Source organism: Sceloporus undulatus, chromosome 9, assembly GCF_019175285.1.
Source record: "Sceloporus undulatus isolate JIND9_A2432 ecotype Alabama chromosome 9, SceUnd_v1.1, whole genome shotgun sequence".
Classification (NCBI taxonomy): Eukaryota; Metazoa; Chordata; class Lepidosauria; order Squamata; family Phrynosomatidae; genus Sceloporus; species Sceloporus undulatus.
The window spans coordinates 29,512,900-29,569,002 of record NC_056530.1 but is presented as its reverse complement, the minus strand read 5'-3'; the positions used below and the strand labels follow the sequence as shown (position 1 = coordinate 29,569,002).

At 46.7% G+C, this 56,103-nt stretch overlaps 1 protein-coding gene and 1 pseudogene across 1 annotated transcript in view; one reads left to right on the top strand and one right to left on the bottom strand.

Annotated features, from left to right (window-relative positions):
* Positions 1 to 2,503: 2,503 nt before the first annotated feature.
* LOC121915036 lies at positions 2,504 to 41,632 on the bottom strand (annotated as a pseudogene).
* A 13,240-nt stretch (positions 41,633 to 54,872) lies between these two features.
* GPR137 (G protein-coupled receptor 137) overlaps positions 54,873 to 56,103 on the top strand; it is a 9,151-nt gene continuing 7,920 nt past the window's right edge. Inside the window, exon 1 of the mRNA XM_042440986.1 lies at positions 54,873 to 55,305. Within this exon, the coding sequence (XP_042296920.1) occupies positions 54,873 to 55,305 (433 nt within the window). The remainder of the gene's footprint in view (positions 55,306 to 56,103) is intronic.

Sequence of the window (56,103 nt, the reverse complement as noted above, 5' to 3'; positions counted from 1 at the left end):
AATAATAATAATAATAATAATAATAATAATAATAATAATAATAATAATAATTTGCACAAACAGTTATGCCTGCTGGAATTTTGTAAGTTTTTTTTTGCATTGTTTTCTTTGGCTTCCTCTTTTACATCCTTTGCTACTTGCCCCTAAAAGTGTTACCTTCAGCTTCTCCATGGATCATCCCCAAATCCATAATTTTGGCCCCAAAACTTGCCTCGATTTACACATGAGGTCGACTTATAGTCAAGTATATCTGGTACATCTTTTGAATCCGGGGCTGTTTGATGGATCTTAAGATTGTACTAAAAGAAGAAGAAGCACAAAACACTAGAATTTGGAAAAGGTATCTTTCAAGCTCTGCACCAAGAGAGATTCTGCAAGCTTGACCTCTGCCCATCTCTTAAGACCAACCTGTTGTCTTTACCTGCCATTTTGTGAACCTTTTCAATTCTCATTGATTAGGCAAATCCCTCTGCTGCCTTTATGCCTAGCTTTGCTTCGACTGCATTCCCAGCTAGTTTTTAAAAATTGTGAACAGCCTGGAAATTATCTCAAGGTCTGCAAATCAAAATGGACTTAAAAGAGGATTCTGGCCAGGATGGCCAACAGTGGCATGGTCTTAGTGCTGCTTCAGATTTGCCAGATTATCATTATCTTTGAGTATACGGTTGGCCCTCCATTTCCACAGGTTTTTTATTCATGGATCCAGGCTTGAAAATGTTAAATTCTATAAAGCAAACCTTGGCTTTGCCATTTTATATAAGGGACACCATTTTTCTATGCCATTGAATTTAGTGTGACTTGAGCATCCATGCATTTTGATATCCATGGAGGATCGATCCTGGAACCAAACCCCAGCGGATACCAAAGGACCACTATATAAAGATATGGAGGGATCCAACAAAGGCAAAATTGCAGCCAGATCTGAAAAGGAGCTGGGCGCTGTAAGGATTCATAAGGCCAGTGAGATGGAAACTTCTCCAGGCAAGGACTTATAACATGACTAATATGATCTCCGATGGTCCATTTTGAACAAGGAATGAGGAATCTCCCACCCAGTTGGAAATTTAGTATGCTTGAATGAGCATAAATAATTTGCATTGCAAATTATGTATGTCCAGCCTCCATTATCAACGTATTTGCAAACTGGAATTTGATCCAGGATAGCATTTTGCTCAAAAGAGCTGAAGGATCATTTGAGTGGCAATTCTGAACAGAAATGAAGAACTAGACGTAATACTTTTAAAGACTTAAATAGCCAAAAGTCTTGCATGGAGGCCAATATAATTATATATATTCAACTATAAGTCGACCTCATGTATAAATAAAGGGCAGGTTTTGGGGGCAAAATTATGGATTTTGATATGACCTTTGCATAAGTCGAGGGTAAAACTTAAGGGCATGTAACAAAAGATCTAAATGATGAAGGAAAGGAAAATAATGCCAGAGAACCTACAAAATTATGGCAGGTATAACTATTTTGGCTCAGGCTAAAGGCTGGATGGAAGAAAGAGTAGAGGGAGATCAGTATTTCCAGGACAGATTGCACTCTTGCCTTTCACCAGGGGATGGTTCCCTTTTTAATACGAGTTAAAGTATAGTATTTACTGTGACCCATGGATAAGGCAACCTAGGTTTTTGGGGTCAATTTTTCGACTAAACATTCTAGACTTATACATGAGGATACACAGTACTATTTCAGCTCCTAAAAATATCGTGAATTGAGCTATACAGACCAGCACTTTATGCCGGCCTGTGCCCACGGTGAGGGCTGAGCATCTGCATGCTTCAAGCCCTACCGCAACCTGCAGGTGCAATTTTGGCATGCGCCCTTTTACACGACACGCACCATTAACCTCTGGTACAGCACACAAATGGCACAGCATGGAAGGGGCATCATCATGGCGTGCTGTGGTGCTTATGACCAGTGTTGCCAATTTCTGAGGAATTCCTAGGAATCTGAGGAATTTAATCACTTTCTATTAAATTTCTGTGTTTTCAAAATTTCCGGGAAGTTTCAGATGATTTTGAATAATTTAGGTATTCTAAATTCTCTTTAACTTTCCTGGGGATTTTGAAATTCCCACCCAAACTTACCTCCCCTATCCCGGAAGTCCTGCTCCCTTGAGGCCTTCCCATACTGCCTTGTGGCCCCCCATCCCGGATGTCCTGCCCACTTCTGGGTAATTTGGGGGAATTCCGGGGAATCTGGGGAACCAATCCGGGGATATATCTTCAAGGGTAATTGGCAACAGTGCTTATGAGGCCCCTTCCAGGGAGTCGCTTGGGGCGGTTTCTGCAAGGAGTGGATTGGTGCCGTTGCGTGTGGTTGCAGCGGCACTGACCCGGGGCAAAAAGGGGCAGCTGCATGCCGCCCATCTGTATAACCACAATGTTACCAAGACCAGGCATTTTGGGTGGGGAAAAAATCACACAATTTTCAATAATTTTCAAATATTTTTTTTTCTAAAAAAAAGAAAGAAAAGGAAACACAAACGCACACAACAACACAAAACGAATCCAAAGTAGTGCAGGCAACAGGACATAGAGAGAAAGGGCACATGTTGGGCAACCAGACGGCAGGCGCAAGCAACCGGCAGGCACATTGTTGCCTGCAAAAGACGATGGGCAAGCGTGAACACAGAGTGACACAGCGACACACAAGACCTGACAGTTTGTGGGGAAGGGGACAGGGGCCGCCATGCAAACTGGGGACATGGGATGCACCAATGCCCCCCTTCTATGGGGAGGCCGGGAGAAAAGGGAGCACCGTGCACAGCGGCCACGGCATACGGAGAAAGGAAAGGGAGTCCACATTAAGGGACAGAGAAAAGGGCAGACAATTGAACTGGCGTCAGAGTTTCGTGGGGCGGTTTCTCCCCCCTTTTTTAAATAAAAATAAAATAAAATTTTGTGTTCTTCTCGTAAGCAAAATAAATTCAACTAAATAGAGATCTGGGTTCTGTACAGAAAAAAGGGAACTGACCAGGGAGAAGGGAAAGGTCGGGAGTGTGGCGGATTGTGCAGTGGGAAGGGAGGAAGACTAGCAGCTATCTTTTCTTTTATTGTTATTATACTCTTCTTCTTTTTTTGCTCTTTCGGATTTTGTGCTGTTCTGGATTTTTGTTTTTGTTTTTGTAAGAGTGCAGATTTTTCGGAGAGGAAGTTGACTGTGCTTGGAACAGAAGAAACTGGCAGGTCAGGCTTCTCCGTCTTCTCACCCCGTCTCAGTTTTTCTACCTCTCTCCTCCGGCTGTGATAACATTATTTGGCCAGGAGGAGAACAGATAGTGCAAAGAACCTCGCCATTGGCACCTAAAAGTATAGGCATGTCACCGGTCCATAAGGGACACTGTTTAGGTGCCTAGCCTTCGGGGTGGAAAGAGCCCTCTGAGAACATGAGGCCAGGGCTGGATGGATATATGGACCTACTGTGACCGAATCAGTCCTGCCTTTGTAAGGATGGAAAGAGCTGCCTGGGATTTGGAGGGCATCATTGTATTTCTCCCCATGGTCTCAGGCTTACTTGTCCACCCAGATCAACACGGGAAGAAGTAGTCTATGGCCAGCTCCATCCTTCCTTGAATCTGTTGCGTTGTGCCCCATAGACCTAGATCTGGATACTACAGGTCCCTAAGAGGCTGATGTTCCTCAAACATGATGGTCTCCCAGGAAGCAAGGAGAGCCTTGTCGATTCGCCAGGAGGAGGCAAGAGACTGGGAGTAAGTCCATTTCTCAAAATGGAAGAGGAAGACTTTCTCCTTGGTCCATTGCGGAGCTAAGATGGACCCCAAGCCTTGAAGGATGAGCCCATTTTTGGTCACCACTGTTGTCAATACTCAGCCGTGGGGCAGCATTGGGCAAAGTCTTCTCCTAGGAGCAGCAGGAGCGACGGTGCCCCCGTGTTGGAGAGGGACATGGGGTGAGGGGATATCTCCTTTCAAGTCATCCAAGGATGAGTCTCCCAATGTGTGAGCTGGCCTGGCCATGAAGCAGAAGAGCCTCAACTGGGCTCACCCCTTAGAAACCCTTGACATGGCAGTAGGCCTCCAGCGCTGCCAGGAGGATGTAGATCAGCCAGAGACTAACAAAGAGAAGGGTGGCGAGGATTTTTGGGGTTCGGGGTCCTCCCAGTTCTCCGCCAATTGGAGGCCGGCGCCGATACATTAGCACGGCAATGCTGACAAAGGCAAAGATGGTAAAGAGGGTGACCGAGAAGGCCAGCGTGCCTGGTTGGACTTTGAATGGCTTGCCCTGGCTGGCCCAGTAGCCGGCCGCAATAGTCCAAGCTACCCCAATGCCCAGGAAGACATTTACGGCATTGCTGCCCGTCACATTTCCAATGGAAGCGTCAGCGTACTGGTCTTGGATGGCAGCAACCTTGCTGGCAAAAGTATCTGTGGAGAAGAGAAGAGGAGATTTCACTGAAGAGGAAACATGGGTAGATTCAGATGATCATGCCTTGCCTTCTACCCTTTTAAAAGCACAGCTGGCCCTCCATATCAACTATAAATGGTTTGGAAATATTCCAGAAAATGCAAATTCCAAAAAGCAAACCTTGATTTTGCCATTTTATGTATGGGATACCAATTTACAATGCCATTGTAATTAATGGGACGTGAGCACCCACGGATTTGGTATCCACAGAATGAAATCCCAGTGGATACCAAGGGCCCACTGTAGTTACTCTTACCCTCCCAAAGTAGGTACCCTTACGGATGTGTTTTTAAAGACAACAAAGGTTTACTTTCTGGTCAATGACTTTAAAAACTATAAATTCTACAGTAACATGAAAGATCCTGTCCTTCTTGTGGTCATCATGACACCCAAGCCAACAGAACAAGAGGTGCCGCATGCGCCAACGCCAGAACCATGTGATATCCCTCCTCCATTTTGATCAGGCCCACAACCTGACATCTCTAAACGCAACAATACAGTGGCACCACAGGAGTGGATATTATCTCTTCTCAAATTACAAGCACAATGTAACATAACCATGCTTTGGTTATTGTAAAAAATAAAATCAATGGCAAGGAACCAGTTATTTACAACTCGAATCTTTGGAACAGAGGCAAAGTATACATATGCCAATATGCAAAGGGATCTTGCAGTACCTTTGAGACTGGCTGAAAGAAATTGGTAGCATTTGTAGACTTCAGTCTACTCCATCTGAGAAATTAGACTGAAGTCTATGAAAGCTCATGCTGCCAACTTCTTTCTTTCTTTCAAGTCTACAAAACCTCATGCTACCAAATTCTTTCTTTCGGTTAGCCTCAATGGTGCTGCAAGATCCCTTTGCGTCCTGATTTTCCAGACTAACACAGCCATGATTTGAATGCTATATATGCCAGGTTTATGATTCCTAGCAACCAAATGTTTACTGAAGATTGGTACAAAAAGGTCTAGCATCATACTACAGATCTTCCCACTTAGCTAATTTAGTCCATGTTCTTTACTTGTTGTATTTCTTTCATTGGCTCAAGGTGTCCCATCTCCCCCTCACATTGTCCCCAACAACCCTGCGAGGGAGGTCAAGCAAAGGGGTGTGTGTGAATGAATGTCTAGGCCAACGTCATGCAGTGAATTCAATGCAGTGACGTCTTGACCTTGGATCTCCCAAGTCCAGATCCAACACTGGCCTGCATGCTGAAATGAAAGCCACCAGAACAAAGGTACTTTAGGATGCTGTAATGAAAACAAGCCTTTTGGCTATGTGCACGTGGACGCTTTGTACAGCATCATCCTAAACCCACCAGACAGCGACACCTTTATTGAACCAACCAAAATGTGCATTTATACATGTTGCAAGATTTTAAAGCTTCGCCGGGTTCTTCAGTGTTCTCTGCCTAACAAAAAAAGGCTTATGGCCCAAAACAGATGGAGACAAATCTTTTTTATCTTGCTAGTAGAATTTAAAATGTATTTCCTGGATTGAATCTCTCATTTCTCACATGGAGGGGAAGCATTCTTTCTTTGTTAGTTGCCATGCACCGTCACAGAAAAAGGCTTCTGTGCAAAAGAGGAATGGGGACTCTCTCTTCAAATAGGTAATTTTGCAAATCAAATGGCACCATAAGAAACAGGGACCTGATTTTTATATCAGAAGTACCTGCTCTGCTTTCACTACAGATTCCAGGATACACAAGGGCTGTTGTCAACCATTTCGGGTCTGTTTCACACTATTACAGCCCTTTGATACCGCTTACTGTCATACCTGCATCCCATCGGATCCTGGGGTCTGTAGTTTGCTGGAGCATTAATGCTCTCTGGAAGAATCATAGAATCATGGAGTTGAAAGAGGCTGCAAGGGCCATCCAGTCCAACCCCCTGCCATGCAGGAACTCTCAGTCAAAGCATCCCCGACAGATTATCCACATTACAAATTCAATGCTACAAATGCATCCGAGGAAGTCGGCTGAAGTCTATGAAAGCTCATGCTGCCAATTTCTTTCTTTTGGTTAGTCTCAAAGGCACTATAAGATCTCTCTATGTACTGATGCTGCAAATTCCAGGTTGATATGGGATAGAGTGTTAAAGTGCTCTAATTGTTAGTTAATTAACATTGTTGGTTAAGCTGCCTTTGAATCCATTCTAGAATCCATATACATTGTGCCTTCTTCAGCTTCACCAATAGATTGGTTTTCATCAACACAAATGGCTCTCGTTGTTCAGTCTACCAATATATTGCTTCCAGCCTTCCTAAATAGATTTTTGCATTTCGGAGACACTGCTTGTGCTCACCTGGTCCTTTGCTGTATTTAGGCAGCCTGGGTTTTGCAAAGCAACTGAGGCTTAGCAAGAAGGTTTGAATTGGATTCTCTCTGAACAAACAGCTTGAATTCTCTCTGAATAAAGACATCTGAAGGAGCCAATGTGGCAAAGTGCTTTGAGTTTTGGCTTATGATTCTGGAGACTGGGGTTTGATTCCCCATATTGACCATGAAGCCCACTGGTTGCACTTGGCTAAGTCACACTCTCTCAGCCTCAGGGAAAGGCAATGCCAAACCTCCTCTGAACAAATCTTGCCAAGGAAACCCCAGGATAGGTTTGCCTTGGGGTTGCCATAAGTCGGAAATGATTTGAAGGCACACAAAAACTACAACTATATCTGAACAAGCATATAGAGAAGCTAATGGCATGGAAGAGACTGGAGTATACACACACATACACACACACACCACACTCTTCCATGCCAGCATTCTCTGAAGATGCCAGTCACAGATGCTGGCAAAACGTCAGGAATAAACTCTTCCAGAACATGGCCACAGAGCCCCGAAGAACCCACAAAACTCTATGGCCATGAAAGCCTCCGACTTCACATTTCAACCGACTGTTCTGGATAATGGTGCGTGAGCGTGTGTGTATCAGAGAAAGTGTGTGAAATGTTCAAAGCAAGAAGCGAGAGAGATGAAATTAACATCCTAAGGTGCACATTGTTGGCAGCGCAAGGGTTTTTGAAAATGAACAGCTAGTCCTGCTGTGAAATAAATAAATAGATAAATCAATATTTCAAGGAGGAGGCTGCAATGTATCTGATTCCTCGCTGAGCTTCAGAAACAGTTGTCTCCCTGCCAAAGAGAAAAGAAAGTGTGCGCTGCGCTGTTGTGCAACCAGACTCCCAATCCTCGCCGCAATCCTTTGTTCTGCCCATTGCTGTCCACTCACCCAGCCACCCACGTGGGCATTTATTTAAGCACTTTACAGGGATGGTGTCTTTCGCCCTCACCCTGAGATTTATCCTTATCACCATTTCCACACCGGGCCATTGAGAAAGCTTTTCTCCGTTTTCTAATCCTCTTCTCCAGACGGTCTGTTAAATGCAGCCCCCTCACTTTCCTGCGCAATCCTCTCCGCTACCATTCCCCCGCCTGCTTCAACCACTGCCACCGCCTCTGGCTTTGGCAGCCACATGTCCATGAAGTTAAATGCGCCACTTTTTTCATCCGAGTCATTAATATGCACCCAAGGCTGGCCACCAGTGAGCGAATTGCACCTTAAACAGCAAGAGCTGACTTTGGATTTGTTTCAGCTCAAAACGGGGTGCGGGGCACATATAGGCGCATAAGGTGTCTATAGGAACATCAACAATAAACATCAGGAATAAACTCTTCCAGTGCAGAAATGGAGGTTTAAATCGGGAAAACCCTGCAAAAGTGGGTTGGTTTTCACATGACGTTGTTAAAGTGGTGTTAACCCGATAGAGAAAGTAGACGGAAAGTGGACAAAAGCCCAAAAGTAAAAAGGAGTGGCTTTTGTCTACTTTCCATTCAGGTTAACACTACTTTAACAATAACATGTGTGAAAATCAACCCGTTTTTGCAGGGTTTCACCAGCTTTTAAATCCCGTTTTTCCACCATGTGATAAACTCCATGGCCACATAGTCCGAAAAACCCACAAAACACTATGTCTATAGGGGGGTTATTCAGATGGCGAGAATAATCCTAGTAGTATGAGGATTGAATCTTTGTTGTCCACTTGCATTTCAAATGCACCCGAGTAAGTTTTTTTGGGGGGAGGACTGCTCAAACCCCCCCCCCCCCCACTTAACCTGGGATAATTGATCTCAGTTTTCCCCCCAGATTTTTTGTACAAGATTTGCATTGTCGGCTATGTGAATAACCAATGCAAATAAACCCAGGATAAAACTCTGCATCTCTCAAATGTGTTCTGAATACATCTGCATCACTGACTCTATCTTTATTCGCAGTGCCAAAACATGTGAGCAACAGAACTCACAGAGATGTGGTTTGGATTTTAAAAATAGTGTGAGCAACAAAACCAGAAGGGTGAGATTATTCAGATAGTCGTGCAAAAAACATCTGAATAACCCCTAGGAAGAATAGGTCCCTAGGAGAACATGGAACATGGACACAGCTGGTATATTGACTCTGCTGTGTGGGACACAAGAACCAGAATCCTGTTACTGATATATGTGCATTTAACTAAACATTATACACATATGAAAATGTGCCTCTCGCCACTACACTGGAAGTTAGCTCTCTGTTTTATGACTGTTGTGTGCCTTCAAGTTGTTTGCAATTTATGGCAACCCTAAGGTGAACCTATGATGGGGTTTTCTTGGCAAGATTTGTTCAGAGGAGGTTTGCCATTGCAGTCCCCTGAGGCTGAGAGAGTGTGACTTCCCCAGTGGAGTTCATGGCCAACCTCTGAATCAAACCCTGATCTCCAAAGTCATGCTCCAACACACAAACCGTTATGCCACGCCTGACTGTTAGCTGATCTCAATAAATGTTGCATACTATGCTTGTGTGCATGTGTGTCTGTGTGTATATACAGATGCGTGCATACACATATATAATAATCCCCCAATTTATAAGTGTCAATACAACTGTCTTACTCCTCATACTCTCTTTTGAGGTGTGTCTCTGGGGACTGTCACACCAAATATTTGCACTTCAAACATTTACTGCTACATCACTAGTAAAACTATAGGTGGGAAATATTTGGCCCTCAAGATGGTTTGGCTTGCAACTCTCATCAGCCTCACCCAACCTACTCTAGGAGTCCAAGTAGACCACAAGTTGAATATGAGTCAACAGTGTGATGAGGCAGCTAACAAGGCCAATGCAATTTTAGGCTGCATCAATAGAAGTATAGTGTCTAGATCAAGGGAAGTAATAGTGCCACTCTATTCTGCTTTGGTCAGGCCGCACCTGGAATACTGTGTCCAGTTCTGGGCACCACAATTCAAAAAGGATATTGAGAAACTGGAGTGTCTCCAAATGGCGAAGGGTCTGGAAACCATGAAGCCCTATGAGGAACGACTTAGGGAGCTGGGGATGTTTAGCCTGGAGAAGAGAAGTTTAAGAGGTGATATGATAGCCCTGTTTAAGTATTTGAAGGGAGGTCATACTGAGGAGGGAGAAAGCTTGTTTTCTGCTGCTCCAGAGACTAGGACCTGGAGCAATGGATGCAAGCTGCAGGAAAAGAGATTCCACCTCAACATTAGGAGGAACCTCCTGACAGTAAGGGCTGTTCGACAGTGGAACAACTCCATTGGAAAGTGGTGGAATCTCCTTCTTTGGTGGTTTTTAAACAGAGGCTGGATGGCCATCTGTTGGGGATGCTTTGAATTGTGACTTCCTGCATGGCAGAAGGGGATTGGACTGGATAGCCCTTGTGGTCTCTTCCAACCCTATGATTCTATGATTATATACTCAGTGACAAGGAATTGTGGGGTTTGTCATCTGAAATATCTAGGCAACTTATGTCTGCTTTTGGGTTGCTTGGTTCTGTTTTCTGTTTTGACTGGCTCAGATGGCATGATGCAACCTGGCACAAGGAAATTAAACAGTTGTGTTATTTTCATATCTGGGGTGGCATGGGGGGATGATGGCAGGGAAGGCTCGATTCCTTCCAGCTGCAGGAGCCAAGAGAAACCACTGAGGAGCCTCATCTTTGCAGCTCATCCACCCACCCGCCTCACAATGAGTGCGCTTGGTGATGCCCAGCCCCTGCCCTCACTGACCGGGCACAGAGGTACCCAGTGCCACAAAAACCACGGCTGTGACAGAGTCTTTGAGGCCGATGGTGCAGCCAAAGTGGGCAGCCAGGTCTCCGGTGAGGGCAGTGAGCACCCCGATGAGGCAGATGGAGACGAAGAAGCAGGCCCAGCCGCACCAGTACTCCGTGGGCGGCACGAAGGCGAAGAGGACTTTCCAAAAAACCGTCAGGAAGTGCATGATGTAGTCGAAGCAGGAAGGCAGGCGCTCCTCGCCAGAGTCATCATCCTCATCATCACCTGCGGAGGGTAGCAAGGAGGAGGTTCAGGTGTTAATATATTTTTCAAATTACACCTCCATTCCATGAATATTTAAGGTGGTTCACAACCATCTTACAAAATGCTACACTTGCAAATGTTGGTTTTTTGGACTACAACTCTAACTAGCCACTCTTGGAGTTGTTGAGCAAAAAGTCGAATTTCGAAGCTCTGCCAATGTAATACTAAATAAAAATTTTAAAATTAAAAATTAAATTGTGGTTGTTGTTAATATCATGCCCTTTCCCTAAAACTTAACTCTGGAAAATTAAAAGCCCTACATCATTAATCATTAACAAGGGAGCAAATTATTATTATTATTATTATTATTATTAGTATTAGTATCCTGCTCTCAGAGCGGCTTCACAGCATTAAAAACAGTCCAATTAAAAACATAAAAAATAAATTAAAAATAAAATATTAATAATAAAAAGTATATTAAAAAGGAATTAAATTATTACAATATTAAAACAGATAGTTATTAAAATAATAAAGCATATTTTAAAAAGATAAAACTATATACAGAGAAAATTTAACCTGCCTAGAAATAGATTTCTACAAAAGGAAATTCCACAATCTCTTATAGAGAATGCTGATGTAGCCTGCATCTGCACTGCAGAAATAATCCAGTTTGACACCACTTGAACTGCCATGGCTATGGAATTCTGGGATTGGTAGTTTTGTGAGATATCTAGTCTTCTCTGTCAGAGTAGTCTGGTGCCACAACAAACTACAATTCCAAGGATGCTGCAGCATTGAGTCATGGCAGTTAAAGCGGTGTCAAATCGGATTACTTTTGCAGTGCAGATGCAGCCGTGAAGATGAGAACTAAGCCCTTCTCCAATATTACTAGGCATATCCAATATTCTTCACACTTCCTAGCAAAGAAATAGACAAATCTAAATAACAACTCAGTTTTATATTTTGCAAAAAAAGAGGGATTATTTCTTCCTTCCATCTGTTTTTGAGAACAGCCTTCCCTGGTGCAAATGTGGAACCATCCCAACACCTGCTAGAGCCAATTTTAAGTATGTCTAACCTCTTTCCAAATTTTATCCTAAATCTGCCTTAAATGCAAAAACTACATCATGACTCAAGCACCAGCCAACTTTTTTCTGCATCTCCCCTTGTTGCTTGGCTTCAGCATCTAGCACAGGAAAGAGGCTGCTGAAAACTTGCCCATTTTTGGCTCAAAAAAAACTTATATAATAAAATATTGTGTGTATGTTTTTTCCCCCTTGGTGAAGGAAACACCATGCATAATGATCCACTCAGGCAGTTCAATGTCCCTTTTCACTCAGGCAGCTGCCAAGTCCCCAGGCCAACTAGGGAAGGAGGTAACACAGACCACAAAGAAGTCGCTGGTCTGAGCTGTGAAGGGAAAGGAAACAAAAGTGTTCCCTGGATATATATAGTGCATCCCCTTTTCTATCCCCTTTGCAGCCCAGACCAGCTCCATCTTTGACATCTGAGCTGACTCCCTGCTCCCTCTGCTTGACAGCTGCTTGGGATGCGGCTTTGTACAAGAAACCAGCTCCTTGTCCATCTTCCAAAAGGAAAGCATATGCACACACCTAATTTAGAATAACACTGTCGTCCCATGCCAGGTGTAACCTGGCGCAAGGGCGCTGCCAGGGGAAACAACAGCGGGCAAAAGGGCACCTAGTGGCATGCACTTCTCCTGCTCCTTCAGTCCTGGGCTTTCTCCCTTGGAGAGGGCAAGAGGGCTAACCAGGTTAGGGTTAGGTCACCTAGTACGTTCCGCACCTCCCGCACTTCCTATGACACCACTACCGCTTGGAGTGCTAGCTGTATCACTGGTTCCTAAATTTTGGTCCTCCTGATGTTTTGGACTTCAGCTCCCAGAATTCCTTACCGTTGGCCAAGCTGGCTGGGGCATCTGGGAACTGAAATAAAAAACACCTGGAGGACCAAAGTTTGGGAACCACAGCTTTAGGCGACTGACTACCGTATATACTCGACTATATAATGGATAAGTCGAAGGCAGGTTTTGAGGGATAAGTCGAGGGTAAAACAACTTAGGGACACACAACAAAGGATCTGAATGATGAAGCAAAGGAAAACAATGCCAAAGATTGTACAATATTATGTCAGGCATAACTGTTTTCGTTCACACGAAAATCTGGATGGAAGAGAGAGTAGAGAGAAATCAGTGCTTCCAGGACAGATTGCACTCTTGTCTTTCACCAGGGGATGGTTCCCTTTTTAATATGAGTTAAAGTACTGTATAGTATTTACATTGACCCGTGGATAAATTGAAATAGGTTTTTGGGTTCAATTTTTTGACTAAAATTTCTAGACTTACACATGAGTATATACAGTACATAACCCCACCACTGATGCCCAGCAATTCCAATCTTACCGGCACTGACAGTAACAGCGCTAACAAACTGTTCCCTCCAACTGCTGCTGCCGACGACTAGGGCCAAGTTGGTTTTCTTGATCAGTTTGTCCACAGTGCTCTGGAAAAGAGGTGCGGAGAATGGGCCCAAGGAAGAGCTTAAATGGTGTGAGAGTGGTGGAAGGCACAGCACCCATCCCAATATTCTCCCCAGATGGATGGACAGGCAGGCAGACATCACCCACTCACCCTGCGCCCACTAGTTGGTACCAGTGACACCATCTAAAGCTTGGCGCTCTTCCTCGTTGCCTAGGCCACTGGGCACCAGTGACCTAAGATGCCATGGAAAATGTCATTGCATCTTTTGGCACATTGCCCTCCACTCCTAACCAGCAACGACAAGAAGGGTACAGGAGCATAAGGCGGTCATAGAATCATAGAATCACAGAGTTGGAAGAGACCACAAGGGCCATTCAGTCCAATCCCATTCTGCCATGCAGGAAATCTCAATCAAAGCATCCCCGACAGATGGCCATCCAGCCTCTGTTTAAAGACCTTTTAAATGCGATCCGGTTTAAAAGGTAGTGGGAATCAGGCCCGAGAAAAGCCCATGCTTGGTATGCCTCAGAGTTGCCATAAGTCAGCAATGACTTGGGGTCATGCAACAATGACAAAGGAATTTTCAGGAGAGAAAAAAGATTGTCTTATTACCTTAAATTCATAAGATTCCTCAATAACAACTTCGAGTTTGGGGTACTCGCCCAGACTAGGGCACCCCATCCTGGCAACGGCCTCCTCTTCGCCTCCTTCGGGGAGCCGGTTCTCGTTGGTATCACCTAGGTCAGAATAGTAAGAAAAAGTTAGTATCCAACATCTCTTCTTGCCCCGGACACTGGATCTCTCTTCCAGACCTTGGAACAATTACTTTTCTGGACTACAACACCCGGGAAAGTCAGTAACTTTTCCAAGCTCTGCTCGTTGCCATTTCAAACCGTCCCGACACCTCCTCCAATCTCCTCTATTTTTTATCCTTCTTTTCTCTGAGCCGCCCTGTCTCAATTCCGCAGCGACTTCCACTTTTCTGCTTATTCAGATTCGGCATTTTTCCAACCACAGCTTGGCAGAAATTCAACAGGAAAAGCTTTTGCTATCATTTTCTCTTGCTGCCACAAAGGAGGACATTGCTGGCTGAATTCCCATATGCCAGTTTAAAAGTTACAGAAACACAGCCAGGGCCAGAGAACTATTGTTTCTCCATTCCCACCTTATGCGCCTTATTCATTTAATAAGAATAATCATTTAATACACTGGTTCCCAAAGTTTGATCCTCCAGATGTTTTGGAGTTCAGCTCCTAGAATTCTTGATTTCTAAGGGAACTGGAGTCCAAAACACCTGGAGGACCAAAGTTTGGGAATCACTGGTTTAATAGGAATAACTGGATAATGTTGCAGAAAGTCCCCCCCCCCCAATATTTGCATCTGGATACAAATATGGGATGGGGGACACTCAACATTTTCTCCTCGTCTTAAATCTAAGTCCTCCTCACCTCCCTCTGCCTTGTGTCAGGCTGTATCCACACTGCAGAAATAATTCAAATGGGGATTTGTAGTTTTGTGAGATATTTATCCTTCTCTGTCAGAGAGCTCTGGTGCCACAACAAACGGCAAATCCTATCAATCCTTAGCACTGAGCCATGGTAGTTAAACTGATGCCAAACTGGATTATTTCTGCGGTGTAGCTGCAAGGCTGATCCCATTGCAATCCTCAGATGTTGAAGACCTTATCTTTTGCAAATCATATTCTCTTGTTTCTCCTCCCTGATCAAACCTGCCTTGCCACTTCTTTGCACTGACCGTGCCGTGGGCCTGTGTCCAGAAGCTCTGGGGGTCCCAGCTCCAAATGGAAGTTCTTGTTTTTCTCGTACTCTTCATCATCAATGATTTTTATTTCAATGTATTTCCTGGGGATGAGAAAAAAAAGAAAAGCCCATCTCCCCAGGAGACAGGCAACGAAAACGGTGGTCAGTCGCCCAAAACATTTCTAGTATGTACTTAAATAAAATATCAAACCACCTTCTCCAGATAGCGAACACCTTCTCATTCCTCCCTTTCCCCTCTTCTGGCAACGCTCTGAGGCTTTAAGGGCAGCCAGGCCAACAGACAAGGAACAGCCAAGGCTTTGCTTGGCACAGAAAGGAAGCAATAGGAGAAGCACAGTCAGCAAGAACGTAATTGAGTCAAATTTTATTCCTGTTAAAGATGCAACATGAAATATACAATACAAGTTGAATCTCCCTTGTCCAGAATTCTGAAATCTGAAATACTCCAAAATACCCCAAACTTGTTTCATGGATATCTGAGCTAGTGACACTTTGGCTTTCTGATGGTTCTGTGGACAGAAAATGTCATTTTGTTTCGCATTCAGTCATTTTGTTTCATGTACAAAATAACTTAAAATATTGTATAAAACTGCCTTCAGGTTATGTCTATAAGAGCCAGCATGGCATAGTGGTTTGAGTGTTGGACTATGACTCTGGAGACCAGAGTTTCCCAACTTGGCCATGAAACCCACATCCTCTCAGCCTCAAAGGCTCCTCTGAACAAATCTTGCCAACAAAAACCTCGTGTCACTGCGGTGCCATAAGTTGGAAAAATTGAAGGCACACAGCAACACATGTGCATAAGGTGTACATGAATCATAACTCAATTTTGTATCTTCTTTTGGCTCCCATCTCCAAGATACCTTGTATGCAAATACAGGTATTCCAAAATAAAAATAAAATAATCCAGCATCCAAAACACTTCCAATCCCAAGCATTTCGGATAAAGGAGACTCAATCTGTATATCACTACAACACAATGATACCATACTCAGCCTCACGATTCATAAACTGGAACCTTGTGGGTGACTTACCCCATCATTAGAGCAAGTTACATTGGCACAAGTTGCTTTTTTTAAAAAACCAGGGTGCAGCAGCAATATGGGAGGAATGGCAGTGAAAGGCTCCTTCTTCCTATGCCAACATGGCACTGCTGGCACCACTGTTAGACTTGCAGACAGAAACATGACCAGTGGTTCCACTAGATCACCCAGTCGTAAATGCAGCTACAGCGGGCATTAGTGGCTGCGCAACACCTTGCCACTTTTTCCCCGCTCCCCAACATTGTTGGGGTAATGTCTGCATCACAGAAAAGTGACAGGTCCAAAGACGCGGGAGCAGGGCAGCAAAAAAGCTGGCAGCTCTTTACCCAACAGCACAGACAACACACACACACACACACACAGATGCAGACGCACATTTCATCTCATCTCATTATAAACAACCCCACAGCGTCTCCTCAGCCAAACTGGGTGCCCCTGCAGTCACGCTAAGCCAAGCATGGCAGTCTGGGTCTCCTTCGGTGCCATCTGTTTAGTTCCTTAATTATAAACACAAAGGGAGCGCTTTGGTACGAAGGAGATGATGAGAATATAAGGGGTTCGTGGAGGATTTATCTCCCACGGGGCTGGAAGGAGGATGGGCCCACTGTTCTTTTTTTACCCACGGCTGGCACTGGGGCCTCATCCTTAGCCATGTGTGTCCTAGGCAGGCAGACATGCGCCAGGCTGTGCATGTATTTATCTCAAAAGTGCTGAGGTAAGGCCACCATCTCTTTTTCTGGCGCAGTTCCTGGGCTCTCAGCAGCATCTCAGCACCCAAACAGAAGACAGACAAAGCTTTCCTTGGGAAGGGCAGAAGGCAAAGAAAAGGCAAGAAAAGCTTCCCCTGGTTCATTCCTTTGCGTCAGGCTGCTGCTAAAAGACGCAGGCACTTGCGCCATTTTGGGGGAAAAGGTAATCGAATGCATGACATGCGATTACTTATTTTTAATCTCTGTACATCAACAGCTCTGAAAAATCCCCCCCACTTCATTTCGCTCACAGACACCCTCATTTGTACAAATAGTATCGCACTCGCACACATTTATACAAACTTGCAGATGACGCCAAATTAGGAGGGACAGCTAATGCCCGAGAGGACAGGATCCGAATTCAAAATGACCTTCATAGGTTAGAAAGTGGGACCAAAACTAATAAAATGAATTTCAACAGGGAGGGATGTAGGATGCTACCCTTGCGCAGTAAAAATGAAATGCACAGATATAGGATGAGGGACACCTAGCTGGACAATAATACATGTGAAAGGGATCTAGGAGTCCTAGTAGACCACAAGTTGAATTTGACAGTGTGATGCAGCAGCTAAAAAAGCCAATGCAATGCTAGGCTGCATCAATAGACGTATAGTGTCTAGATCAAGGGAAGAAATAGTGCCACTCTATTCTGCTATGGTCAGGCCTTATAATACTGTGTCCAGTTCTGGGCACCACAATTCAAAAGGGATGTGGACAAGCTGGAGCATATCCAGAAGAAGGAGATGGTGAAGGATTTGGAAACCATGCATTTATGAGGACAGATTAAGGGAGCTGGATATGTTTAGCCTTAGAGAAGAGACGATAAAGAGGTGATATGAGAGCCCTGTTTAAGTGTTTGAAGAGATCTCATATTGAGGATGCAGCAAGCTTATTTTTTACTGCTCCAGAAACTAGGACCTACAGCAATGTATTCAAACTGCAGGAAAATAGATTCCATCTCAACATTAGGAGAAACTTCCTGACAGTAAGAGTTTTTTGCCAGTGAAACACACTTCCTTGGAGAGTGGTGAAGTCTCCTTCTTTGGAGGTCTTTAAATAGAGACTGGATGGCCATCTGTCGGGGATGCTTTGATTGTGAGTTCCTGCATGGCAGAATGGGGTTAGACTGCATGGCCCCTTGTGGTCTCTTCCAACTCTATGATTCAATGACATGTTTATTCACATCCGCCAGCTTACTGCAGTTCATACTTCTTACACCACACCACATCTCACTCCCGCGCACGCCTATGCCTTCATGCACGGGCATTTGCCTCTGCTCACGTTGGCACCCTGCCCATTACGCATCTGCTCAGGCCCTGCCAGCCATTCGCTGCCGTGCATTCGCACTCTCTCGCCTGAACTGTTGGCCCAATATGCCACTCTTCTTCCCTCCCCATTCCCAGCACCATCGCTGTCACCACCTTCCTCTCTCTTGTGCGATTTAGGTCAGAGCCTGTCACACTGAGAGCTGGAGGTTGCCGCAGCGCCGCTTCAGCGGGTGAAAGATTAAAATTTCCAAAATTAATTCCATGTGTCTGATAGAGCCGGAGGGAGGGCAAATGTGGGCGCGTTGGGGGACGAGGATGAAGCGGCCAAGCAGAAAATGAAGAGAGGATTTCTGAGATGGACAGATATCTGAGTGTGTGCACACTAGTGTGTCTGTGTCTATATGTGTGTTTTCAGATTCTCCTGGAACCGAGTTGGCTATGAATTTTTATTGCAAAGAAAAGGTGCCGCTGAAAAGGTCCAGAGCAGTGAACTAGTGGAACCAAGGTTGACAGGGTTGGCGTTGGATAGGGCTGCACCTGCACTGCAGAAATAATGCAGCTTAACATCGCTTCAACTGCCACGGCTCAATGCGTTCCTGTATGGCAGAATGGGGTTGGACTGGATGGCCCTTGTACTGTCTTCCAACTCTATGATTCTATTAATGCAATCAAATCCTGGGATCTGTAATTTTGTCACCTATTTGGCCTTCTCCATCAGAGAGCTCAGGTGCCACAATGAATTACAAATCCCAGGAATCCATTGCAGTTAAAGTGGTGTCAAACGGCATTATTTCTACCGCCTAGCTCTATTTATTTTTTATTAGCAAGGCTGACATTATCTACCCCAACACACACCTCGGACTTCAACGCCAATCTGAATTTAGCAGTTATCCTCCCTATATTGGAAGCTTGTTGTTGTGTGTCTTCAAGTTGTTTCTGACTTATGGCAACCCTAAGGGGAACCTACACTGGGACTATCTTGGAAAGTTTTTTCAGTTGTGGAGGGGGTAGTTGCCATCTCTTGAGGCTGAGAAAGTGTGACTTGCCCAAAGTCAGCCAGTGGATTTATTATACGGCTGAGCCAGGATTCAAACCCTGGTCTCCAGAGTCCAGTGCTCAAACCACTCCATCACACTGGCTCTTTATTACTGGAATAGGGGTGTGTGTGTGTGTGTGTGTGTGTGTGTTCTTGAGACCTACTTTTATTATAATTCAAAGTATTTTTGGTGGCATTGTCTCAATTGGGCAATCAAGACCTATTAGCTTTACAAAAGACCTGTTCCTTGTGGAGATAAAGCCTGGCACAATTTTGTTTTGGGGGGTGGGGATATGAATTAATCCTTCTTGCTATTACCCACCTCAATCCTCTAAAGAGAGAGGCAGGATACAAATAAGTATTTTATTATTATTTATTATTATTATCCAGTCTATTTTCAGTCTCCTTGGTGAGTCGACAGAAGCATGCCCTTGAAGCCCTGTTTACGTATTTGAGGGGGTGTCATGATGAGGATGGAGCAAGCTTGTTTTCTGCTGCTCCAGGGAATAGGACCCAGAACAATGGATGGAAGCTATAGGAAAAGAGATTCCACCTAAACATTAGGAGGAACTTCCCAATCGTAAGAGCTGTTGGACAATGGAAGACGCTCCCTTGGAGAGTGGTAGAGTCTCCTTCTTTGGAGATTTTTAAACAGAAGCTGGATGGCTATCTGTCGCGCGTGCTTCGATTCGGTGTTCCTGCATGTCAAGGTGTTGGACATGATGGCCTTTGTGGTCTCTCTCAACTTTATGATCCTATAATCCTATGATGAGACCCTGCATGTCAACATTTACCACTATTCCATGGGTACAGAGTGCCTAAAACTGGCATTATCACACCTATCTGCCACCTCCCCATGGACTTTCTCCCATACTTTTATCAGCAGATGTTTGGACACTGAGCACCTTATTCCCATATCAACTCCCCATCAGGTAGTGCTAGCCAGGAAAAACTGCATTTCCACTCTTAGGCTAACATCTAAAGGCACAAGAAGACAGGATACTCCAACTTAATGTGGAGCATCATTTTTAGCAGTAGCATCAGGGCAAGAATTGGGAACTCGGGTCCAGGATCCCACTCAGCAGACTGAACCATGTGCAAACTTTCCGTAAATTTCTCTCCTATTTCTATTTTGTATTTGTTGCCAAATTTTAAAGTTCTTCTGCCATTTGGGATCCTAGACATATATTTAGGTATATGGAATTGCAACGGCTCATAGCTTTTAGCAATAAACCAAGTAAACCCTTGTTTTCTCCAGTTCCTTTTTTGCATTTCTTTCTTTTGGCAATGTGTTAAGTAGTCTGCTATATGCAACACTACTTGTTGTTTATTCCAGGGCTGGGGAGTAGGAGTAAGGAGTAAGGAGTAAAGGAGTTACTGTACTGTAAGAGTTTTTTGTAAGAGTAGGGGTAGGAATGAGGAGTAACAATATATATTTGTTACTCCTTATTCCTGTTATTATATTGTACATGCAAACACCAAAAAACAATTTTATGATATTGCACTGAGGAAGGGACTGGGAGGCAAAGAATGACAGACATACGAATGCCGGCCTTGCAAAGCAACCAAGGCTTTTCCCTGGGGCTGGGAGTAGGAGTCGGAGTAAGGAGTAAGATGTTTTTCAAAGGAGTAGGAGTAATGTTAAGAAAAAAAACTTACTCCAGAGTAGGATAAAGAGTAACCCCAAAATCACCACTACTCCCAAACTCTGTTTTATCCATCAATAGTTGGGTAGAATTCTATGATTCTATTTCTATTTAGAATTCTATGATTCTATTATTCTATTTACACAATGTGTACGTTGCCTTTTAAATAGGTTTGTTGCAAAACCCAATTATCTTTGCTCCAGCTCTCATTAAATTTCCATCATTAGCCTGTCTTATTATATACACTGGTTTAGGTGGACCATTATACCAGGAACTGAATTACATATAGGATGCTACATGGCTGTGAGTCTCAGACTATCTCCAGTCCTGGATGGGTATTGTTAGTAGAGTCAGCCCTCCATATCCACAGATTCAGGCATCCGCAGTTTGGAAATATTCCAAAAAGATATACATAACCCTTGGTTTTGCCATTTTATAGAAGGGACACAATTTTGGTATGTTGTTGTTTATAATGGGACTTGAGCATCCACCAATTTTGGTATCTACAAAGGGTCCAGGAACCAAACCCCAATGGATACCAAGGGCCCATTGCACTATTATTGTCAGGTTACCATGTTGTTGCTTAGCATTATCTATTAAATGTGTAAGGAGCCGCAATAGAGCAAATGCATTCTCCAAACCCCATCCCTCCGAAACCTGCAAACTTTGGTCTTCAACCCTATTTTATTGGTTTGGTTGCTTATTACAGACATTGCTCACCCAGCCGGCGAGCAAATTCCCAGCTTACTACCCTCTTCCCTAATAATCGAAACCAATAAAAAGCAGTTAAAAACCCTACAAACAGCATATTAAGCCAGTAAATTTCCTATGGAACGATAGCCCAATGCCCTAAGCAGAGATAAAAATTTAAATTAAGCAATTGCTAATGCAGGAGAAGGAGGACTATAAAGGCTGCGTCGGGTGCCAAGCTGGTATCAGATGAACAGGTAAACCTCTCCGACAAAATAGTCTGGGTGACACCTGGGTGTCACCAGTTGGCATCCACCAAAGAGGCATGTCTCAGCAAAGATGTTTCGTTGTGCAAAGTCTGTTTATAGACAGACAGCACCCTTCTTTTCCTCCTCAACCCTTGCCTATCTGGAAGCTTTTAAAAGCAGCATTGGCACTGAGAAGATGGCAAAAGAGAGCTGGGGAAACACAGATTTTTTTAGGCGTTGGAGCATACATATATCAATAAGTAATAAGCTTACACACGGAGGAAAAAGCAGGAGTTGTCTAGCCAGTCCTACTGTACTATATCTGCCCACTTAGATAAGACAAGGTAAAGCAAATATCCTTCCACAATCCTTCTTGAGTTGCTGGCACACTACACAAATAAGCGATTGACACTGCTCAAATTGCCATGGTTCACGGCTATGGAATCCTGGGATGTGTAGAATCAAGAACCATAGAGTTGGAAGAGACCCCAAGGACCATCCAGTCCAACCCCATTCTGCCATGCAGGAACTCTCAATCAAAGCAGCTCTGACAGATGGCCATCCAGACCTGTTTAAAGACCTCTCAGGAAGGAGACCCACTTGTAATTTGTTGTGGCACCAGAACAAACAAGGGAGGCTTAAATAGCTCACAAAACTATAATACATCCCAGAATCCCATCGCATGAGCCGCAGCAGTTAAAGTTGAGTCAACTGATTTATTTCTGCAGGGTAGCAGCAGCCTAAGTGGACCTCAAAACAGAGAGAGAAATGAAGAGCAGGATCCGGGGCGTATTCTCTGGAACAGCAGAAAACAGATTGCTCCCTTCTCAATATGACATCCCTTCAAATACTAAACAGGGATGTCATATCACCTCTTAACCTTCTCTTCTCCAGGCTAAACATACCCAGCTCCTAAGGCCTGCCTTATAGGGCTTCATGGTTCCAGACCCTTCACCATTTAGTTGCCTCCTTGGACACACTCCAATCTCTCAACAACCTTTTGAATTGTGATGTGCAGAAATGGACACAGTATTATTTTAGATGAGGCTGATAAAGCAGAATAGAGTGGGACTACGCTTCCCTTGATCTAAATGCTACACTTCCATTGATGCAGCTTAGAATTGCATTGGCCTTTTTAGCTGCTGCATCACACTCTGACTCATATTCAACTGTGGTCTAATAGGACTCCTAGATCCCTTTCACATGCATTATTGTCTGTTGACTCATGTTCAACATGTGGTTTACTAGAGGACTCCTCCTAAATGTAGTCTTGTTAAGCCAGGTGTCCCCCATCAATATATGTGCATTTTATTTTTACTGCCCAAGTGTAGCATCCTGCATCTCTCCTGTTGAATTTGATTTTGTTAGTTTTGATCCCGTTTCTGACTTATTAACCTCATGAAGGTCCTCAACATGACACTCCTCAAATATTCAAACAGGTCGATCATACCATCTCCAGCCTTCTCTTCCAGCTAAATATACCTGTACTACATTCAGTTTTGCTCCATCATGGAGGATGGAGACTGATTCCCACTACCTTTTAAACCGATCGCAAATCGGTTTGACAGTTTCAAATCACCCTGGTTCCACTTGAAGTGATTCGGAGGAGAGGGGGGATGCACTAGGCCCATTCAACCCGTGTCTTTTTGACACTGACGTTTTCCGCGCCTTTTTGGATAAATCATTCTGCGCAAGTGTGAACCAGATGCGGATCGGAATCATTTACATTTGCCCTTTGGCTAGCTGGAGCGGGTCCATTTTAACTGATTCGTTTGGAATGTGAACCACAAGTGGGTTATTTCACAGAGGAAAAATGATCGGGGCAAACGTAGTGGGAACCACACTCCGCTGTCGAATCAAGCCAGCGATGGATCACAAACCTTTTTTTTTTTTTTTTTTTTTTTTTGGTAATGGGAATGAGGCCCCAGATGCCTCCATATTGGGCACAACTCCTATTTTGCTGATGATAGTTTGTGCCCATTTTAAGTGCCCTTTCCCTTGAGCCCAATCTGTGCTGCCACTAACATAAGAGGGCAAAGGACTATACATAAAAAAGAGCAGGGACACAGAGGTCTTGAATGCAAGAGCCAAGTGTCTATTTGACTTCCCTGGATGCTATCTTGCCTCCACTATTATGTTACTACCAAGACTGGTCGTCCTTGTTGTTGTGTGCCTTCAAGTCATTTCCGACTACGGCGACCCAAGGTTCATCATGGAGTTTCTTAGCAAGGTTTGCTCAGAGGGGCTTTGCCATTGCCTTCCCTGAGCGAGAGAGGTGTGCCTTGTCCAGGTTAACCAGTGGGTTTCATGGCCAGCTGGAATCGAATCTAAGTCTCCAGATGTGGCCAACATGCAAACCCATGCCACAAAACCAATAATTACCCCTAATTAAATTTGGAAGGTGGTTTCAATAGTCAATTACTTTGGAATAAAAATCCATGTTTCCAATTTGAAGTCATTTGAAGTTGTTTTAAAAAACTGAGCTAATTAATGTTCAGCACATTAGTTTAATATTTGTTTCATCAATCTTAATACGATCATAAGTTGGCTCCCTGTCTGTTCTCTCCACCAGCAGACAGAGACCTTTCGTTTTGCCTTGGCTCCTAATGTTGTGGCAGAAGAACTTTCAAAAGGATGTGTTATACTTCTTTTCTTTTTTCTTTCCATTTTAAGTCACTTTCCAGCCTCCGGCAAAGCAATGACAAACCTCCTCGAACAAATCTTGTCAAGAAAACCCCATTATAAAAACTTTTAAGGTCGCCGTATGTTGGAAACGACCGGAGGCTCGCAACAACCACAATAACAACAAATTGTAATGTGTGAGGTCAAGTCTTTCATGGCCAGCATCTGTAGTTTGTTGTGGGTTTTTGGGGCTCTGTGGCCATGTTCTAGAAGAGTTTGTTCCTGACGTTTCGCCAGCATCTGTGGCTGGCATCTTCAGAGAATGCGGCATGGAAGAGCGTGGGGATATATACTTCCATGCCACATCCTCTGAAGATGCCAGCCACAGATGCTGGTGAAACGTCGGGAATAAACTCTTCTAGAACGGCCACATAGTCCAAAAACCCACAACAAACTATAATTGTAGTGTTTGGAAGTTCTAATTTACAGTTTTTAATAAGATTTTTATGTGATTATTATGTCAATGGCGCAGTTGTTTAAATGCCAGTACAGCAGCCACAGTTGTGAGTTTGATCCCAGAGGCACCAAGTTAACTCAGCCCTCCATCCTTCGTAGGTTGGTAAATGAGCACCCATCTTGTGACTGATAAGCAGTGTAAAATGTAAATTCTAATAGTATTACTATTAATGTTAATGATAATGTTGATTAATTATACTTTTTGAATTTGATGTGAGTTGTCTTGTCCCATTCCGGAGAAAGATTTGATTAACCCGGATATTAAATCAACGATAGCAAACAGATCTTCTTAACCTAATATTGCATTATAACGTGGGGCCTTGGTATACGCTGGGGTTTGGTTCCAGGAACCCCATGATAACAAAATCCGGGGATGCTCAGAGTCCATTAAATACAATGGCATAGCAAATGGTGTCCCTTATATAAAATGGGAAAATCAAGGTTTGATACTTGGAATTTATACTTTTTAAAAATAATTTCAAGCCGTGGATGCTTGATCCAGTATAAAAAGTCCGTGGATAAGGAGGCCAACTGTACACCTCACAGGTTTCTACACATACTTTCCCCTTAAACTCCCCAAATGAGCATCCCTCCATCCATCCCTCCCCGTCTCTTACATGGTTCGTCATTCTGAAACTCCACTTTGCCGGCGACCTCCTCATAGTCCCTCCAGCCTTAGCCGTGCCTTCGGGGTGTGGAAGGGGATGGCCACTCCCACGGGCCCCTGAGGTCCTCAGCACCTGATGCGCACGGCACCACGCCCCTCGTCACCCGCATGGAGCGGCCCTCAAAGGTGAAGATGCCAGCATGGTCATCGTCAAAGAGGTCACGTCGCCATCTTGGAAGGCCAAGGCAAGCTTTGGGGGAGGCTCAGCCCCGGTTCAGCCCAGGAAGCCCGCACATTGCTGAGGTGGACATAAAAATATTCATCCTCTTCAAAAATGTCATCGTCAATTATTCCAACTCGCACTTCCTTGTGGGTCTCCCCTGGCTTGAGAGCCATGTGCCTTCTGCAAATTCAGATCAGAACGCGCTTTGGCTGTCCCGTCCTCAGTACAAGTCCACCCGCATTGTGACACGCCTGGGTCTCCTCTCGGCGAGCCACAGTCAGCACCACGGAGCCACATTTCTAAAGCACTGGTAATTGATGCTCAAAGCCAACTTTGGCACCGACTCGTCTTCTTCACACGCACTCTTGCATGCTTATTGCTTTGCGGGCCTGGTCAGCTGCATGTTTCTTGAGGATATTCCCGTCCGATCATCATGCGGGTAGCCTGAATGCGGTAGAAGGCTCTGCTCTTCTCTGCTGCAACCAGCACATGATAGTTAGCCATCTCATAAGTGTCTCATGTCCTTTTCTGGGTGTTTTCTGCTGAGGTCCCTCAAAGTGCGGGCCATGTCCCGGACGGCTTCGTCATCTTGGTCCTTTCCCACATCTACGAGACTTCGGACCCTCTTTAGTGAGTTATCCATCTCATTCCAATTTTGGTAACCAGTATCACCCTCAGTCTCGATTATGAGGCCTCTGGCCTATCAGCTCGATATTTTTTCTGGACGTACTTGTAGAAGAGTAGTCTCGCGGTCCGCCACCCAAGTTGAACCACGCAGAAGGAAAGAAGAGAAAAGTAAGGAGGAGCCTTCCCATAATTCGAACTACACCAGGAGAGAACCAGGCCAAGATGAGATACAACCAGATGTAGGCAAAGATGCCCGAGGCGGCAGTAACAAAGAAACTCGAGGTGTTTGATGCGCCGGATCTCACCCTCGGGGACCACATGGACGCAGACTGCATAATGAGGAACATGTTGAAGGCAGGCGCTCCGACGATGGTGCTGGGCCCCATATCTCCAGCGTGGAAGCCGTGGCCCACAATTTCATGATGGAAAGAAGGATCCAGGTGCAGAAGAAACCAAAGCCATCAGGTCAATTGGAGACAGTCGCTTCGCAGATGCGGATGGTGGTTGTGGTTGTCTCCCCGTTGGGCTTTTTGATGGTGATTTCCTTTTCCTGGGAGGTGATGACTTCAATAGAGGCCATGGAGCGGTCAGCAATAATGGACATACCCAGGAACATATAGATCAGTGCCACAAAGTAGAAATGGCTCTTGCTATTTTATCACCCAGCGAAGGTTCTGGGGAGCCACATGGCAAGATCACCCCTTCTGGCACTCGTGGGCCTCCAGCATTCTTTTTTGATGGTTGCCACATCCGGAGAGGCCGCCCCCGTCCCAGGTGGACCCATGTTTCCACTTACTGTGCCAGCGTGAGGGCAGGAACAAAGCCAATAGAAATGCCGAAGCCTCTAGACGAGACAGGCGAGACATGGTGGCAAAGATGAAACCTGTAAGTGGGGAAGCATAGTGTTACTGAGGCAATGGCTCACGGCAGGCATTCGGACGTGTAAAGCACAATATGGAATGCCCAAGCAAGTAGCTTACTAATATGAGCAGCTTTGGATCTCTAGTTTCTGGACTGTAGCTTCCATAATCACACATCCATGGCTGTGAGGAGGTGGAGGGCCCATATCTCCATCTCTCTCTACAAGGAGGTGTGTGTGGTCTTGGGATATTCCGCACAGTCCAACACAGATTCTTAAAATGAACCCCATTCTCATTGAAAATGTCACATCACAACATAGTGGAAGGAGAGTGTTAGTCCCAGGGACGCAAGCACAGATGGTTTTAAAGCCTCCATTCCTAGGTCCTTGTGAAATAGCGAGAGGGGTGAGAGACTCAACCAAGAGTATGAATGGAAATGAGTCTTGGTCCAAGGGGATGGTAAGAGGTGTTAATGGAGTCAGGGATTGCCATAAAGCACATCTAATTTTGTGTTTCTCTTTTGTGGGCTAGAAGTGTTTTCAAGAATAATGAATCAGTGGATGGAATGAGCTTTGAAGAGCCAAAGTAGAACCAAACAGGAGGAATAGGGTGAAACAACAGTGGCTGCCACGCAAAAGTCCTCTTTTGAAGATGTTCAGAAGGACCCAGTCTTCTATTTGAAAAGCTTTCTAGTCCAAATTTGGTTTGAAATAAGAACCAAAAAGTGCTTTGGACTCCAACTCCCATCAGGAATAATCCAAGCAGGGTGGCCACATGTCTTCTATTTGGAGCCAAAGAAGGGCCATCTTCCTGTAGTGGTCCGAATGGGTGGCCCATCTACATCTGGTTTAAAGATGGTTAAAACCCATAAAGGGTGAGCCGGGGGGCTATGTTGCCCACCCAGAGCTAGCATCACCCAGACAGCACACTAAGCAAACAGGCACATGGACACCTGACAAATCCCAGATTCAATAGCATTGAGCAAACTGGGCAGTTAAAGTGGTGTCAATGCATTCATTCTGCAGTGTGGCAGCAGCCTGCGTCTGGACATTCCCCCCCCCCCCCCATTTTGAATTTATGTTAATTACTATATTCATTTCATTTAATTAATCTCTGCCTTTGGTACCAAGGGATGGCCTGGGGCACTATGTTGTTTTAGTTATTTTGAGCATGCATTTTAATGTATTTAAACTGTATGGTGTTGTTTATGTTGTACGCTGCCCTGTCCCAGTCTTGGAAAGGGTGGGATATCATCATCATCATCATCATCACATCTCATCATCATCATCATGCATCAGTCATCATTGGGACTCAAAGGGATTATTGTTCAATGTGAAGTCGAAGGCTTTCATAGCCAGCACCCATGTCTCTTGTGGGTTTTTTCAGTCTATGTGGCTGCTCTAGAAGAGTTATTCCTGGCATTTCACAACAAAGATCTTCTCTGAAGATGCCGAATGCCCACAATGCTGGCGAAACGTCAGAATAAACTCTTCTAGAACATGGCCCATAGCCTGAAAAAACCAGACAAACTATGGATTTATTATTCGTTTATGTATTTAAGCCGATCCCACCTTCTCCTTGTTTAAAATCCTAACTTATCCTGTTGAATATGAGCGAACAGCCTGAAGTTGGGTGAGCCCTAGCATATTCTGGCACATATGCAGCTGAAACCTCTCCGGTTCGTACAAGTAAGGCAAGCCTTCGAACCGGCTTGGCTGGGTTTGCAGGGGACTACAGGTCAAACTCCTTCCCATCCTTGATATTTGCCTAACAGATACAGCAGCCTCCCCAACCTGGCATCCCCAGGTATGTACACTGTTGTTGTCGGTGGCCTTCAAGTTTTTCCATTGGTGACCTATCTGGGGTTTTCTTGGCAAGATTGGTTCAGAGGAGTTTGCCATTGCCTTCCCTGAAGCTGAGAGTGCCAAGGTCACCCAGTGGGTTTCCATTGACTGCGCTAGGAATCAAACCCTGGTCCCAAAGTCATAGCCACACCAAACCACTGCACTGTCTCTCTCTCTCTCAACCTTAGAGATTGGTAATGCCAACCTCCCCTAATTAATCTTACAGAGAAGAACCCACATGAGGTTGTCATGAGTTGGCAATGGTTGCAGGCACACAACAGCAGCGGATGGGAATCTGTAACCTTAACATCTTTTTTTCTCTAATTGGCCCTATATTCTGGCAGACAGCCATGAAGGGTTTGCAAGCAGCCAGGAAACCTCTGACTATCAAGAATAAATTCTTCCAGAACAGGCCACATATCGAATACCCACAAAAAGTCTAGAGGTGTACGTCAACACATCTGGGGATGACAGGTTAGGAGAAGTGCTGCTTCCACAACACAGAGACACACAGCCATTGCTGTAAACCTGCTGGAGCCCAAAGCAGTTCTTGGGGTCCGTGGCTTGAGACTGTGTGAAATCGGGCCAAAAACATGTCCAAGGAGCTCTTTCTCATCCGGTCTCCCTCCCTCTTTCCGCCTTTCGGCAAAGAGGAGAAGCTGAGCATCCCCTTCCCCCTCCTCTCCAGCGCTCTGCATCAACCGAGGCCGATAATATATCCCATTTCCCCACCTCCCAATCCCAGGAAGAGAAGGAGAGAAGGTATGAGTTGCATCCCTCACATACACACACATGGTGACACAAAAGCAGAGCAGAGACCCTTTCTTAATCCAATATTAATTCAATATTTGCAATCCCTGAGTTGTTCCAACCCCCATGTTTAGCGCCAACAACAGCCTTGGCATTTACAGCAGACCCACAGAAATGCACACTAAACAAGTTGGGTTTGTGGAAGAGAGCCAATGTAGAAAGCGGTTTGAGCGTTAGATGAAGACTTTGAGACACCGGGTTCAAATCCAACTCATCCTTGGAACCCACTTGTGCAAATCCCATTTTCTCAACCTTGTGTGTCTTCAAGTCTTTCTGACTTATGGGAGACCTAAGGTGAATTTGCACAAATTCGACCCAGTGAGGAAATAAATAGTAAAAATATCCCATATCAGGACAAACCTTGATCGAGCAGGGACTGCAGGCAAGAATCATAAGATGTTTAAGTATAGGGAGGCGGCTATAAAAGAACTAGAAAATGCCCTATAACGTAGAATCCCAACGGAGCATGAAAGTTAGAATCATACACCGTATTCCCTATCGCGCATACAGATGGGATAGTCGGACAGTTAAGAAAGCAGATAGAAAGAAAATTAATTCATTTGAGATGTGGGGCTGGAGAAGAGGGCTGTGTATCCATGGACAGCCAAGAAGTCAGACAATGGGTCCTAGAGCAGATCAAACCAGAAATCTCTCTGGAAGCCAAGATGACGAAACGGAGGCTGTCGTACTTTGGCCACATCAGGAGATGGCAAGACTCATGGAAAGACCAATAATGCTAGGAAAGGTTGAGAGAAGCAGAAGAGAGAAGGCTGCATGCTAGATGGATGGACTCTTAAGGAGGTATGGGTATGGATTTGCAGGACTTGAGCAGACCAGTGGAGGATAGGGGTCTTGCAGATGTCTCATCTACAACAACAAAGACAAAATACACCTTCCTTAGGTCTTAAACAGAGGCTGGATGGCCATCTGTCGGGGATGCTTTGACTGAGAGTTCCTGCATGGCAAGGAGTTGGACGGGAATCTGGATAGCCCTTGGGATCGCTTCCAACTCTACGATTCTATGATTCTGTTATTCAAATTGTGAGATCTAGGGCAGATCAAGAAACCAGGTCTTCACACACTGCATGTTGTGGTTTCAAACATGCGCAAAGAACTCCTTGCAGACACCTGCAATAGCTTGGAGTTGCGCAGGCTTCAACAACACAAACATGCACAAATACTTATATATAGATATTTCAAAGCGCATGCAAACTTTATATCAGGCTTCGGGCTCCAGATCAGTAAATGAAGATAAAATAAAGGTTTTTATTTTAAAAAAAGCTTTAATATTGAGAGGGGAGTCCAGAAGGGCAAAGATCAAGAGGAAGGCTGTGGCTTTAGCTGTGGCTTTACAGAAACATCTGGTCAGGAGGACCCAGAAGGAAGAGGATTCTCGATTAGACAACACTTTCCTTTGGTCCACAACGCTTTTACCTACTGCTGTTGCTTTACTCCATCCTCTTGGGAGAGGTTGGGAGATTTTGTTTTAGTGAGTGTTGTATATCCAATAAGAAGCTGTTCTCTCAAGTCCGACAAAGTAAAGGGCAGGTCTGCGGTGCCTTGATGTGCAGACGTTCATGCGTAAGTACACACTGAGGCAAATGTCAGTGCGCTCAGGCCTTCTTCCGTGGGCCCTCCCCATGCTCTCCAAAACCGCAGATTGCAAATCCTGCGAATGATAAATGCGACTTGATCTGCAGTGAGGGTTAAGCATCCTATTAACATCTTAAAGTGTTGTATTGTTTGGAGTCTGGGTGTTTTTAATGGAAATGATGGCCAGTTTACTATTGCATTCCCTTTCAGAGACCAGCTCAAGAAGAAGAGACTGTGCAACAGCTCACACTACAGAAGCAAGTGAAAGAGCTGGGCTGGGGTGTCTCATGAAAGGGATGTTTGTGTGTGTGTGTGTGTAAAAATCCCTTCATGAGACACCCAGCTCAGCTCTTACTGGTCTGCCTTATGTTCCAAAACCAGTTTATATTTTAGCAATAGCAACGTGATCCCCAAACTCGGGTCCTCCAGGTGTTTTGGACTTCAGTCCCAGTATTCCTGGCTGCCGGCCATGTTGGGTGGGATCTGGGAGCTGAGGTCCAAAAACCTGGAGGACCAAAGTTTGGGAACCATGATGGAGATCCTGCATTGAGCTGGGGCTAGATTTGAATAAAATAATAATAGATAATAAGGTTTATTGTATAACCGCCCTTCTAAAACAAATTAATCAAGGCGGTTTACAACAATTTGCATAACAATAACATAACACTACATATTCAAATACATCATAATATCAATAGCAATACATCTCAATACAAAGGCAACAATACAGTTATCAGTATAATATCAATGCATATCACAAAACAGCCAATATTACATAACAACAATAGCGATATCCAAACAACATTAACCCTCCAACCCCCAGAGTTACCACAAATACAAAAAACCCCAAAAAAAACCCCCCAAGGGTACCAGGGCACAAACCAGGGGTATTTCTGCCGCCGCTCTCCCCGGTGGCATGGGGGGTGTGGCGGCGTCCTCCTTCGGGTGCCGGCAAGCCGGCTTAAGTAGGCTGCTCTCACCGGCCTCCTCCCTCCGCAGGTGCGCCGCCAGAGCGCCTTTGGGGCAAGTCCTCCGGCCACCTCCCCTTGATTCCACGGTTTTAGTATCTCACATGTCCCAGTTTAACATTGTTAACCACTATGCCACATTAACATTTAGTTAACATTATTAACAATTAACAAAATCAATGGACATTAAAAAGCAGCTGGTTTGGGGATACTGGGCACCTTGACTTGAATAGATGAGTGGGATAAGATGGATGGATGGATGGATGGATGGATGGATGGCTTTTTGCTGCTTTGCCTTCAGCAACAACATTTCTCAGGTCACAAAGTGAACAATCCCTGTTTCATCTGGAATACACAGTTTGTGAATGCTGCTCATTAGTTATGGAAAGCGGATGAGAGGAATCAAAGCGGCATCGTAAAAACCAAACGCTTCCCAAGTTGCCGTAACTCTCCTCGTACTTCTTAAACACAGTTATTGCACAGTGCCAGGTGATGGCATTCTTGACGAATGCTAATATGCTATAATATTATGTAATGATCTCAGGAGACCATTTGATGGCTTGGGAAAGGAGTGTGAGAACTGGAAGTAGGATTGGCAAAATAAAAAAGATTCTGAATGTTTTTCCTGGACCAAGGAGTGAGACCTATTCTGTACACTGTTTCTTTACCTTGTACTTTTATTTTCTATACTCTAAAACTCGAACCTTTTTAGAGGGGAGCAGGGAATCTTAGAGAAGGAGATTCCTGCAGTGTTTACAGAAAAATTGCAACCATCATTTTACCTGTCAACTTATTTTTGGTCACAAATTCTATAAGCTTGGTGGCTATATGCCCTGCACCAAGGAGGATAGTCCTCTACTACATAGAGGCAATCCCAGTGTTCTAGGTTTTGGCCCAGCTCTCTAATCTGTTAAGGTCATTTTGAATTCTGATCCTGTCCTCTGGGGTATTAGCTATTCCTCCAAATTTTATGTCATTTGCAAATTTGATAAACATGCCATCTATTCCTTCATCCAAGGGGCAGTACAGACCACCACGAAACAGCAGTCTGCATTCGCCAGTTTTAACTCCGAAGGGATGGTGCAGCCCCCAAACCGCCACCGTCCCTCCAGAGTAAAAAGAATCTGGTATTTCTAGGTTCTTTTTGCGGCGCCGGGGTGACATCGCAAGTGCGGCACTGTCTCACTCGCGATGTAAGCAACATGCGGCAATGTGTGGATGCTGCATGTCGCTTACATCAAAATGGCAGTGTCCATATGGACGGGACACCACCACTATTCTGCCGCCATGCCGTGGTAGGGTTAGGCACCATGCGGTTGGTGTGTGGTCCCTAACCCTAGAATTGGCGGCAGCACTGCACTTAGGGACTCTCTGTTCTGCACCCAAGTCATCAATAAATAAGTTGAATAGCAAACTGGGCCTGGGATAAAACCCTGTGGAGCCCCATTGGTCACTTCTCTCCAGGATGAAGAGGAGCCATTGCTGAGCATCCTTTGGGTTCAGCCGGTCAACCAATTACAAATCCATTTAACAGTTGCATTGTCTAGCCTACATTTTACAACTTGTTTGCAAGACTATCATGGGGGGACCTTGTCAAAGGCCTTACTGAAATCAAGATATACTATATCCACAGCAGTCCCTTCATCTACCAAGCTTGTAATTCTATTAAAAAAGAGAGAGATAAGATTAATCTGGCCTGACTTGTTTTTGAGAAACCCATCGTGACTTTTAGTGATCATGGCATTCCTTTCTATGTGCTTCCAGAGTGTCCATTTCATGATCTTCTCTAGAATCTTTCCTGGTTTTTATGTCCAGCTGACTGAGCAGTAATAATTGGGACCTCCTTTTATCCCTTTTTTTGAAGATGGGGACAACATTTGCCTTCCTCTATTCTGCTGGGACTCCTCCTGTTCTCCAAAGATTATTGCCCACGTTTCTGAGATTACTTCTGTCAGTTCTTTTAATACCCTTGGATGCAGTTTATCTGACCCTAGAGACTTGAATTCATTTAGAGTAGCTAGGTGTTCCTGGATTACCTCTATGCTGCATTTCCGCTGCTGCATCATCTGCTCCATTTCCCCCAGGTTGAGCATTGTTTTCCTTTTGGGAGAAGACCGAGGCAAAGATGCTGTTGAATAGTTCTGCCTTTTGATGTCCCCTGTTATCATTTCTCCATCTTCTCCATGCAGCAACCCTACCTTGTTCTTCCTTTTCCTAGTGACATAACTAAAAAAGCCCTTTATATTGTGGTTAACGTCTCTAGCAAGCCTGTGCTTTAGTTTACCTGGCATAGGTACTGGCAATAAAAGGGCTGAGATAAAACATGCTGGCATATTTGGCCCCAGTCCTTTTTAGTCCCGTCCATTACCGAGATACAGCCTCCAAATCTTATCTGAAATTGAATTTAGCCCTCAAGTTCCCATCTTTCTAAGTTTGCAATTATAGGATATAAATTGGTAAATTCGAGTGTTTTTTTTTTAAGCAAAGCATCAGTGGCCATCTTTCTTATGCTGCAGGGAACCCTCTGTTCAGAGTCCTCATAGCAAACGGTCATGACATGAGAAGGGATATGAGGAAACCTCCAGATGTCAATAGACTATAACTCCCAATTGCTGTATAGGGGAGGGTCAAGGAGAGTTGTGGTTCAGCCGCACCTGCAGGACCACACACTCCTTCATGAAATGAGAGGGCTTCCATTCCAAGTCCTGCAGGCAAGCAGGACTTTCCCGACCCCTGTGAGTCCGTGGCTGCATCTGCATTGCAGAAATAATCCGGTTTGACACCACTTGAACTGCCATGACTCAATGCTATGGAATCGTGAGAATTGCAGTTAGCCAGCCGTGGCACCAGAGAAATCCAAATATCTCACAAGACTACAAATCCCAGAATGCCATGGCACTGAGCCACGGCAGTTGAAGAGGTGTCAAATGGGATTATTTCCACAGTGAGGATGCAGCCTGTGTGTGTGTTGTGCGGAAGCTGCTTCACTGAACCAAAATTCCCCCCCCCCCCAGGAAAGGAACGTAATGTCATGGTTTTGTATTGATAGAGATTGCTTGAGCCTTTCTCTCTATATCTGTGGCTGTGCTGGGAAAATTAAAAATACGAGGCAGATTTTTAATAGTAATATATAATTAATAGCACCATGTTTCATCTGTTTCACATTTATTTATTTAGAGTGTTTATACTCGGCTCTTAAGCCACAGAGGCTCTCCGAGCGGCTTACAGATTGCAAATTTGACAATTCCCTGACCTCAGGTATATCAACTTTCTTCCAACACGATGTCCTTCCGATGGGTTGAACTATAAATCCCCGTCTCCTTCAACCAGCACAAAGTCAGGTTAGCCTACTGTATGCCATCACAGCCATCTAACAAGGTAGTCACATCCAATTGTCTCTATTCTCCAAACTATTGGAGGAGAAGTCGAAGGCTTTCATGCCCGGCATCCATAGTTTTTTGTGGGTTTTTCGGACTATCAGGCCATGTTCTAGTAGAGTTTATTCCTGACGTTTTGCCAGCATCTGTGGCTGGCATCTTCAGAGAACGACAGCCTTCTCTGAAGATGCCAGCCACAGATGCTGGCAAAAAGTAAGGAATAAACGCTTCTAGAATATGGCCACATAGCTTGAAAAACCCACAAAAAACTATTGGAGGGGAGGCTGAAAGAATTCATTTAGTAAATTAATTTCTCTATTTAGAATAAATACATAATGAAACTTGAAGTGGGATCTCCTTGTCCCACAGCTCCCTTCCCCCCCCCCCATCAGTGGGTTTGGGAGATGGTTCACCGGGGGAAAAGAGAAGGCTACCATGAGGAAGAAAATAAATTTGGGGACATTTTTTTAAGGCAGTGTACCAGACATAAGCCCAAATCAGGCTGGAGAAGCCCTGGTCCTCTTTCTCTGTGCCACCTTCTCCTGCCTCCTTCCTTCCTTCCCGACACGTCTCTGTCCTAAATCGGCCCTTGCGTCCATTTGTCCAGGCAATCTGGCATATTGTAATCCCTGCTTGTAATCCCACGGCTGCTTGTCCTGGGCTGCAGAGGAAGAAGGAGTGATCCCCCTATTATTCTCCTTCTCTTTGCCTTCCTCCTGGGAGGTCACTTAGCTAGCCATTCCTCCTTCCCTGAAAAATACAATAAAAATATTTGGTGATGTGAAAAGTGGCATGGATTTCTGCCCTGGCCCCGGAGGGTAGACACATACAACCCCATTAGTGCAGGAAGGCAGTTCCGAATCTGGATTTAACGGTTTTTAGGGTGAGGCTGGCAAGTTAGGGAGAATGCACTGGTATTGATTCTGTTCATTTGAAATGTGGGGAGAGATTTTCCTACTCTGCTTTCTGTTGTCTAGGCCGGGCCCCTGATTTTTCCATCCATTCTCCTGGCTTGAGGTATTCTTGCAAAAAAAAAAAAAGGGGGGGGGGACCAAAACCTTCCACTTTTAAGGTAAAAAACAAAGATGCTGTTTGCCGCTCTCGCAGAGGGTGGGCATGATGTTTTGGGGGGGAACTTCAGTTTTGATTTCGTGGCCTGCTCTTCCCTTGGAAGAAATAAGAACAGTGGAAATGCCTCCCCTGGGAACCTTCAAGAGCAGCGATTCGCCTCTAAAATAGGTTGCAATTTGCAAAGCATCCATGCAATGTTTAATATTAAACAGAAAAAGCAACCTAAACATCTTTCCCCCCCAAAAAACTCAGAAGTGTTGGCATCTCTTTGGAGGGCTCTTTGGCACCATCCGGGAACATCCCAGAGGCAGAAATGTGCCCTGTCCGTTCACTGCGTTGCCCGCCCTCCTTTGACATCTGGCTCGAAAACATCCTTCTTGTGCTTCCATCCATTTACCATGGTGGATCTGTTGCAAAAAGGCGCTCAGGGTTTCTCACCAAGCATACAGCAAACACCCATGTGGGATGTGGCGCCTGTTTATTTGCAGTGGGTAGGCACAGCTAGTCAGATCTGACTCAGCTTACCCGGCTAGTGTGAAGTGGCCAACTCCAGGGAGAAAAGAGACACACTTCGTTCATTGGGAGGATTTGTAGGTTTGCCATAGGGTCACCCTGAGTCTCGGAAAGGTCTTGAAGGTGCAGGACCGCAAAAGGAAGAAAGAAGCACAGGTTTTAGGGAGCAAGTATGCAAAGGGAATGTCTTAAGGCAAGCAAAGCACACAGACAGCAGACCTAGGATTTGTGAGAGTGTCTTGACTAGGACTACTGAGGAAACATCTATGTGTTGGAAAGGCTCGCCCTTTCAGCCCTCATGAGCCTGCAATAAATTAGCTCTCCAAAGCCGGCGGTTCAGGATCCCACGGATAATGGGCATAGAAAAGGGAAAGGCGACCGAAACGCAGCTAACAAGCTGACATATCAAATGCATGGCTGGGAAAGGCTGCCCGTGTGCATCCATGCACAAGTAACCCTCGGCCACAGCGAGGATGTTTTTCTGTCTATAAAAATGCGTGGACGTGAGAGATCTGAGCAGGAGCAAGATGCAGCAACTGACCCAGGAGGACCACAGGCTTTGTTTCTTGAATGGAAAAGCGTGCCATTCAAATGAATAACTAGTCAACAACAACAACAACAACCCTGGTATAGCAATACAGTACTGTAGTTTGAAACTCGCAGTTAGGTAGCAAGTTAAGGCTATTCTGTAATCATATTACTAGTAGGATAGTCAATATGAACTACAGTGGGACCTTGTTATCCGCTGGGGTTTGGTTCCAGGATCCCCCGTGGATAACAAAATCCGTGGATGCTCAAGTCCCATTAAATATAATGGCAGAGCCAAATGTTGTCCCTTATATAAAATGGAAAATCAAGGTTTGCTATTTGGAATTTATACTTTTTAAAAAATATTTTCAAGCTGTAGATGCTTGAATCCGTGGATAAGCAGGGCTGACTGTACAATTCTTTATAATAAGACATCCCAGTAATAGACATGTGGAAAAGATATAAGTTTTATAACAAACCTATGTACAAATAGCGTTAGCACCCAACTGACAATTAATATGAAATGTGCATAATACAGTCTAATATGTTCCTCACTTAAGCTTGTAATAGAATATGCTCCTCTTCTATTCAAATAAAGCCTATCTAGAAGCCACACTTTGGGATCTGAAAGCACTTTCCTCCCCATCCAACAAATAAAAGGCCTTCTGGGACAATGCTGAGTGAGAACTTTGCACATGCTCAAGAGCACTCTTTTGTAACGCACTTGCAGTGAGCCCTAATGTTGAAAACACAAGCTATGGTCCTGTGGAATAAGGGACCAAAGGGGTACATGTGGCAACCAATTGAGACATTGTTATTGTGAAGATGGCTTGTGCTGCTTCTTTACACACATAAACACACAACAAAACATGCCTGCAACATATCAAACTGGGTAGCCTTTTGATCGCTTCTAGTTGTACCCTTCTGTTTGCATAATATGTGTGTGTTGTATGCCTTCAAGTCATTTCCAACTTATGGCAACCCTAAGATGAACCTATTGTGGGGTTTTCTTGACAGGTTTCTTCAGACGGGGTTGCCCTTGCCATTCTCTGAGAGAATGTGACTTGCCTGGGATCCATGGCTGAGCTAAGGTTCGAATCCTGGTCATCAGAGTCCTAGTCCGACGCTCAAAGCACTGCACTCTGCTGGCTCTCTTAATACGTGTATAATTGTCCTCTTCACCCAACATGGACTGAAGCCGTACTGGTTCTTGTCCAAGAATGGAGCCACTGGCTGTGTCAGCAGCCTCTGCCAAGGGGGCTTCAGCAGAAAACCCCATGCCAGGCTCTGGCGTTCTGAGAAGTCTTCCGGACAGGGGTGAAGGAAGTGACATATGCCCAGGGCCCTTGGCAGCACAGGGATGCCTTGGCAAGGAAGCGACTGGCTGGGACATGGCCAGTAATGTTGCATCCATCCAGTCCCAGGCCACGTGGGGCCAGCCGGCCCTGAAGCACCAGGCACAGGTTGGATCACTGGCACCATTCTATCCATGCCCTGGTAAACTGTTCCAGCCTTCTGGATAGAGGGATTTTTTTGCATGCAGCCCTTTAAGAATTCAGACGATGATGGGGTCTCTCCCATCTCCTTTGCCTTCTTGTCTCAAGCTATGTCTCCCCAAGACATTATGCATAGTTTGGGCCTAACTCATTAGCCCACAACACATGGGGTTCAGATCAGAAGGCCAACATGAGCATGTCTTGAGGAGGGCAACCAAAATGGCGAAGAGTATGGAAACCATAAAGCCCTCTGAAGAGAGACGTAGGGAGCTGGGTATGTTTATCTGGAGAAGAGAAGGTTAGGAGGTGATAGGATAGCTCTGTTTAAGCATTTGAAGGGATGCCATATTGAGGATGGAGCAAGCTTGTTTTCTGCAGCTCCAGAGACTAAGATACGGAGCACTGGATTCAGGTTACAGGAAAAGAGATTCAACCTCAACAGTAGGAGGAACTCCCTGACAGTAAGAGATGTTTGACAGTGGAAGATGCTACCTTGGAGAGTGGTAGAGTCCCCTTTTTAGTGGTTTTTAAACAGAGGCTGGATGGCCACCTCTCAGGGATGCTTTGACTGTGAGTTCCTGCATGGCAGAATGGATTGGACTGGATGAACCTTGGGGTCTCTTCCAACGACTCTGTTTTTCACACTGGGGCTGATTTCAACATTAAAGAGAGATTAAAGTGTATTTAAAGCATCCCGCAAATGAAGCGAAAATGGCGAGTAATTGCATGAGTGATTATCACACGCAATTGCATAAATAAAGTGATATCAGAAATGCATTGTTGCTGAAATCTTGAAAGGAAAAAAGATGCGCATTAATGCTTCTTTGTGACCGCTTTGCTGGCAGGTTTTGTGTGACGTTGTGTTGAATCGTTACGCACCATTACGTGATTTCCCCGGGATATTCATGGGATAGATTCCCGATCTCCTTCGAGTGATAAACTCCTGTGAGCGGCCATGCCTGTGTGTGTGGATGCACAAATGCCAACGTGCCATGCTTAGTATGCTGCCAGCACCACGTCGGCACTCGCAACCGATCTGCAGTGCCAGGGGCACATGCTGGAAAGCAAAAAAAGAAGCTGCTTACAAAAACAAGCAAGCCTTCACACAAGCAGGGTGTTTGTGTTGTGTGAACAAGCCTCTGTCTTCGAGTGTGCCCCCCGCATAGTCCAGTGCCAGGCTCTTTGGGCAGCCATGGCACAAGGCAGTGCGAGCGTGTCCTGTCTGGCTCCTGGCTCCCCTTGTGTGCCAAGCGGTGTGCCCACGTGCCCCATCTTCCTTCCTCACCCCTCCTGCCATGGTGCAGTTTCCCTAAACACTATGGCTTTCATCCTAGAGGTTGGGGGGCAGAAGAGGAACCTTCCAGAGATAGGGGGAAAGGGAATCCCCCAGATGCACAACCCTTGGTACCCAAAGATCCAGCCAAGGTGCCAAGGTCCCACTACCTTTGGTTGTCATGTTCCTGGACAGCGGAGGGGGGCTTTGTAGAGGGAACTAGGAAGAGGGCAATGCTAAGAGACCTGCAATGTATGAATGAGAGAGGAATCAATGGATGAATGAGAGAGACATAAATAAAGTGACTGGATCCTCAGCTCTCTTTCAAAGAAATCTCTTCCAAAAAAAATCTCAAGAGGGGGACCAAATCTGAGAGAGCATCTTGCCTCTTGCTCAAAATGATTCCCCATTGCCCCCCATCTTTGGGTCCCTGCATTTCTTCCCATGCCTCCTCTGCCCATCCTAGTGATCCCTGCAGCCTTGCCTTCAAAACCAGACCCTCTCTCTGGTTTTCTTTTTTGGGGGGGGATCCTTTTCCCCAGCCTCTTCCTCCCCCTCTAAGGACCCCCATTCCTGGAGCCTCATCTGATCTGGGAACTTTGTTCTCCAGATCCCTAGAGGAAAGAGAAGCCATCTCTGTGCCAACCTAAGGCACCCCAAACCACCCCATTCCCTCTCCTTACCTGGTGGCCAGAAGATCGTTGGTGGTGATGGTGGTGGGGGGTGTCCAGGGGATGCTTTGGGGTCCTCCCCCCTTCAGGCCCTGGCAGAGAAGGGGGGCCACCAGCTGCCCCTTGGCATCACAACTTCCAGAGCCCCCCTTGCCCCCTCCCCAGCCTTGAGCTTGCCCAGCATGAAGGGGGTCTATGGGATCAGGAGGCAGGGGGGCAGAGAAGGGGTCCTGGGGGGGTCCAGGGAAAGAGCTCTCATCCCCCCAGCCAAGGCAGAGGCACCGCGGAGAAGATGCTCAGCAGCTCCTGCTCCCCTCCGCTTGCCTTGCTCCACCCTGGAGGGAAGGAGGGAAGGAGAGAAAGGAGGGAAGGAGGAAAGGAGGGAGGGAAGGAGAGCTTCTGCAATGGAGCTGGGGGGGGGGGAGAGATGAGGCTGCTCTTCCAAACTCCCTCCTTCCAAGATCCATTCACTCATCATCCTCTTCCTCGCCCCAGGAAAGGCATCCCTCATCCCCCCCCATAAACTCATTTCTATGCCCCACAAGCAGGGCATCCTGGCACCTGCATCCCTGCCACATCCCTCTTCTAGGAGGGGCACTGAGGATGCCCACCCCAAGGCTTGCTTTCCTCTTGGGACAATGATGCCCAGTGGGGCAGGGGGCCAATGAAAGACCCCAAGGAAGGCAAGCCCTGGGGTGTTTCTGCCAGCTGGCAGCCCAAGGTCTTCCTTGCAGGGGATGGAGAGGACTGGAGACCCCCCTCTTCCCTCCATGATCTCTCTCCCACCCTTCAGATGGCCACCCAGCATCCCCACCCAACTCTCCCCATTCAGGCAGCAGGCTCCAGAGAGTGTGCCAAATGGCTTCTGATGGAGCTGGTGACTGTTCTCTGTTTTGGGTGCCTTTCTGCCTGGCTTTCCAAGCAGGAAACTTCAGCTACTTGGGGAAGGGAAGGAAGGGCCCCAAAAGCAAAGGGAAGAAGGGTCGGGGGAATTCCCTGCCACTGCCACTCTTCGCTGCCACCGCCAGGCGGCGCCCCTCCTCCTCTGCCAGCCACAGCAGCCTGGAGCTGGGCTGGGGTTTTTCCTCCCCTTCGAGGGAGAGAGAGGGGCTCTGTATGCCAGGCACGCAGCCTCAGCTCCCCCGGTGCCAGGCCTGGCTCCTCTGCCTTTCCAGGCCAAGCAGAACGGGGGGGGGGTGGCTCTCTGGGCTGATTCCTTCTGTCCCCCTCCCTCCCTCCCTCCCTCCCTCCCTCTCTCCCTTCCTTCCTTCCTTCCTTCCTTCCTTCCTTCCTTCCTTCCTTCCTTCCTTCCTTCCTCCTTTCTTCCCTCCCTCCTTCCTTTCATCTATTCTTCCTCCTTTCCTCTCCCTCCCTCCCTCCTGTCCTGCCTTCCCCTCCCCCTCCCTCCCTCTATTCTTCCTTCCCTTCCTTTGCTCCCACCTTCCTTCCTTTCATCTGTTCTTCCTTCCCTCACTTCCTCCCTCCCCTCCCTCCCTATTCTTCCTTCTTCCATTCCTCCCACCTTCCTTCCTTTCATCTATTCTTCCCTCCCTCCCTCCCTCTATTCATTCTTCCTTCCTTCCCTTCCTCCCATCTTCATTCCTTTCATCTATTCTTTCTTCTCTCCCTCCCTTCTGTCCTTCCTTCTCTCTCTTCCTCCATCCATCCATTCTTCCTTCCATCTTTCCCTCTGTTCTTCCTTCCTTCACCCCCTCTCTCCTTCTTTTCATCCATTCTTCCTCCCTCCCTCCCTTCTGTCCTTCCTTCCCTCTCTCCTTCCTTCCTTCCTTCCTTCCTTCCTTTCTTTCTCTCCTTCTCTCCCTCCCTCCTTCACCCCTCCCTCCTTCTTTTCATCTATTCTTCCTCCCTTCCTTCTGTCCTTCCCTCCTTCCCTCCCTCCCTCCCTCCTTCTATTCTTCCATCCATCCATCTTCTTTGGAGAGTCGAGATATAAATAAAAAGTATTATTATTATTATTATTATTATTATTATTATTATTATTATTATCTTTCCTTCCCTCCCCTCCCCCCTCTCCCTTCCCTTCTCTTCCCTTCCCTTCCCTTCCCTTCCTTCTTCACCCCTTTGGCCTGTTTTGCCAAGCTGTAAATGAAGGCGCACTATGCGGTTCTCTCTCTCTGTATCAATGGATGGATGGTACAGAGAGACCATAAACTATCTCGGCTTTAATAAGACAAAGCCAGGAGGTTCTGTAGCAGAGCTCAGTGTTTGTGGGTAGCAAGCCATCACCCGGCCTCATGCACTGAATTTTTGCAAAGGGTGCTGGTGGCATCCAGACCACCTTCCACTTATGACCCAACATATCCAGGAATAGCCATGTTGGCCATGTAACAATGTACAATAACATCCCAAATCCACAAAACAGGGTTACCTTTATGGAACCAACCCAAACACACAAAATCCATGTTGCAAGCTTTCGGAGCTCCACTGGCTTCTTCCTCGGGCAAAGCCACCTCTTGACAAAATGCAGGCTTGTGACCAACATCGTATTTTGTTTCCTCTCCTGTATGCTTTCTAACCCCTTTGCCTGATGAAGAAGCCAGTGGAGCTTCGAAAGCTCACAACATACATTCTGCGCATTTTGCAAAACCCACAAAACAGGGATGCCTTTCTTGGGCCAGCCAAAGAGGGAGAAATGCTGCAGGCTTTCAAAGCTTCACTGGCTTCTTCCTCAGTAAAGCTTGGAAAGTGTGTCTTTTATTTTTGCATTTGGGACCGATAAAGGTATCCTGTTTTGTGGATTTTGGAGGTTATTATACTCTGCTATATGGCCGACACAGCTATCGCTGGATATCTTTTGTGCATTTTGGTCGGCCTCATAAAGATATCCCTGTTTGGGGGATTTGGGATGTTGTTGTATTTATAACCTGCAGTATTTTTTCCATCAGCCCCATAATAGGATAAAGTGGGAAAAGATAAACAGCCGCCTGTTCTATTGCATTTTTAATTGTTAAAAAGAAGAAAGGGAAATATTCCTTCCAGGTGTAGGGCAGGTGGGGTTTCCTTCTTCTTCCTCCCCATAACCAAGTTTTTTAAGCCTGAAAAGTGGATTGTGGTGCACTCTGCTGGCTATTTATCGACACTGTTGGCAACCTGGCTCTTCGATTTGGTGCCCTTCCCTCACCAGCATCCCTAGCAATCTTCTTTCTTGGCAGAAAAGGGAAATAATAATAATATAATAATAATAAAAAAGGAAGCCATGCCAAAAGTATTCAGCTTACGCAACCTCGCCCGGTACCTGTCAAATCCATATCAGATAGTGTTTTATTGGAAGGACAACTTCGCTCGACGGTGCCAAGTCCTTCGGCTGGAACGGTAATTTTGTTAAAGCGAAATAATGGGAAGAATTACATTAGAATGAACAGAGGAGACAACAGGCGAAGAGCTTTCAATGAGCCTGGGCTGGTATTCTAAGAAAGATCTCGAAGGAATATATGGATTTGGCGAAAGTCTTATCTAGTTTCCAAAGAGGAGGCGATTCTCACCCACAGATTTCCCTGCCAGCGTTGAGAGTTCCTGCATGGCAGAATGGGGTTGGACTGGATGGCCCTTGCGGTCTCTTCCAACTCTATGGTTCTATGATTCTATCCCTCCCTTTCATCTCAACAGTGGGATTAAAGTGCCAATGGAAGTGTATCTGAAACAGGCCCACACCAAAATAAAAAAGGTATACTGGGCCCTTGGTATATCTGCTGAAGTTTGGTTCCAGGACCCCCATGGATACCAAAAATCCAGGGATGCTCAAGTCCCATTAAATATAAAAGCATAGTAAAATGGTGTCCCTTATATAAAATGGGTTTGCTTTTCGGATTTTATATATAATTCTGGGAATATTCTCAAGACGTGGGTGCTTGAATCTGTGGATAAAGAATCCGTGGGTACGGAAGACTGTATTTCCATGCTTGGGAGAGGGCTAGAATATTGAGATTTGCAGAATTATGGGGGGGAACCCTTTAAAAGACTATTTTAAGGGGTATAGCAATAGCAAATGCATTTCTATATGCTGAAGATGCCACAGATGCTGGCGAAACATCAGGAAAAAACTCTTCTAGAATATGGCCACATAGCCCGAAAAACCCACAAAAAACTATGGATGCCACCGGCCATGAAAGCCTTCGACTTCACATTTCTATACTGCTCATCAGTGTACTTAAACACTTGCAGTGTACTTACTACTAAACACTTAGTGTAAAAACACTAAGTGGTTTTACAATGTGTAAGCCAATTGCCCTCCAACAAGCCTGGTATGTACAGCACTGTGTAAATCTACAGCGCTATATAAAGTACAGTGGTACCTCGGGATACGAATTACCCAGGTTACGAAATTTTCGGGATACGAAAAAATGCAATAGAAAATAATTGCTCCGGGTTACGAATGTTTTTTCGGGTTACGAAAAAACTTCGGCGCTATTTTAAATGGAGCTTTTTCCCCATTAGCGCCTATGGCATTTCGGCTTACGAAGGCTTTTCGGGTTACGAAAGCGGCCGCGGAACGAATTAATTTCGTAACCCGAGGCACCACTGTATAATAATAATAATAATACTCATTTTAGCAACCTATGGAAGGATGCAATGCTGAGTCGACCCTGAGCCCCTGGCTGGAATTGAACTCACAACCTTGTGGTTTGCGAGTGAGTGGCTGCAATACAGTACAGGCAATGAACCACTGTGTTGTTGTCGTGTGCCTTCCAGTCATTTTAACCCTAAGGCAGGGGTAGGCAACCTTTTTGAGCCGGGGACCGGGTTGCTGTCCCTCAGACAACTGGGGGGCCGAAGCCAAAAAATAAATAATTTTTAAAAAATTAATTAAATAAATAAACCGGGACAAATGTAGGACAAAATTTTCAAATGGAGGACACATTTTTTTTTAAATAAATGGAGGACACGTAAAAAAATTTGCTAATTTTAATTTAAAAAAACTGTAATATAAATGCATGTTTCGGCAGGGCTTATCGATAGACAACTGGCCCCCCTTGCCTGCCGCTTGTCCCTTGCCTTGCCACTTGCCCCCCCGCCCCACCCTCCTCCTGATAGACAAAGGCTCCGGCGGCAATCGGCGGCAGGACCGGGCGGGGGCCGGTCCCAAGGCTTGCCGGGCCGCATCCGGCCCGCGGGCTGCAGGTTGCCTACCCCTGCCCTAAGGCAAGCCTATCACAGGTTTTCTTGGCAAGATTTGTTCAGAGGAGGTTTGCCTTTGCCTTCCTTTGAGGCTGAAAGAGTGTGGACTGAGGCGGGTTACAGACCGCCAAATAGTATGTCATCAACGTACTGGGTTAGGAAGGGGCGGTGCTTCTGCACCCCCCTAACCCTAATCGATTGAATACGTACAAGTGGTGGCGCCCTGTTCATACGGCGCAGCCATCTTGACGTATCGGACGCGAGCGTCCGTACCGTGTCCTTTGTGACGTAGCGAACACGACTCCAAAGAAGCTCCATTTTTGGAGCTTCTTTTTGTGTCGCACGGGAGCTGCGCCGTGTGAAGGCTCCGGCTCCCCGCGGGACTAACTGGCGGCGGCGGCACAGACCATCGCAAAACGGAGGTCTGTAACCCGCCTAAGGTCACCCAGTGGGTTTCCAGACTGAGCAGTGATTTGAACCCTGGTGCCAGAGTCTGAGGCCAATGCTCAAGCCAACATAACACACTGCCATAAGCCATTCAGTACTGACTCTGGGACCAGGCAGAATTCAAAAGACATAGCCGTGTTAGTCTGGGAATCAGTATGAAGAGAGATCTTGTAGCACCTTTGAGCCTCACTGAAATGAAGAGTTGGCAGCATGAGCTTTCCTAGACTTAAGGCACTTCCTACAATAATATTTAATATACTGTAAACAATAGTATACATTACTATTACTGGTATTATTATTAGATTTCAGCCTGTTGGTCTGCAAAAATCATATGTAAGGATCTTGTAGCACCTTTGAGAATCACTGAAAGAAAGATGGCAGCACTGACTTTCTCGACTTTAGCCTACTTAATTAATATACAGTACTTATAAGTCTATTTATATATACTGTACACAGTAGTAATCTGTAGCACATACTGTATTATATTTAGATATAGCCATTTAGTCTGCTAGTAGAATCATATGAAAAGAGTCTTGTAGAAACCTTGGAGACTAACTGTAGAAAGACTTTGGCGCATGAGCTTTCCAAGACTTCAGTCTACGTCTTCAGATGCATTTAGTGGAGGGGAAACCAGGGACAGACATATATATGCCATTGGTATTGTCAATTCAGATTAAAAAATCCGTTGTGTATGGAAATGAAAGTAGCAATTCCTGTAACCCCCTGGGTGACTTTGGGGAAGTCACCAATCTCTCAGCCTTTGAGGAGGGCAGCACCCTGCCTCTGAGGAACTGCCAAGAAAAACCCCATAACGCCTTAGATAGCGCATGAAAGTCCAAAATGACTCAGAGGTACACAACAACACTGAACATGCTCAGCATCGCAGAATGTTGGTTGTCACTTGGAAAATAATAACAGTGGAAGGGAATGGAGTGGGATGTCTTGTATGGTATGGACTCCGTGACTGTAGTTTGTTGTGGCATCAGAGCTTTCTGACAGAGACAGCCTAAGCATCTCACAAGAGTATGAGCATGGGTCACAACAGTTAAAGCAGAGCCAAATGGCATGATTTTCTGCAGTGCAGATGCAGGCTCAGGCACCAGCAGGAATTCATCTAAGAACCAAGGCTCAACTCAAAGATTGCTGCCATGCTCACTGTTCAGTACTGAGCATGGAATGTAATCACAGAATGTTGTGCCCAGTGTGCCAGGAGACACGCAAGCCAGGGGGATTTTATTTGTCGGTTCCGCCAGCCAACAAAATAGGAGATTTTACAGAAATATTACACAAGGTGATGGCGTTAAGAGACATCCTGTTTTCCAGGCAGGTAGAAGGACTCTTTCTGTAAAGAATGGTGTATCAGAGAGAGGCAGTGTGGTGCAGTGTCAGAGTGTTAAACTCTCAGGGATGTCCGTATCGAGGATGGAGCAAGCTTGTTTTCTGCTGCTCCAGAGAATAGGAGCCGGAGCAATGGAGCAGCTACAGGAAAAGAGATTCCAGCTCAAACATTAGGAAGAACTTTGAAAGTAAGAGCTGTTTGACAGAAAAATGCTTCCTCAAAGGATGGCCATCCAGCTCTCTGCTTGAAGAACCTCCAACGGAAGGAGACTCCCCCACACCTCCGAGGAAGGAGTGTGTTCCACTGTCAAAAAGCCCTTACTGTCAGGAAGTTCTTCCTAATGCTGAGGTGGAATCTCTTTCCTGTAGCTTGCATCCCTTGCTCCTGGTCCTGTTCTCTGGAGCAGCAGAAAGAAAAACAGCTTGCTCCCTCCTCAATGACATCCTTTCAAAGATTTAAACAGGGCTTCATAATCATCTCTAACCCTCTCTTCTCCAGGCTAAACATCCCCAGCTACTAAGTCTCTCCTCATAAGGCAAGGTTTCCAGACCTTTCCTCCATTTTTCGTCGCCCTCCTCTGGACATTGCTCCAGCTTTCTCAATGTGCTTTTTGAATTGTGGTGCCCAGAACTGGACACACATTCCAGGTTGGGCCTGACCAAAGCAGAGTACAATGGCACAATTACTTCCTTGATCTAGACACTATACTTTATTGATGCAGCCTCAAAATTGACATTGGCCTTTTAGCTGTGCATCGCACCATGTTGCCTCCCATCCCCTATATCTGTGTATTTATTTTTCCGCCCTAATGCATACCTTACATTCTCATTGTGTGAATTTCATTTTGTTAGCTTTGGCCAGCTTTCTAGCTATATTCAGGTCATTTGATCTTGATCCGTTCCTCTGGAGTATTAGCTATTCCTCCTCAATTTGGTGTCATCTGCAAATTGTAAGTATGCTCTTAATGCTGTCATCCAGGTCGTTGATAAAGATGTTGAATAGCCCTGGGCCCAGGACAGAGCCCTGTGGGAACCCACTGGTCACTTCTCTCCAGGCTGAAAAGAGCCATTGTTGAGCACCCTTTGGTTCGGCCGGGGTCAACCAATTACAGATCCATTTAACTTTACTGTACTTTGTTTCATCCACTGGTCACCTTGAATGGGTTCGAAATCAAGGGCAGTTGGTAACAATTTGGAGTTTAAAATCTCACTCATGTCTTGATCCCTCTGCGTATATTGGGAGTGCCTCCAAACCAACCTAAACAACAGAAAGAGCACTAGATACAAAATGTAGGGGTCTACATTATACTTTTCTTTCTCCTGTATGGAGTTTATCATACGAAGTAGTTTATCCCTGATATCCCAGAAAAAATCACATAATTACAGCGAAACACTTTCACATGATGTGCACACAAATCCACCATTAAAGTGGTCCCAAAGAAGCATTAATGTGCATAGTTTTCTGTGGGTTTTTCGGGCTCTGTGGCCATGTTAAAAGAGTTTATTTCTGAGTTTGCCCAGCATTTGAGCCACAGAGTTGCGAAACATCTGAAAATAAACTCTTCTAGAACATGGCCGCATAGACGCTGAAAAAAGATGCATCTTTTTACTTTTCAGAAACAATGCATTTCCATCATTTGTGCAATGGCGTGAGATAACCATTTCGCAATTACCTCGCCATTTTTGCTTTATTTGCGGGATGCTTTAATGCGCTTTAAACTTCTTGGGTACCCCAGTCAGACCCAGTGTATTTTAAAAAACAATATTTTTTGCCTGACGCTTCGAAAGCCTGTACGATGCATTTGATTGACCAATAATGTACATGCTCTAAAAAAGTGTTGCTTGTTTGTGGATTTTAAAGTGATTTCCCTTGATCTGGATAGAGATATATTTAGGTCAGCATGCAAAGCGGGAAAAGCGCCCCCCACGTGACACTAAAACGGGAGTCCTTCCCACTCCCTGAACTCCATCTCCCGGATGCAAAGCGGGGAACGCGCCCCCACGTGACACTAAAGGGGAGTCCTTTCCCCTCCAAAACTCCAACTCCCAGCATGCAAAGCGGGAAAAGCGCCCCCCCACGTGACACTATAACGGGAGCCATTCCCACTCCCAGAACTCCATCTCCCAGCATGCAAGTGTGAAAAGCGCCCCCACGTGACATCAAACGGAGTCCATTCCCACTCCCAGAACTCCATCTCCCAGTCATGCACAAGCGGGAAAAGGCCCACCCACGTGACACTAAACGGGAGTCCTTTCCCATCTAGAACTCCCTCTCCAGCATCAAAGTGTGAAAAGCACCCCCCACGTGAACTAAACGGAGTCCTGTCCCCCTCCCAGAACTCCATCTCCCAGCATGCAAAGTGTGAAAAGCGCCCCCCCACATGACACTAAACGGGAGTCCTGTCCCACTCCCTGAACTCCATCTACCCAGCATGCAAAGCGGGAAAAGCGCCCCCCACGTGACACATAACGGGAGAGTCCTGTCCCCCTCCCGCAGAAACTCCATCTCCCATCATGCAAAGCGGGAGAAGCGCCCCCACGTGACACTAAAACGGGAGTCCTGTCCCCCTCCCAGAACTCCATCTCCCCGCATGCAACAAAGCGGAAAAGCGCCCCCACGTGACACTAAACGGAGTCCTTTCCACTCCTAGAACTCCATCTCCCAGCATTGCAAAGACGGGAAAAGCGCCCCCCCACGTGACACTAAACGGGAGTCCATTCCCACTCCCAGAAATCCCTCTTCCTCAGCATGCAAGGTGAAAGCGCCCCCCACGTGACACTAAAGCGGAGTCCTTTCCCCACTCCCTGAACTCCATCTCCCAGCATGCAAAGCGGGACAAAGCGCCCCCGTGACACTAAACGGGAGTCCATTTCCCACTCCGAACTCCATCTCCCAGCATGCAAAGTGTGAAAAGCACCCCCCACGTGACACTAAACGGGAGTCCATTTCCCACTCCAGAACTCCATCTCCCAGCATGCAAATGTGAAAAGCGCCCCCCACGTGACACTAAACGGGGTCCAGTCCCACTCCCAGAACTCCATCTCCCAGCATTGCAAAGTTGTGAAAAGCGCCCCCCCCGTGACACTAAACGGGAGTCCTTCCCACTCCCAGAACTCCATCTCCCAGCATGCAAAGCGTGAAAAGCGCCACCCCAAGTCACACTAAACGGGAGTTCTGTCCCCCTCCCAGAACTCCATCTCCCAGCATGCAAAGCGTGAAAAGCGACAACCCCCCACGTCACACTAAACGGGGAGTCCATTCCCACTCCAGAACTCCATCTCCCAGCATGCAAAGTGTGAAAAGCGCCCCCCACGTGACACCTAACGGGAGTCCATTCCCACTCCCAGAACTCCATTCTCCCAGCATGCAAATGTGAAAAGCGCCCCCCCCACGTGGTCACACTAAACGGGAGTCCATTCCCACTCCCAGAACTCCATCTCCCAGCATGCAAAGCGGAAAACGCCCCCCACGTCACACTAAACGGGAGTCCATTCCCACTCCAGAACTCCATCTCCCAGCATGCAAAAGGTGGAAAAGCGCCCCCAACGTGACACTAAACGGGAGTCCTTCCCACTCCCAGAACTCCATCTCCCAGCATGCAAAGTGTGAAAAGCGCCCCCCTCACACTAAACGGGAGTCCTTCCCACCTCCCAGAACCCATCTCCCGCATGCAAAGTGTGAAAAGGCCCCCACGTGACAACTAAACGGGAGTCCATTCCCACTCAGAACTCCCACTCCTCCCAGCATGCAAAAGTGTGAAAAAAAGCGCCCCCCCCTTGACACTTAAAAACGGGAGTCCATTCCCCACTCCCCAGAACTCCATCTCCCAGCTGCAACAGATAGTGTGTGAAAAGTGCCCCCCCACGGGACACTACAACGGGAGTCCTGTCTCACCTCCCAGAATCCCAACTCACACGCATGCAAAGCTGGGAAAACGCCGCCCCCACGTGACCACTCTAAACGGGAGTCCTGTCCCCCTCCCAGAACCTCCATCTCCCAGCATGCAAGTGTGAAAAAGCGTCCCCCACCGGGACACTAAACGGGAGTCCTTTACCACTCCCAGAACTTCCATCTCCCAGCATGCAAAGGGGAGCGAAAAGCGCCCCCCACGTGACACTTAAACGGAGAGTCCTGTCACCCCCCTCCCAGAACTCAACACTCCCATCATGACAACTCGGGTGAGAAGCGCCCCACCCCACGTGACAACTAAACGGGAGTCCTGCTCCCCCTCCCGAACTCACACTCTCCCCAGCATGCAACGCGGGAAAGAGCCCCACCCACAACACTAAATGCGGGTCCGTCCCCACTCCCCCAGAACTCCAACTCCCAGCATGCAAAGGGGAAAGCGCCCCCCCCACGTGACACTAAACGGGAGTCCATTCCCACTCCCTGAAACTCCACTCCCAGCATGCAAAGCGGGGAAACGCGCCCCCCACGTGCACTAAACGGGAGTCCTTGTTCCCACTCCCGAAACTCCCATCTCCCAGCATGCCAACTGTGTTGTCCGACCCAAGCGCCCCCCACTTGAACTAAACGGGAGTTCCATCCCATCCCAGAACTCCACTCCCAGCATGCAAGGCGGGAAAAGCGCCCCCCACCGTGACCACTAAACGGGAGTCCTGTCCCCCTTCCCAGAACTCCATCTCCCCGCATGCAACGTGTGAAAGCGCCACCACCACGGCCACTAAAACGGGATTCCATTCCCACTCCCAGAACTCATCTCCCCCAGCATGCAAACGTGTGAAAAGCGCCCCCCACCCGTGACACTAAACTGGAGTCCATTCCCACTCCCAGAACTCCATCTCTCCCAGCAGCAAAGCGGAGAAAAGCGCCCCCCACGTGACACTAAACGGGAGTCCCTTTTACCCTCCCCGTAACTCCCATCTCCCAGCATGCAAAGCGGAAAAGCGCCCCCCACGTGACACTAAACCGGGAGTCCATTCCACCTCCCCGCACTCCACTCTCCCAGACTGCAAGAGTGTGAAAAGCGCCCCCCACGTGGCACACTAAACGGTGGTCCATTCCCACTCCCAGAACTCCATCTCCCCGCATGCAAAGCGGAAAAGTCCCCCCCCAACGTGACACTAAACGGGGAGTCCATTCCCTCCCCAGAACTCCTCTCCCAGCATGCCCAAAGCGGGAAAAAAGAAAGCGCCCCCCACGTGGACCCCCCCACGTGACCACTAAACGGGTGAGTCCCATTCCCCCTCCCAGAAACTCCATCTCCCATCATTCAAAGCGGGAAAAGGGGACTTGCTCACGTGACACTACACGTAGTCCTTTCCCACTCCCAGAACTCCATCTCCCATCATGCAAAAGGGGCGGGAAAGCGCCCCCCAGCCCCTGACCTAAACGGGAGTCACTGTCCCCCTCCAGCCAACTCCATCTCCCAGCATGCAAAAGCGGGGAAAGCCGCCCCCACCACGGACACTAAAACTGAGGGTCCTTCCCACTCCTCTGACTCCAATCTCCCAGGATGCACAAGCGGGGAAGGAAAGCGCCCCCACGTGACACTAAACGGAGTCCTTTCCCCTCCCAGAACTTCCATACTCCCAGCATCGCAAAAGGCGGGAAAAGCGCCCCCCACGTGACACTTACACGGGAGTCCCTTCCCCCCTCCCAAACCCCATCTCCCAGCATGCAAACAAAGTAGTGAAAACAGCGCCCCCCCACTGTGACACTAACACTGGGAGTCCCTTCCCCCCCCAGAACCCATCCTCCAGCACTGCAAAGCGGGAAAAAGCGCCCCCCACGTGACTACTAAAACCGGGAGTCCTTCCCACTCCCAGCACTCCATCTCCAGCATTGCAACGCGGGAAAGCGCCCCCCACGTGACACTAAACGGGGTCCCTTCCCCCTCCCAGCACTCCATCTCCCAGCATTCAAGCGGGAAAAGGGCATCTGCTCACGTGACACTAACCTGGAGTCCCTTTCCACCTCCCAGAAACTCCATCTCCCATCATGCACAGCGGGGACAAAAGCCGCCCCACGTGCCACTCCTAACACGGGAGTCCTGTCCCCCTCCCAGAACTCCATCCTCCCAGCATGACCCAAGCGGGGAAAAGCCGCCCCCACACGTGGCCAACCTAAAACGGGAGTCTTCCCGCCACTCCCTGAACTCCATCTCCCAGGGATGCAAGCGGGGAAAGCGGGCCCCCACGTGGGTACACTAAACGGGAGTCCTTTTCCACACTACTCCTCTGACCTCCAACTCCCAGCAGCAAAGTGCGACACAGCGCCCCCAACCGTGACACTAAACTCGGAGGCGACCTTTCCCACTCCTAGGAACTCCATCCTCCCAGCATGCAAGTGTGAAAAAACGCCCGCCCCCCCCCCCCACCTGACACGAAAACTGGGAGTCCTGTCCCCTCCCCAGACCCCTCATCTCCCAGCATTGACAAAGTGTGAAAAGCGTCCCCCACGTGACCACGAAACGTGCGTACCCTTTCCCACTCCACGAACTCCAACTCCCAGGCATGCAAAGCGGGAGGGAAAAGCGCCCCCCCACGTCGTGAACACTAACGTGGAGTCCATTTACCCCTCCCAGAACTCCACCTCTCCCAGCATGCAAAGTGTGAAAAAATCGCCACACCGCCTTCCGTGACACGAAACGGGAGTCCTTTACCCACTCCCAGAACTCCAACTACCAGCATGCCCATAAGCGGGAAAAAGCGCCCCCACGTGGACACTAAACCGGGAGGTCCTTTACCACTCCCCTACAACTCACATCTCCCAGCATGCAACAATAGCGAGAAGAAGCGCCCCCCAACCGTGACACTAAACGGGCGTCCTGTCCCCCCTCCCAGAACTCCATCTCCCAGCATGCAAACGGGGAAAAGCGCCCCCCCATCGCCCCCACGGCCACTAAACTGTGAGTTCCATTCCCACTCCCAGAACTCCATCTCCCAGCATCTGCAAAGAGCGGAAAAAGCGCCCCCACGGACACTAAACGGGGTCCTTTACACCTCCCAGAACTCCATCTCCCCGGCATGCAAAGCGGGGAAAAGCGCCCCCCAACCGTTCGTGACACTTAAACGGAGTCCTGTCCCCTCCCCCAGAACTCCCATCTCCCAGCATGCCAAAGGTGAAAAGCGCCCCCCATCGTGACACTAAACGGGAGTTCCTTTACCACTCCCAGACCTTCCATCTCCCAGCATGCCCAGCGGGAAAAAAGGCCCCCCCCCCCACGTGCCACTAAACGGGAGTCCATTCCCCCTCCCAGAACTCCCTCTCCCAGCATGCAAAGTGTGAACAAGCGCCCCCCACACGTGACACTAACCACGCGGACGTCATTCCCCCTCCCAGCAACTCCCATCTCCCAGCATGCAAAGCGGGAAAAAGGCGCCCCCCCCCCACGTGACACTAAACCAGGGGTCCTGTCCCACTCACCAGGAACTCCATCTCCCAGCACTGCAAAGCGGGAAAAAAGGGCCCCCCCCGTGACACTCTAACCGGGAGTTCCTGTCCCCTCCCCAGAACTCCATTCTCCACAGCATGCAAGCGGCGAAACGCCGCCCCACGTGACCTAAACGGGGAGTCCATTCCCACTCCCAAACTCATCTCCCAGCCATGCAAATGTTTAATGAACAAGCGCCCCCACCGTGAACGCTAAACGGGAGCCTGGCCCCCTCCAGACCAACTCCACGCCCAGCATTCAAAGGCTGGGGAAAAGCGCCCCCACCGTGACACTAAACGGGTCCCTTTCCCACTCCCAGAAAAAACCTCCTTATCCAGTCCACTCCCCAACTGATCTTTATGTCACTCACACTCCCCCCTATCCCTATCCGAGTGTTCGTATTCATAACCCGCCCCCGACTCTTTCCACTCCAATCCCACCCGTATCTTCCTTTCTTTCTTATCTTACCCCTTGACGACTTTATTT